Source organism: Falco peregrinus, unplaced genomic scaffold, assembly GCF_023634155.1.
Source record: "Falco peregrinus isolate bFalPer1 unplaced genomic scaffold, bFalPer1.pri scaffold_22, whole genome shotgun sequence".
NCBI lineage: Eukaryota > Metazoa > Chordata > Aves > Falconiformes > Falconidae > Falco > Falco peregrinus.
The window spans coordinates 4731742-4802209 of record NW_026599592.1 but is presented as its reverse complement, the minus strand read 5'-3'; the positions used below and the strand labels follow the sequence as shown (position 1 = coordinate 4802209).

General features: G+C 47.4%; 1 long non-coding RNA gene across 1 annotated transcript; it reads left to right on the top strand.

Moving 5' to 3' along the window:
* The first annotated feature begins 49677 nt into the window (after window positions 1-49677).
* On the top strand, window positions 49678-53961 carry LOC129783301 (uncharacterized). Its single transcript, XR_008745230.1, has 3 exons — window positions 49678-49829; window positions 51098-51288; window positions 53877-53961. It is a non-coding gene; the product is annotated as an uncharacterized LOC129783301 (long non-coding RNA).
* Window positions 53962-70468: the final 16507 nt, after the last annotated feature.

Below are 70468 nucleotides of genomic sequence, written 5' to 3'. Positions count from 1 at the left end.
GGTTCAGTCTTATATTAAATTCTCAGGGTTAAGTCTTAGGGATAAGTCTTAAGGTTAAGCCTTAGTATTATGTCTTAAGATTCAGTCTTAAATTTAAATCTTAATAATAAGTCTTAAGGTTAAGGTTTGGGGATAAGTCTTAGGGTTAAGTCTCAGGGATAAGTCTTAGGGTTAAGTCTCAGGGATAAGTCTTAGGGTTAAGTCTTAAGGTTAAATCTTAGGGTTAAGTCTTAAGGTTAAGTCTCAGGGTTAAGTCTTAGGTTAAGTATTAGTATTAAGTCTTAGGGTTAAGTCTTGTGGTTAAGTCCTAAATTTAAGTCTTAGGGTTATGTCTTAGGGATAAGTCTTAGGGTTAAGTCTTATGGTTAAGTCGTAAATTTAAGTCTTAGGGTTATGTCTTAGGGATAAGTCTTAAGGTGAAGTCTTAGGATCAAGTCTTAAGGTGAAGTCATTATGTTAATCCTTAGGGTTAAGTTTTAGGATTGTTTCTTAGGGTTAAGTCTTAATGTTAAGTGTCAGGTTAAGTCTTACAGTTAAGTCTTATGGTTACCTCTTAATGTTATGTCTTAGGGTTAAGTTATAAGGTTAAGTCTAAGGGTTAACTCCTAAGGTTAAGTGTTAAGTTTGAATATTAAAGTTAGGTCTTAAGGTTAAGACTTAGGGTTAAGTCTTATAGTTAAGTCTTTAGGGTTAAGTCTTAGGGTTAAGTTTTTGGCTTACGTCTTAGGGTAAAGTATTAAGGTTAAGTCTTAAACTTAAGTCTTAACGTCAAGTCTTACGGTTGAGCCTTAAGGTTAAGTTTTAGGGTTAAGTCTTAGGCTTAATTTTTATGGTTAAGTCTTAAGGTTAAGTTTTAGGGTTAAGTCTTCTAGTCAAGTCTTAGGGTTAAGTCTCAGGTTTATGTCTTACGGTTAAGTCTTAAGGTTATGTTTTAAGGTTTAGTCTTGTAGTTAAGACTTAACGGTAAATCTGAAGGTTAAGTCTCATGGTTAAGTCTTAGGGATAAGTCTCAGGGTTAAGGCTCAAGGTAAGGTCTCAAGGTTAAGTCCCAGGGTTAAGTCGTAAGGTTCTGTCTTAAGGCTGAGACTTAGGGTTAAGTCTTAAGGTTAAGTCTTATGGATTGAGTCTTAGGTTTACGTCTTAGAGTTAAGTCTTGGGGATATGGCTTAGGGTTAAGTCTCAGGGTTAAGTTTCAAGGCTAAGTTTCAATGTTAAGTCTCAGGGTTATGACTTAGGGTTAAGCATTAAGGTTAAGTCTTAGGTTTCAGTCTCAGGGTTATGTCTTAGGATTAAGTCTTAGGGTTAAGTATTAAATTTAAGTCTTAGGGTTAATTCTTAGGGTTATGTCCTAAAGATCACGTCTTAAGGTTAAATCTTAGGGTTAGGTCTTAAGGTTGAGACTTAAGATTAAGTCTTAGAGTTATGTCTTAGGGTTAAGTCTTAAGGTTAAGACTTAGAGTTAAGTATTTAAGGTTACGTCTTAGGTTTATTGTCTTAGGGTTAAGTCTTAGGGTGTTGTCTTAAGGTTAAGTATTAATATTAAGTCTTAGGGTTAAAGTCATAAGATTTAATCTCAGGGTTAACTCTTATGGTTATGTCATAAGTTTAAGTCTTAATTTTAAGTCTTGGGGATAAATCCTTGGGTTAAGTCTCACGGTTAATCTCAGGGTTAAGACTTAGGGTTAAGTCTTAAGGTTAAGTCTTAGGGTTTAGTCTTAGGGTTCAGTCGTAGGGTTAAGTCTCAGGGTTATGCCTTAGGGTTAAGTCTTATGTTTAAGTTAAGTCTTAGGTTTAAATCATAGGGTTAAGTCTTAGGGTTAAGTTTTAAGTTTAAGTCTTAGGGTTAAGTCTCAGGTTTAGTTTTTAAGGTTAAGTCACAAGGTTAAGTCTTAAGGTTAAGTCTTAATTATAAGTGTTAGGGTTAAGTCTTAAGGTTAAGTCTAAGGGTTAAGTCTCTAAGATTAAGTATTAGGTTTAAGTCTCAGGGTTAAGTCTTAGGGATAAGTCTTAAGGTTAAGTCTTAAATTCAAGTCCTAGGGTTAAGTTTTAAGGTTAAGTCTTAAGGTTAAGTCTCAGGGTTATGTCTTAGGGTTAAGTCTTAGGTTTAAGTCTCAGGGTTAAGTCTTAGGGTTAACTGTTAAGGTTAAGACCTAAATTTAAGTCTTAGGGTTAAGCCTTAAGGATAAGACGTAAATTTGAGTCTTAGCGTTAAATCTTAAGGTTATGTCTTACGGTTAAGTGTTAAGGTTAAGTCTTAGATTTAAGTGTTATGGTTATGTCTTAAGGTTAAGTCTTAGTGTTAAGTCTTAGGATTAAGTCTTAAGGTTAACTCATAAATCTAAATCTTAGGGTTAAATCTTTGTGTTAAGTCTTAAGGTTAAATCTTAAGTCCTAGGGTTTGAGTCTTAGGTTTAAGTCTTAAATTTAAGTCTTTGGGATACGTCTTAGGGTTAAGTGTCAGGGTTAAGATTTATGTTTAATTCTTAAGTTTACGTCTTAGGGTTAAGTCTAAAAGTTTAGTCTTAAATTTAAGTCTTAGTGTTGTCTTCGGTTAAGTTATAGTGTTAAGTCTTAGGGTTACATCCTAAGGTTCAGTCTTATATTAAATTCTCAGGGTTAAGTCTTAGGGATAAGTCTTAAGGTTAAGCCTTAGTATTATGTCTTAAGATTCAGTCTTAAATTTAAATCTTAATAATAAGTCTTAAGGTTAAGGTTTGGGGATAAGTCTTAGGGTTAAGTCTCAGGGATAAGTCTTAGGGTTAAGTCTCAGGGATAAGTCTTAGGGTTAAGTCTTAAGGTTAAATCTTAGGGTTAAGTCTTAAGGTTAAGTCTCAGGGTTAAGTCTTAGGTTAAGTATTAGTATTAAGTCTTAGGGTTAAGTCTTGTGGTTAAGTCCTAAATTTAAGTCTTAGGGTTATGTCTTAGGGATAAGTCTTAGGGTTAAGTCTTATGGTTAAGTCGTAAATTTAAGTCTTAGGGTTATGTCTTAGGGATAAGTCTTAAGGTGAAGTCTTAGGATCAAGTCTTAAGGTGAAGTCATTATCTTAATCCTTAGGGTTAAGTTTTAGGATTGTTTCTTAGGGTTAAGTCTTAATGTTAAGTGTCAGGTTAAGTCTTACAGTTAAGTCTTATGGTTACCTCTTAATGTTATGTCTTAGGGTTAAGTTATAAGGTTAAGTCTAAGGGTTAACTCCTAAGGTTAAGTGTTAAGTTTGAATATTAAAGTTAGGTCTTAAGGTTAAGACTTAGGGTTAAGTCTTATAGTTAAGTCTTTAGGGTTAAGTCTTAGGGTTAAGTTTTTGGCTTACGTCTTAGGGTAAAGTATTAAGGTTAAGTCTTAAACTTAAGTCTTAACGTCAAGTCTTAAGGTTGAGCCTTAAGGTTAAGTTTTAGGGTTAAGTCTTAGGCTTAATTTTTATGGTTAAGTCTTAAGGTTAAGTTTTAGGGTTAAGTCTTCTAGTCAAGTCTTAGGGTTAAGTCTCAGGTTTATGTCTTACGGTTAAGTCTTAAGGTTATGTTTTAAGGTTTAGTCTTGTAGTTAAGACTTAACGGTAAATCTGAAGGTTAAGTCTCATGGTTAAGTCTTAGGGATAAGTCTCAGGGTTAAGGCTCAAGGTAAGGTCTCAAGGTTAAGTCCCAGGGTTAAGTCGTAAGGTTCTGTCTTAAGGCTGAGACTTAGGGTTAAGTCTTAAGGTTAAGTCTTATGGATTGAGTCTTAGGTTTACGTCTTAGAGTTAAGTCTTGGGGATATGGCTTAGGGTTAAGTCTCAGGGTTAAGTTTCAAGGCTAAGTTTCAATGTTAAGTCTCAGGGTTATGACTTAGGGTTAAGCATTAAGGTTAAGTCTTAGGTTTCAGTCTCAGGGTTATGTCTTAGGATTAAGTCTTAGGGTTAAGTATTAAATTTAAGTCTTAGGGTTAATTCTTAGGGTTATGTCCTAAAGATCACGTCTTAAGGTTAAATCTTAGGGTTAGGTCTTAAGGTTGAGACTTAAGATTAAGTCTTAGAGTTATGTCTTAGGGTTAAGTCTTAAGGTTAAGACTTAGAGTTAAGTATTTAAGGTTACGTCTTAGGTTTATTGTCTTAGGGTTAAGTCTTAGGGTGTTGTCTTAAGGTTAAGTATTAATATTAAGTCTTAGGGTTAAAGTCATAAGATTTAATCTCAGGGTTAACTCTTATGGTTATGTCATAAGTTTAAGTCTTAATTTTAAGTCTTGGGGATAAATCCTTGGGTTAAGTCTCACGGTTAATCTCAGGGTTAAGACTTAGGGTTAAGTCTTAAGGTTAAGTCTTAGGGTTTAGTCTTAGGGTTCAGTCGTAGGGTTAAGTCTCAGGGTTATGCCTTAGGGTTAAGTCTTATGTTTAAGTTAAGTCTTAGGTTTAAATCATAGGGTTAAGTCTTAGGGTTAAGTTTTAAGTTTAAGTCTTAGGGTTAAGTCTCAGGTTTAGTTTTTAAGGTTAAGTCACAAGGTTAAGTCTTAAGGTTAAGTCTTAATTATAAGTGTTAGGGTTAAGTCTTAAGGTTAAGTCTAAGGGTTAAGTCTCTAAGATTAAGTATTAGGTTTAAGTCTCAGGGTTAAGTCTTAGGGATAAGTCTTAAGGTTAAGTCTTAAATTCAAGTCCTAGGGTTAAGTTTTAAGGTTAAGTCTTAAGGTTAAGTCTCAGGGTTATGTCTTAGGGTTAAGTCTTAGGTTTAAGTCTCAGGGTTAAGTCTTAGGGTTAACTGTTAAGGTTAAGACCTAAATTTAAGTCTTAGGGTTAAGCCTTAAGGATAAGACGTAAATTTGAGTCTTAGCGTTAAATCTTAAGGTTATGTCTTACGGTTAAGTGTTAAGGTTAAGTCTTAGATTTAAGTGTTATGGTTATGTCTTAAGGTTAAGTCTTAGTGTTAAGTCTTAGGATTAAGTCTTAAGGTTAACTCATAAATCTAAATCTTAGGGTTAAATCTTTGTGTTAAGTCTTAAGGTTAAATCTTAAGTCCTAGGGTTTGAGTCTTAGGTTTAAGTCTTAAATTTAAGTCTTTGGGATACGTCTTAGGGTTAAGTGTCAGGGTTAAGATTTATGTTTAATTCTTAAGTTTACGTCTTAGGGTTAAGTCTAAAAGTTTAGTCTTAAATTTAAGTCTTAGTGTTGTCTTCGGTTAAGTTATAGTGTTAAGTCTTAGGGTTACATCCTAAGGTTCAGTCTTATATTAAATTCTCAGGGTTAAGTCTTAGGGATAAGTCTTAAGGTTAAGCCTTAGTATTATGTCTTAAGATTCAGTCTTAAATTTAAATCTTAATAATAAGTCTTAAGGTTAAGGTTTGGGGATAAGTCTTAGGGTTAAGTCTCAGGGATAAGTCTTAGGGTTAAGTCTCAGGGATAAGTAGTCTCAGGGTTAAGTCTTAGGTTAAGTATTAGTATTAAGTCTTAGGGTTAAGTCTTGTGGTTAAGTCCTAAATTTAAGTCTTAGGGTTATGTCTTAGGGATAAGTCTTAGGGTTAAGTCTTATGGTTAAGTCGTAAATTTAAGTCTTAGGGTTATGTCTTAGGGATAAGTCTTAAGGTGAAGTCTTAGGATCAAGTCTTAAGGTGAAGTCATTATGTTAATCCTTAGGGTTAAGTTTTAGGATTGTTTCTTAGGGTTAAGTCTTAATGTTAAGTGTCAGGTTAAGTCTTACAGTTAAGTCTTATGGTTACCTCTTAATGTTATGTCTTAGGGTTAAGTTATAAGGTTAAGTCTAAGGGTTAACTCCTAAGGTTAAGTGTTAAGTTTGAATATTAAAGTTAGGTCTTAAGGTTAAGACTTAGGGTTAAGTCTTATAGTTAAGTCTTTAGGGTTAAGTCTTAGGGTTAAGTTTTTGGCTTACGTCTTAGGGTAAAGTATTAAGGTTAAGTCTTAAACTTAAGTCTTAACGTCAAGTCTTAAGGTTGAGCCTTAAGGTTAAGTTTTAGGGTTAAGTCTTAGGCTTAATTTTTATGGTTAAGTCTTAAGGTTAAGTTTTAGGGTTAAGTCTTCTAGTCAAGTCTTAGGGTTAAGTCTCAGGTTTATGTCTTACGGTTAAGTCTTAAGGTTATGTTTTAAGGTTTAGTCTTGTAGTTAAGACTTAACGGTAAATCTGAAGGTTAAGTCTCATGGTTAAGTCTTAGGGATAAGTCTCAGGGTTAAGGCTCAAGGTAAGGTCTCAAGGTTAAGTCCCAGGGTTAAGTCGTAAGGTTCTGTCTTAAGGCTGAGACTTAGGGTTAAGTCTTAAGGTTAAGTCTTATGGATTGAGTCTTAGGTTTACGTCTTAGAGTTAAGTCTTGGGGATATGGCTTAGGGTTAAGTCTCAGGGTTAAGTTTCAAGGCTAAGTTTCAATGTTAAGTCTCAGGGTTATGACTTAGGGTTAAGCATTAAGGTTAAGTCTTAGGTTTCAGTCTCAGGGTTATGTCTTAGGATTAAGTCTTAGGGTTAAGTATTAAATTTAAGTCTTAGGGTTAATTCTTAGGGTTATGTCCTAAAGATCACGTCTTAAGGTTAAATCTTAGGGTTAGGTCTTAAGGTTAAGACTTAAGATTAAGTCTTAGAGTTATGTCTTAGGGTTAAGTCTTAAGGTTAAGACTTAGAGTTAAGTATTTAAGGTTACGTCTTAGGTTTATTGTCTTAGGGTTAAGTCTTAGGGTGTTGTCTTAAGGTTAAGTATTAATATTAAGTCTTAGGGTTAAAGTCATAAGATTTAATCTCAGGGTTAACTCTTATGGTTATGTCATAAGTTTAAGTCTTAATTTTAAGTCTTGGGGATAAATCCTTGGGTTAAGTCTCACGGTTAATCTCAGGGTTAAGACTTAGGGTTAAGTCTTAAGGTTAAGTCTTAGGGTTTAGTCTTAGGGTTCAGTCGTAGGGTTAAGTCTCAGGGTTATGCCTTAGGGTTAAGTCTTATGTTTAAGTTAAGTCTTAGGTTTAAATCATAGGGTTAAGTCTTAGGGTTAAGTTTTAAGTTTAAGTCTTAGGGTTAAGTCTCAGGTTTAGTTTTTAAGGTTAAGTCACAAGGTTAAGTCTTAAGGTTAAGTCTTAATTATAAGTGTTAGGGTTAAGTCTTAAGGTTAAGTCTAAGGGTTAAGTCTCTAAGATTAAGTATTAGGTTTAAGTCTCAGGGTTAAGTCTTAGGGATAAGTCTTAAGGTTAAGTCTTAAATTCAAGTCCTAGGGTTAAGTTTTAAGGTTAAGTCTTAAGGTTAAGTCTCAGGGTTATGTCTTAGGGTTAAGTCTTAGGTTTAAGTCTCAGGGTTAAGTCTTAGGGTTAACTGTTAAGGTTAAGACCTAAATTTAAGTCTTAGGGTTAAGCCTTAAGGATAAGACGTAAATTTGAGTCTTAGCGTTAAATCTTAAGGTTATGTCTTACGGTTAAGTGTTAAGGTTAAGTCTTAGATTTAAGTGTTATGGTTATGTCTTAAGGTTAAGTCTTAGTGTTAAGTCTTAGGATTAAGTCTTAAGGTTAACTCATAAATCTAAATCTTAGGGTTAAATCTTTGTGTTAAGTCTTAAGGTTAAATCTTAAGTCCTAGGGTTTGAGTCTTAGGTTTAAGTCTTAAATTTAAGTCTTTGGGATACGTCTTAGGGTTAAGTGTCAGGGTTAAGATTTATGTTTAATTCTTAAGTTTACGTCTTAGGGTTAAGTCTAAAAGTTTAGTCTTAAATTTAAGTCTTAGTGTTGTCTTCGGTTAAGTTATAGTGTTAAGTCTTAGGGTTACATCCTAAGGTTCAGTCTTATATTAAATTCTCAGGGTTAAGTCTTAGGGATAAGTCTTAAGGTTAAGCCTTAGTATTATGTCTTAAGATTCAGTCTTAAATTTAAATCTTAATAATAAGTCTTAAGGTTAAGGTTTGGGGATAAGTCTTAGGGTTAAGTCTCAGGGATAAGTCTTAGGGTTAAGTCTCAGGGATAAGTAGTCTCAGGGTTAAGTCTTAGGTTAAGTATTAGTATTAAGTCTTAGGGTTAAGTCTTGTGGTTAAGTCCTAAATTTAAGTCTTAGGGTTATGTCTTAGGGATAAGTCTTAGGGTTAAGTCTTATGGTTAAGTCGTAAATTTAAGTCTTAGGGTTATGTCTTAGGGATAAGTCTTAAGGTGAAGTCTTAGGATCAAGTCTTAAGGTGAAGTCATTATGTTAATCCTTAGGGTTAAGTTTTAGGATTGTTTCTTAGGGTTAAGTCTTAATGTTAAGTGTCAGGTTAAGTCTTACAGTTAAGTCTTATGGTGACCTCTTAATGTTATGTCTTAGGGTTAAGTTATAAGGTTAAGTCTAAGGGTTAACTCCTAAGGTTAAGTGTTAAGTTTGAATATTAAAGTTAGGTCTTAAGGTTAAGACTTAGGGTTAAGTCTTATAGTTAAGTCTTTAGGGTTAAGTCTTAGGGTTAAGTTTTTGGCTTACGTCTTAGGGTAAAGTATTAAGGTTAAGTCTTAAACTTAAGTCTTAACGTCAAGTCTTAAGGTTGAGCCTTAAGGTTAAGTTTTAGGGTTAAGTCTTAGGCTTAATTTTTATGGTTAAGTCTTAAGGTTAAGTTTTAGGGTTAAGTCTTCTAGTTAAGTCTTAGGGTTAAGTCTCAGGTTTATGTCTTACGGTTAAGTCTTAAGGTTATGTTTTAAGGTTTAGTCTTGTAGTTAAGACTTAACGGTAAATCTGAAGGTTAAGTCTCATGGTTAAGTCTTAGGGATAAGTCTCAGGGTTAAGGCTCAAGGTAAGGTCTCAAGGTTAAGTCCCAGGGTTAAGTCGTAAGGTTCTGTCTTAAGGCTGAGACTTAGGGTTAAGTCTTAAGGTTAAGTCTTATGGATTGAGTCTTAGGTTTACGTCTTAGAGTTAAGTCTTGGGGATATGGCTTAGGGTTAAGTCTCAGGGTTAAGTTTCAAGGCTAAGTTTCAATGTTAAGTCTCAGGGTTATGACTTAGGGTTAAGCATTAAGGTTAAGTCTTAGGTTTCAGTCTCAGGGTTATGTCTTAGGATTAAGTCTTAGGGTTAAGTATTAAATTTAAGTCTTAGGGTTAATTCTTAGGGTTATGTCCTAAAGATCACGTCTTAAGGTTAAATCTTAGGGTTAGGTCTTAAGGTTGAGACTTAAGATTAAGTCTTAGAGTTATGTCTTAGGGTTAAGTCTTAAGGTTAAGACTTAGAGTTAAGTATTTAAGGTTACGTCTTAGGTTTATTGTCTTAGGGTTAAGTCTTAGGGTGTTGTCTTAAGGTTAAGTATTAATATTAAGTCTTAGGGTTAAAGTCATAAGATTTAATCTCAGGGTTAACTCTTATGGTTATGTCATAAGTTTAAGTCTTAATTTTAAGTCTTGGGGATAAATCTTTGGGTTAAGTCTCACGGTTAATCTCAGGGTTAAGACTTAGGGTTAAGTCTTAAGGTTAAGTCTTAGGGTTTAGTCTTAGGGTTCAGTCGTAGGGTTAAGTCTCAGGGTTATGCCTTAGGGTTAAGTCTTATGTTTAAGTTAAGTCTTAGGTTTAAATCATAGGGTTAAGTCTTAGGGTTAAGTTTTAAGTTTAAGTCTTAGGGTTAAGTCTCAGGTTTAGTTTTTAAGGTTAAGTCACAAGGTTAAGTCTTAAGGTTAAGTCTTAATTATAAGTGTTAGGGTTAAGTCTTAAGGTTAAGTCTAAGGGTTAAGTCTCTAAGATTAAGTATTAGGTTTAAGTCTCAGGGTTAAGTCTTAGGGATAAGTCTTAAGGTTAAGTCTTAAATTCAAGTCCTAGGGTTAAGTTTTAAGGTTAAGTCTTAAGGTTAAGTCTCAGGGTTATGTCTTAGGGTTAAGTCTTAGGTTTAAGTCTCAGGGTTAAGTCTTAGGGTTAACTGTTAAGGTTAAGACCTAAATTTAAGTCTTAGGGTTAAGCCTTAAGGATAAGACGTAAATTTGAGTCTTAGCGTTAAATCTTAAGGTTATGTCTTACGGTTAAGTGTTAAGGTTAAGTCTTAGATTTAAGTGTTATGGTTATGTCTTAAGGTTAAGTCTTAGTGTTAAGTCTTAGGATTAAGTCTTAAGGTTAACTCATAAATCTAAATCTTAGGGTTAAATCTTTGTGTTAAGTCTTAAGGTTAAATCTTAAGTCCTAGGGTTTGAGTCTTAGGTTTAAGTCTTAAATTTAAGTCTTTGGGATACGTCTTAGGGTTAAGTGTCAGGGTTAAGATTTATGTTTAATTCTAAATTTTACGTCTTAGGGTTAAGTCTAAAAGTTTAGTCTTAAATTTAAGTCTTAGTGTTGTCTTCGGTTAAGTTATAGTGTTAAGTCTTAGGGTTACATCCTAAGGTTCAGTCTTATATTAAATTCTCAGGGTTAAGTCTTAGGGATAAGTCTTAAGGTTAAGCCTTAGTATTATGTCTTAAGATTCAGTCTTAAATTTAAATCTTAATAATAAGTCTTAAGGTTAAGGTTTGGGGATAAGTCTTAGGGTTAAGTCTCAGGGATAAGTCTTAGGGTTAAGTCTCAGGGATAAGTCTTAGGGTTAAGTCTTAAGGTTAAATCTTAGGGTTAAGTCTTAAGGTTAAGTCTCAGGGTTAAGTCTTAGGTTAAGTATTAGTATTAAGTCTTAGGGTTAAGTCTTGTGGTTAAGTCCTAAATTTAAGTCTTAGGGTTATGTCTTAGGGATAAGTCTTAGGGTTAAGTCTTATGGTTAAGTCGTAAATTTAAGTCTTAGGGTTATGTCTTAGGGATAAGTCTTAAGGTGAAGTCTTAGGATCAAGTCTTAAGGTGAAGTCATTATCTTAATCCTTAGGGTTAAGTTTTAGGATTGTTTCTTAGGGTTAAGTCTTAATGTTAAGTGTCAGGTTAAGTCTTACAGTTAAGTCTTATGGTGACCTCTTAATGTTATGTCTTAGGGTTAAGTTATAAGGTTAAGTCTAAGGGTTAACTCCTAAGGTTAAGTGTTAAGTTTGAATATTAAAGTTAGGTCTTAAGGTTAAGACTTAGGGTTAAGTCTTATAGTTAAGTCTTTAGGGTTAAGTCTTAGGGTTAAGTTTTTGGCTTACGTCTTAGGGTAAAGTATTAAGGTTAAGTCTTAAACTTAAGTCTTAACGTCAAGTCTTAAGGTTGAGCCTTAAGGTTAAGTTTTAGGGTTAAGTCTTAGGCTTAATTTTTATGGTTAAGTCTTAAGGTTAAGTTTTAGGGTTAAGTCTTCTAGTCAAGTCTTAGGGTTAAGTCTCAGGTTTATGTCTTACGGTTAAGTCTTAAGGTTATGTTTTAAGGTTTAGTCTTGTAGTTAAGACTTAACGGTAAATCTGAAGGTTAAGTCTCATGGTTAAGTCTTAGGGATAAGTCTCAGGGTTAAGGCTCAAGGTAAGGTCTCAAGGTTAAGTCCCAGGGTTAAGTCGTAAGGTTCTGTCTTAAGGCTGAGACTTAGGGTTAAGTCTTAAGGTTAAGTCTTATGGATTGAGTCTTAGGTTTACGTCTTAGAGTTAAGTCTTGGGGATATGGCTTAGGGTTAAGTCTCAGGGTTAAGTTTCAAGGCTAAGTTTCAATGTTAAGTCTCAGGGTTATGACTTAGGGTTAAGCATTAAGGTTAAGTCTTAGGTTTCAGTCTCAGGGTTATGTCTTAGGATTAAGTCTTAGGGTTAAGTATTAAATTTAAGTCTTAGGGTTAATTCTTAGGGTTATGTCCTAAAGATCACGTCTTAAGGTTAAATCTTAGGGTTAGGTCTTAAGGTTGAGACTTAAGATTAAGTCTTAGAGTTATGTCTTAGGGTTAAGTCTTAAGGTTAAGACTTAGAGTTAAGTATTTAAGGTTACGTCTTAGGTTTATTGTCTTAGGGTTAAGTCTTAGGGTGTTGTCTTAAGGTTAAGTATTAATATTAAGTCTTAGGGTTAAAGTCATAAGATTTAATCTCAGGGTTAACTCTTATGGTTATGTCATAAGTTTAAGTCTTAATTTTAAGTCTTGGGGATAAATCCTTGGGTTAAGTCTCACGGTTAATCTCAGGGTTAAGACTTAGGGTTAAGTCTTAAGGTTAAGTCTTAGGGTTTAGTCTTAGGGTTCAGTCGTAGGGTTAAGTCTCAGGGTTATGCCTTAGGGTTAAGTCTTATGTTTAAGTTAAGTCTTAGGTTTAAATCATAGGGTTAAGTCTTAGGGTTAAGTTTTAAGTTTAAGTCTTAGGGTTAAGTCTCAGGTTTAGTTTTTAAGGTTAAGTCACAAGGTTAAGTCTTAAGGTTAAGTCTTAATTATAAGTGTTAGGGTTAAGTCTTAAGGTTAAGTCTAAGGGTTAAGTCTCTAAGATTAAGTATTAGGTTTAAGTCTCAGGGTTAAGTCTTAGGGATAAGTCTTAAGGTTAAGTCTTAAATTCAAGTCCTAGGGTTAAGTTTTAAGGTTAAGTCTTAAGGTTAAGTCTCAGGGTTATGTCTTAGGGTTAAGTCTTAGGTTTAAGTCTCAGGGTTAAGTCTTAGGGTTAACTGTTAAGGTTAAGACCTAAATTTAAGTCTTAGGGTTAAGCCTTAAGGATAAGACGTAAATTTGAGTCTTAGCGTTAAATCTTAAGGTTATGTCTTACGGTTAAGTGTTAAGGTTAAGTCTTAGATTTAAGTGTTATGGTTATGTCTTAAGGTTAAGTCTTAGTGTTAAGTCTTAGTATTAAGTCTTAAGGTTAACTCATAAATCTAAATCTTAGGGTTAAATCTTTGTGTTAAGTCTTAAGGTTAAATCTTAAGTCCTAGGGTTTGAGTCTTAGGTTTAAGTCTTAAATTTAAGTCTTTGGGATACGTCTTAGGGTTAAGTGTCAGGGTTAAGATTTATGTTTAATTCTTAAGTTTACGTCTTAGGGTTAAGTCTAAAAGTTTAGTCTTAAATTTAAGTCTTAGTGTTGTCTTCGGTTAAGTTATAGTGTTAAGTCTTAGGGTTACATCCTAAGGTTCAGTCTTATATTAAATTCTCAGGGTTAAGTCTTAGGGATAAGTCTTAAGGTTAAGCCTTAGTATTATGTCTTAAGATTCAGTCTTAAATTTAAATCTTAATAATAAGTCTTAGGGTTAAGTCTCAGGGATAAGTCTTAGGGTTAAGTCTCAGGGATAAGTCTTAGGGTTAAGTCTTAAGGTTAAATCTTAGGGTTAAGTCTTAAGGTTAAGTCTCAGGGTTAAGTCTTAGGTTAAGTATTAGTATTAAGTCTTAGGGTTAAGTCTTGTGGTTAAGTCCTAAATTTAAGTCTTAGGGTTATGTCTTAGGGATAAGTCTTAGGGTTAAGTCTTATGGTTAAGTCGTAAATTTAAGTCTTAGGGTTATGTCTTAGGGATAAGTCTTAAGGTGAAGTCTTAGGATCAAGTCTTAAGGTGAAGTCATTATGTTAATCCTTAGGGTTAAGTTTTAGGATTGTTTCTTAGGGTTAAGTCTTAATGTTAAGTGTCAGGTTAAGTCTTACAGTTAAGTCTTAAGGTGACCTCTTAATGTTATGTCTTAGGGTTAAGTTATAAGGTTAAGTCTAAGGGTTAACTCCTAAGGTTAAGTGTTAAGTTTGAATATTAAAGTTAGGTCTTAAGGTTAAGACTTAGGGTTAAGTCTTATAGTTAAGTCTTTAGGGTTAAGTCTTAGGGTTAAGTTTTTGGCTTACGTCTTAGGGTAAAGTATTAAGGTTAAGTCTTAAACTTAAGTCTTAACGTCAAGTCTTAAGGTTGAGCCTTAAGGTTAAGTTTTAGGGTTAAGTCTTAGGCTTAATTTTTATGGTTAAGTCTTAAGGTTAAGTTTTAGGGTTAAGTCTTCTAGTTAAGTCTTAGGGTTAAGTCTCAGGTTTATGTCTTACGGTTAAGTCTTAAGGTTATGTTTTAAGGTTTAGTCTTGTAGTTAAGACTTAACGGTAAATCTGAAGGTTAAGTCTCATGGTTAAGTCTTAGGGATAAGTCTCAGGGTTAAGGCTCAAGGTAAGGTCTCAAGGTTAAGTCCCAGGGTTAAGTCGTAAGGTTCTGTCTTAAGGCTGAGACTTAGGGTTAAGTCTTAAGGTTAAGTCTTATGGATTGAGTCTTAGGTTTACGTCTTAGAGTTAAGTCTTGGGGATATGGCTTAGGGTTAAGTCTCAGGGTTAAGTTTCAAGGCTAAGTTTCAATGTTAAGTCTCAGGGTTATGACTTAGGGTTAAGCATTAAGGTTAAGTCTTAGGTTTCAGTCTCAGGGTTAAGTCTCAGGGAAAAGTCTTAGGGTTAAGTTTTAGCGTTAAGTTTTAGGGTTAAGTGTTAAGGTTATGTCTTAGGGTTAAGTCTTAGGGTTAAATCTTAAAATAAAGTCTTAGGGTTAAGTCTCAGGGTTAAGTCTTAGCGTTAAGTCTTACGGTTAAGTCTCAATGTTAAGTCTTAGCATTCCGTCTTCTGGTTAGGTCATTATTTTAGGTCTTAGTGTTAAGCCTTAGGGTTAAGTCTTAATGTTGAGTCGTAGGGTTAAGTCTTAGGGTCAATTTTAGGGTTAAGTCTTAAGGTTAAGTGTAGGGTTAAGTTTTAGGGCTAAGTCTTTACGGTTAGGTCTTATAATTCAGTCTTAAGTTTAAGTCTTATGGTTAAGTCTTTTGGTTAAGTCTTAGGGTTCAGTCTTACGGTTAGGTCATTAGGCTAGGTATTAGGGTTAGGTCTTAGGGATAGATTCTAAGGGTTAAGTCTTAAGGTTGAGTCTTAGGGTTAAGACTTAAAGTTCAGTCTCTAGGGTTAGGTCTTTAGGTTAGTTCTTAGGGTTAGGTATTAGGATTAAGTCTTAGGGTTAAGTCTTAGCTTAAGTCTTAAATTTAGGTGTTAGGGTTATGTCTTAAGATTTAGTCTTAGGGTTAAGTCTTTGGGATAAGTCCATAGAGTTCAGTCTTAGAATTAATTCTTAGGCTTAAGTCTTAGAGTTAGGCCTTATGGTTAGGTCTTAGGATTATGTCTTCTGGCTGTTTTAAGATTAAATCTTAAGGTTAAGTCCTAGCGTTAAGTCTTAAGGATAAATCTTAGAGTTAAGTCTTATGGTTAGTTCTTAGGTTTAGAGTCTTAGGGATAGGTCTAATGGTTAAGTTTTAGGTTAATTCTTAAGGTTAAGTCTTATGGTTAAGTCTTAGGACTGAGTCAGGATAAAGTCTTAGGGTTAAGTCTTTGATTTAAGGCTTAGGGTTAAGTCTGAGGGCTACGTCTTAGGGTTAGTTCTTAGGGTTAAGTCTTAGCGTTAAGTCTATAGGTTAAGTCTTAGGGTTATGTCTTAAGGTTGAGTCTTTAGGGTTCAGTCTTATGGTTCATTCTTAAGGTTATGTATTAAGGTTATGTCTTCGGGTTAAGTCTTTAGGTTCGGTCTTAGGGTTAAGTCTTAGGTTTAAGTGTTAAGGTTAAGTCTTAGGGTTAAGTCTTAAGAGTTCAGTCTCTAGGGTTAGGTCTTTAGGTTAGGTCTTAGGTTTAAGTCTTAGTTAACCCTTAAGACCATATGGGTCTTAAGTCCCTCCCCCCCCCTCGGTCCGTCCCTAAAGTCCCTCCCCCAACCACAACACCCCCCCCCCCCCCCGTCCTTCCCTAAAGGCCTTCATCAACCCCCCCCGTCCGTCCCTAAAACCCTTCCCCCAGACTCCCCACTCTGTTGTCTAAATAACACACACAGCCTCAACACCTCCCCCCACCGTGTATCAATACACACCCCTCTCCATACCCCCACCTCCCCCACTCCCCCACCCCACCTCCACCACCCCCCACCCGCCATACACCCACTCCCACAAACACACATTCTTGCCCCACCCCCCACCCCCCGCCCTCACACACCCCGGTCCATCCCTAAACACCTTCATCGATAATTACCTGTCCGTCCCTAAACCCCTTCCCCCCGCCCCCTCCCCTGCTCCGGTCCCTCTGTCCCTGGCATGGCCCAACTGCCCAGCACCACCAGACCACATTGGCCCAAACACCATAAGGCAATGGTTCCCACCTAACAATAGCAAGTCGGGGAACTTTTTTTTTTCCTAAATAGAGAGCGTTTTACTTCGTATGCTGCCAACTATGCCGAATTATGTTTTGCTGACTGACTGGATACACAGCAAAGATGAATTCCACATCAAATATGATCAAATCTACCAATTATATCAAATAATGGAATATATCAAATGCAGTTTCTTAAATTACAATAAAAGAAAATAGCATGCAATATGATATAAGGCACCAGTAGCAGTCATTGTGAGCGATATGATAAAAGAGCAATAGGAGCGAAGCATCCATTTGTTATCCCAAAGTGTTAACGTGACTAAGGAAAGGAGACATCACCAATTAACACCCCAACAACACCCAGGCCCACCCTTCGGCTGGGAGCCCCCCTTGCAGCCAGTGCCAGGAGTCTCTCGGGAACTGGGAAATTCCCCTGGAGAAGGTACCAGGAAGGAATTCTCTTGCTGCTTCCCACCGTGCATGGTAGCCATGTGAGGCACAGCACAAGAGTTCTGCTCCCTGCTTTCTGTGGTGAGAAAATTGACACAGCACTCTTGAACTCATACAGAACCAAAAAGCATGGCTTGGGAAAGTGCAGCGCTGCTCCCCTGGAGAGGGTTCCAGGAAGGAATTCTATTGCTGCTTCTCACCCTGCCCTGGCAGCCATGTCAGGCACAGCACAAAAGTTCTGCTCCCTGCTTTCTGTGGTGAGCAAAATTAACCCTTCAGAGTTGCAGTCGTTAAGAGCCCAAAAAAGTCACTTTGGGAAAGTACAGCACTCCTCCCATAAAGAAGGTACCAGGAAAAAAATCTGTTGCTGTTCTCACCCTGCCCTGGCAGCCATGTGAGGCACAACACAAAATTTCTGCTCCCTGATTTCTGTGGTGAGAAAATGGACCTCTCACATTTGCGATCACGCAGAGCCAAAAAAACCCTCACTGTGGGTAAGTGCAGCACGGCTCCCCTGGAGAAGGTTCCAGGAAGGAATTCTCTTGCTGTTTCTCACTCTGTCCTTGCAGCCATGTGAGGCACAGCACAAATGTTCTGCTCCCTAATATCTGTGTTCTGAAAACTAACCCCTCACATTTGCAATTGTATAGAGCCAAAAACACCCTCACCTTGACAAGTGCAGCACTGCTCCCCTGGAGAAGGTGCCAGGAAGGAATTCTGTTGCTGTTCCTCACCATGCCCTGGCAGCCATGTGAGGCACAGCAGAAAAATACTGCTCCCTGCTTTCTAAAGTTAGCAAAATTGACTGTTCACAGTTGCACTCATGTAGAGACAAGACTTTCTTACTCAAAAGCAAAACCCAAAAAGCCACGTAGCCTTGGGAAACCCCTTGTCCTTCCATGTGGCTGGTGACTTCCCATGGCTCTTCCACAAGGCAGGACAAATAACCATGAATTTGGAAGCCCACGTAAATTCAAGTACACTTAGTCCTCTGATAGTCACTACTTGTGGGCCAGCAGTCCTCTCACCCCTCCACAGGACTGCCTGTTAGTCCTCTAGCAGTCATTCCCCATGGAGGGACCACAAGTCCTCCATACCTACCTACCAGCTCACCAGAAATGAATCAGACCACATCAGAAGTGACACTGCCTGACCTGCAGGAGATATATTAGGCCTGTAACGATGGTTTCAAGACAGAAAAAACCACCATCATCCACCAGCACAGCAGAAAAACAACCAGAAGAAACATTGTACACAAAGCAAAGGTACCCATCCAAACCCCACCAAGGCAAAAGAGCTGAAAAAAGGCACTCTCCACAAAAAAACCCACCACACAGTTCACAAGATAAGATAAAAATGCCATGACCCTAGGAACGCAGGGCCAACAAACACAGATTCTGTCCATAACAATAACACACTTTGACACTAACTCGCTGGACCTCTGGCATACCATAACCTTGTTGCCCCCATACTCCAGCACATTGTAGCCCTAAGGCAACACAAAATGGAACACAAAGTCCCTGGAGATCTCTGCCAAGGCCTTCAGGTGGTCCCTGACCTCAGGCATCACAACCTTGAAGTGGGAGACAGATGGAGGCACCAGGACATCACTGGCATCCATCTTCACACCCTGAAACATGTCTGGGATAAACGCTCTTGGGGACAGAGGCTGATGCACCTGGAGGCTTTGAACCAGCCAGCCACCATCACAGGGCTTCAGCTCATCATTTCTGTGTCAGAGCCACCAGGAAGGTGGCCGCATCCTCCCAGAGAGACCCCTCAGGGCACCTGTACGCAGCTCCAGGGGGCTGGATGCATAGCCTCGGATCCATGGGGGGAGGGGTGCTTTAATCCTGGGAGCAGGATTTCTGACAGTGCCCTTGAGGAGGAAAGCCTCCTCAGGCCTGGAAGCCTGAGAGACATCCCTGCGCTGCTCCACATGTCACCAAAAGCAGGGGCTGAGGAAGGCTGCTTTGGGGCCCGTCGAGGGAACCAGCTCCCCTGGGCTGCTCTGCGGCCACCGGCTGCCGTTGCTGTCAAGCAGGTCTCAGTGCTGCTCTGCAGTCGGCCGTCACCTCCCTGCGCGACACTCTCCAGCGCAGCACACGTCTGCACTGGCTCTCCCTTGGGACAAAGATCACAAGCGAGGGACGGGCTTGGCTTTGCCCCCAGTCCCAGGCTGCCACCAGAGAGACCTGCCACCCCCGCCCCAGCTGTGCGATGTGGGCACCACGTGCAGCTGCAGACGTGGGTCAGGGCAGCTGTGGGCAGGGGGCAAGCCCCGTGGCGGTGCCCCCCGGCGCTGGCAGCAGGCAGAGCTGGGGAGAGCGAGGGGCAGCCCAGGGCAGCCGGCAGCTGGCGGCGGGGCCCGGCAGGGTGCAGCACCCTCAGCAATGCCCGGCTCCTTGCGCCTCGGCCCCAGGGCTGCAGTGCAGGGCTGGCCCCAGCTGGGGCTGGGCTGGGAACAACCAGGCAGGGCCCCTGGCAGCCCCGGCACGCACCTGCTCCCTGCATGGGGCAGCCTGGTCCTTTGCAATCGACCCCGTGGCACCCAGAGAAGAGCCCTGCGGGCCCTGCCCTGGGCCTGAGCCATCGCTGCAGGGATGAGGCCTTCCTCGGCGTCCGTCCCTCAAATCACTCCCTCCGGCCCCCACGGTCCCTCCCTAAAACACTTCCCCTCGCCCCCAGTCCCTGCGAGTGGGGAATCTGCCTCCCCAGCTGCGGGCCCAGGCAGCGCAAGCCCCCCCAGGGCTCACCCTGCCATCCATGTGGTTCCTGGAATAATAATTCTAATGAGCACCACTCAGAGAGGCCAAAAACTGAAGTGCAGGGTTGATGCCAGCATTACAGCCGGCTGCAAGCGAAAGGCACTCAATGGACATGGGCGCTGCTGGGAGGGAAAGCGCCACGTCAGGACGGTCGGGAATATCGGCTGGCTGGGAGGGAGCTCCATCGAGCGCTCAGAGTCGAGGCTTGAGATCCTTGCAGCCACGGAGGTTTTTGCACGGAGAGCTGCGCTAAGCAAGGCTGGTTTATCACTTTGGCTGCAACACGAGGGTGCTGCACCCACGCATGTGTGCTTCCCCTGAGCCGACAGAGAACTTTCTCTCCTGGGCTTTGTTCCCTCTGGGACAGCGGCTGTGAGCGAGGCAGGGCTTTCAGATATGCATAGCAGGGGTCGAGGGGCTCAGAACGGATAAACCCCCCGGCCTGTGCCCGGACCTGTCCCTCTCTTACAGCCTCCATGGCAGTTCCCCTGCAGCTGAATAGAACCATCAACGCTCTGTCTTCAGTGCCGTTTCTTGTACATAGAAAAAGGGGACAGCACAAAGCGTGAAGCAAAGCCGAGAAGGTGGCACCTTTTTTTAAAAAAAGAATACATTTAGTCCATCAAAAAAAATGTGGTGGAACTCACTCTTCCAATTGTTATTAGGCAGGAGGAAAATGGATTTGGAAAGCAAGAAAAATCGCTCACCTCAAGCTATAAGGTGGCTACGAAACACAGACTCTCCCGTGCATGTCCTGCTCATTAGTTCCACGCTTCGGACATGCCTGCGGCTTCCCTGAAGCACCCTCTCTGGGTTACTCTTCCAAAGGGGTTCCTGGGACATCTGCATAGGGAAGCTTCCTGAAGGAATCACCGTTTGTTATCCTGTCAGGTTTCAGCCAGGGCAGATAGCCTGTGCATGCAGGGACTACAAACTGCAGGCATTGCAACTTGTGGATCCTAAGAAAAAGGAGGTACACAATACGAATTTACAGTACAAGGCTGTCACTGAAACAAGCCATGTGAAGTGGAATATAGTACTTGTAGCACCAGTGAAATAGTGTACATTAAAAAAGTAATCATCTATATACAAAAAAGTAATGAAAACTTATTTTCAGGACATCAGCGCTTTGCTACTGTTTGCCTGGAGTTTACATGGGAATTAAGAGATCCATTTCTCTAGAGCAGCTCTGATGAGAGTCATGTATCAAATTCTGGAGAAGTGAATGATCTGATCTGGTAACCTAAAGCCCATTTCCGTTACATACCCTAATCAAAAGTGATTGCTAGTCTGTTAGAGTAGACCTTACGCCCTGCTGTTCCTTGCCTTTTTAATAATGTTAGTGCGTTCCATCCTAGGGATTTTAAAAGAATGGCTTTTAAAGCAGCTTTTCCCAGCAAGCCAGACGTTGCATGAGTCACACTGGAATAAGGGGAGGGGAGTCTGCGGTGTATCGCTGTGGCACATCACTTTAAATTAGTGCAGTGCACTCTAGGGCAAATAAAAAGAATAGTAAATCAGGAGAGTTCAGGTGTCGTGGCGATTTATTCTACAACGGGCAACCTGGCCACCTGCATGGGGCCAAACCTCCTCAGCCCACCCGAGGGGCACACGCTCCCCCTGGACATCCTGGGGCAGGTGATGGGGAAGCTACGCTCTGTTTACCAGCCAGCTACAGCCTTCCATCCCCACCGGAGCGTTGCTGCCCAGAGGTACCTGGCTGCCGCCTCTCCTGAGCAAACGTTCGTGGGGGAGCTGCTGGGCAGAGCAGCCCCACAGCTGCAGCTTTCTGCACAGAAGCGAGGGTCCGGAGTGCGAAAGACTGTGCTCGAGCCACTTTTCAGCCACCTAGGTGGAAACCAGCAGTGGTTGCTTGTGTGCAGGTGACACAGCTGGTGGAGTTCCTCATAGAGCACCACGAGGAACTCTTTGGAGAGGATGTGGCTGGTCTGGCCAACACATCAGCTGAGGAGTTGCCAGCCTCGGGGCAGAAGCAGAAACCGCAGAGCTATGTGAGGTCCATAAACAGCGTGCTGACAAAGGCCTCCACCTGATGAAGGTGGCCCTGCTGCTGCAGGGATGAGCAAGGTCATCCACCTTGCCCAAGTGCAGAGTAAGGCTGATGTGGGTTGGCTGTGGCACTTTGTGTGGGGATCCAGCCAGAACTGGCTCAGCTGACTGAGCAAACCCATCCAAGGGACCTGCCTTTCAGAGCTAAGGTAGCCATTGGGCAGGTTGGTCCTTGCCACCTGTTCACATTTCCACTGCAGGTGCCTCCAGTCACTCCAGACTGCAAACACCTGAAGAGCTCCTCTGAGGAGAGAAGGGAAGATGAGCTAGCTTTGATTAAGTGCGGAGCTGGTTCAAGTTCATTGGGGCTTTACCTGTCTAACAATACTCTTGAATGGAAAGGTTACCAGGCTCTTCACGAGAAAACAGAAAGCAAAAACGCGGCTCTGAAGAGGGGAGGGGCGGGCAGCCAGGCAGGAAAAGGATAAAGTTGGAGAAAGAGCTCTCAGGGGTGGGCAACTGAGGAAATCCAAGTAGGCAAGAAGAACGAGGAGCCCAGGTGTGTAGCGCAGCCTGTTGTCCATCTTTCAAATGTTCAAATGTTTCAAATCACCAGGATGCTGGGCAATGAATGGAGTAAACTGCCTCCTGTGGAGCAGCGGGTACTGTTAAACCTAGGCTTTATGCTACTCTTTTCCAATAGCCATGATGTTTTGTTTGCCTCTCAGATGGGAAAAGTGTGTGCTTGTAGAATGGTAGTGCATTTTTGTCCGTGGGGCACAAAAACAAGGGCTTATTGGAACCCTGCAGTTACGGGTCTGAACATTAAAGCTTGATCTAAAAAAAAAAAAAAAAAAGAGTTAACAGAACAGTGATTTGAATTTAAAAACAACCCGGGGTGGTGGTGGTGGGGAGACATGGACACGACAGACACCAGAATACAGTAATATTATCCAGAAATCCTGTGTCTTTGCATCTCATGTACATTCTCATTGTTTCTTCGCTCCTTTCCTGTTTGCATAGGTTAAATGGATCAGCACTTCATCGGGCAAGTTGTTTTTCTTCCCTTCCTCCTGAAGGGGAGGCAACTCCCTGGTACTCTTGGACTTCTTTGTTTCAGCAATACCTTGATGGAGCAGATAGAGATAAGGAGCATTAGATGCAGGAGCTGGAGCAGTATCAGAAAACTGAAGCCTATAAAGTCTTTAGCAGGAGAGCACAAGACAGACAAAAAGGCAAATCACACAGACAAGGTATCGAATGGGACAAAAAGATGTGCCTGGAACAACACAAGATTCCCAGCTGGTTGGGCAGACTGACGCTCGTTTACAGCCTTTGATGTAAAGGCTTGTTAAAACGTGGATGCCTATCTCAGGGAGCTCATCTGTGGGTGTGAAATAGAACATTTTTCTTCCGGCAAATCCTAGTTTCATAAATATGACATACAGCAACCTACACCAGAAATAATAATTGTCATTATTTTGTCACAGCAGTGACCAAACCATTGTTAATTGTTCTCCATTGTTCTGGTATTGCTTGTTAAAGAAAATGTGTGTTGAATTCAGAAATTTAAAGTGCTAAAGCAGCTAAAATGGCAGAACCAGGCCCTGTCCCTAGTGTAGCCCTATTCCAAGCCTGGTTTAAAACCCAGTCCAGTTGATCAGTGGGAGAACAGAGAAACAACAGATGATCAACTGTGCACAAAGGTGCTCGCAGAAACACAGGTGTTTTGAGAAAAAAAATCAGTATATGTGAATAGGAGTTGCTTGTTCAAAGACTAAGTGTGCTTGAAGGAGTGTGTGAGTTAAAGCAGGCAGAAAGAAGATCACGATCCGAGGAGGAGCTTGGAACCGAGGCAGAGACTGGAAGCAAATAGATGAATCAACAGGGACAGGGTCAGGTGATGGATTTGCAGAACGGACAAGACCAAAGGAAACTTCTAAAAACCTCGGGCATTGACAAAATAATGATTTGATAAGCGTATATAAGCTGTGCTGTATCCCTTTGCTCTCTGCCACTTGCTGGGGTGGTGGCCCAGCTCTGAGTGGCGATTAAAGCAAACCTAGTGGTACCCACGTCTGTGTAAATTTCTCCTTTAACTCTATATGTGAAGCATATGATGAAGTGCTGGTAATCCACCGGTGTTGTGACTGTTGACTGATGTCCCATGTTAGAATAAATACATGTACAATGGCTAACAGGCCTCAAAGGCATGAAGAACATGAGAACGGTGGTGCTGGGTCAATGGGTCTGTGCTTTTCTTTAGTGCTCTCCTTGCTACCACCTAGCACTCAGCTGGCATATTCATGGGCACAGCCAGGACCAGCCCAGCCTCTTGTTTTCCAGGGAGCCGATCACCACACATATGGGAAACAGACAGTAGACAAGACGTAGTTTTCATATTCTTTCCATTGTTTTGCTAGAGAACCTAAAGTTTGATATACCTTATTTTGTTTATATTTACATTGGCACTTCAGTGGGTCCAGACTAAATGGCAACTCTCTACCTGACTGCTGCAAAAATTGGTTTGAGCCTTCGGTTAGTAACCAGCCGTTGGTTAACTTTGTCTTTGAAATACAGCAACCTATGGTGGAATAGGAAACTGAGACAGTCAGGGACATCGGTTGTATTTACTCGAAGGAGGTGGAAAATTTTCTAGGGAAATTTTTTAATAATGTTAGCATAAAAATCCTGTATGTGGCACATGAGCGACTGCTCTAGGCAAATGGCTTTTTAGAATTAGAAGCCACCCCTGCCTTAAGTGACACATTTGGAAAAAGTCTCTACGTGAATAATAAGCTCACACAGAAAAGCTGCAGCTACCTGGTAGCACAGTATTTTTCCTGGTTTGGAGGATTTATTTATTCATCTAAAACTTTCCAATGGTCGTCACTGCTAGTTTACTCCCTGTATGACAAATAAGTAGTAAATGAAGGTGTTTTCATACAATGGAACAATCTGCGTGTTTGCATATTTTTAACAGCTGTTGCAAAGATGTACTTGAAACCCTGAAGAGCTTTTGCTTTTTATACTACTGAAAACCACGCTACACAGCTTTTTGCAAATATCCAGTTTGGAGAATCGCACAGTAATTGTTGGTTTGCTTCCGTGAAAGAAAAAAAAAACACTACGTCTTCCTTTAGAGGCAATATTTTGCTGCAGAATTTAGTTCTATCTTTTCTATTTCATCTATCTCTTCTCCAGCTCAGAAAGGTCTACTTCTTTAGAAATTCTTCTCGTTTGATATGTTAGAATATCTCTGTGTAGTAGTCAAAAAGGAACTGGACCTGCGCTTTGTCTCACTAAATTCTCATTTCCATAATACATGCAGTTTTCCTTTACTTATTAAAGAAAATTACCAAATCCCATACAGCTGCCTGGGATCATGGATCAATCTGAATATGCGTGGCCCAGCATTACTTTTTGCAACTGATCTAAAATTCTGTGCCAAATCCTATCATAACCCAGGAATGGAAATAATAGAGATGACGTACTTTGCATATCTTCTCTGCAGGTTGTTATGACCCACTGCAAGTAAATAAGAAAAAATACAGGTAGTGGACATTTCTAAATAAACCTCTGACATCTGAAGAAGTCATTTTAATATCAGATTTATTCTCACCATACTTTCTGCATGGAAGACCAGAAGAATCTATGCTTTTAATACAATTTGTGCAGGAAAGCATTGGCAAAAATACTAGAGTACTTGTAATGTTTGTTCCTACATCAAATATGCCGAGGTGAGGCTTAAAAGCCCACCAGTGAATTCACATTTGCCGCAGTGCTGTTAGTAAAAGCTGTAATTATCCGTATTTTTTTGAGAATGCTTAAAATGAAAACACAACCTAACTCTCAGTTATAGAACAGTGTAGCACAGCAAAGACGTTATCATCTAATTTTTTCATTATAAGATGTGGGTGCATAACCAGGAAGAACACTAACAATTATTTCTTAGTAAACCTTTACAGCATAAAACCATTTAGTGGGGCAGTGCAAATCAGAACATACTCCGACTTTAACACGAAAGAACACTTCTGCTGTATAGGTAGACAAAAAAATTGACTTAGTGGGATATTTTCGTTCTCACAGTGCTGTTTCCTCTCCTTTCATTGTCAGTAACCTAGCTACCCAGTGATCTTTGTGGGACACTAGGGTTAGCATAGATGTTAGGTTACCTTTAGATGCTTTACATGTTAGAGATGCATTCCTCGTGATTCTGCTCCATGCACAAGAAAAAGCCCGGTTTGCCTTTGCCTGGAGTGGGACTCAGTATGTCTTCAAACAGTTTTCTGCAAGGATACAAACACTGCCCCACTATCGCTCACAATGCTCTGGCCACAGCCTTAGCACAGATCACCATTCCACCTGGCCCCACAGTGTATCCATACATTGATGATGCGCATCCTCAGCGGGGCAGAAGGGCCAGAAAGCATTACAGGTGCAATGAAAAACATTTGGGCAACACTAATCAAGTTGGGACTGGAAGTCCCAGAGTCAAAGTGCCAAGGGCCAGCACAAGAAGTTAAATTCCAAGGAGTCTGGTGGGTTGCAGGAGCTGCCTCTCTTCCACCAGACTCACTGGAAAAGAAAGAATCTGGGCACAACCCATCCAGTACGCTGGAACTACAAGTTCAAGGGACTGTGAAGTACTGGCGTAACCACATTCCTGCCTTTTCTGTCAGCGCTCGTCCCTAGTAGAATTTGTTATAAAAGGGAAAATCATGGCAGTGGACATCTCATGAGCTCTGTGGTACCGTCCAGTTCCCCTTCCTGCAGGAGCATAACAGAGCCTGGCCGCGGGGCCTCCACTCCGCTCCAGCCTCCGTTACTCCTGTCAGCACGTGCTGAGGTTGCAGGCTGCGCTGCTTAGGGAGCCGTGGCAGCACACATTTAGGATGGTGAATGCCAGCCATCCTGAAAGCGATAGCTGTCTTTTACCCTAAAAAGCTTCCTGTGATACTACGCTTCTCTGAGGTCCCAGTTTTCTCGAATTGCCCCCACCCCAAAGCAATTTCCCCACAGGGTCCCTAAGCAAGGCAGTAGAGGAGTGGCTCATCAAACTCCCTCCCAGCCCTGCCCTGGCCGAAAGAAGGCAGAAAGAAGCCTTCAAATGAGGGAAGTTCTGGCTGCAAGAGAATACAAGCTGACCAGGTCTTGGGATCCACTGACATCAACAGAAATTAAGGTGAAAACTCCCTTCTCACATGAAACTCAACTCCCCAAACAAAAACCAGTTGTGATGGGAAACTATGGTGGGGGTGGGAAATCAGCGCTGAGGGCAGGAAAGCATCAGCAGGATGGGAAACCATTGAGATGGGAAGTTGTTCTGTCATTAAAAGTCAAACTGTCACAACGCTGGCTGACCCAGGTGCTGGCATAATGATCGCCATGGAGATGGAACCCCAGAACACTGTTTGCCCCAACAAACGCCACGCTGTCCAACTGCCACGGCATAGAGCAGCATGCTCCTTGTGGTGCTCCTGCCCTCCGGGTAACCCCCAACCAGCTCTGCCAGCCAGCACCTCACCCCATCACCCCCCTTCGCTTCTGCCAACAGAGAGGTTCCCCCTCCAGCTGCCGACGGCATCAGAGGTGCCCGGCACAAGCTTCACCACCCTGACCATGCCGCCACCGGTAACTGCTGGTGTGCTGCCCTCTGTCCCGGGGCTGCTGATCACCATTCGGCCTTCCCAGCTCCACACCATCACCCACCAACCCGCCCAGGCAACCTGGCAGGGGGTGCAGGGGCCCCTGGGGGACTCGGGGCAGGTTGTGCAGCTGCCACACCTGCTGCAGCTCCCCAGCGGTGTGCAGCTGCCCCCTCTGCCTGCTCCTTGTCCCCCTGCCTATGGCCGGGGACAGCAAGTGGTGATGGGGACACTTGTGCCCTACCAGCCAGTGGGGCTGGGCCCATGGGACGTGGGCCAGGGGCAGCCCCTCTACCCTACGGGCTAAACTGTGCTGAAGGTCCCTGGACATGCTGGGCCCCTGCCACCCCAACACCCTGCGGCTCAGCATTGCGTGCATGTCCCCCCTGTGCTCTGCACCCATCCTGGCAGTGCCCAGAAGCTGTTGGAGGCCTTTAACAATGACGTGGTGGCCAGTGAGGATGGCGTCCCTGCTGCCACCCCCTGCCAGCCCGCCCTGGATATGCTCTCTGGCAGAAGCAGGACCAAGCACCAAGGTGAGGTCTGCAGGGTGGCAGAGCCCATAGGGGGTGACCTGCACCAAGGAAGGCTTGCATCACCCTGGGGGTGGCTTGGCTTCGTTTGCTTTTTCAGAAGTGGTGACCACCCTGGCAAGCCCAGAGAACCTCCTGGACCTGCCCGAGCTGGGGCCAGATGCCTTCAACAAGGCCTTTCCTGAGCTGGCAGAGGACAATCTGCAGTTTCAGGATGAGCATTCGTCCACCATGGACAGCAGTGACCCACTCGCCTGGCTCGACAGCATCCTGGAGCTCTCTGAAGTTCTCAGCGGCTCCTGCTCGACCACCCTCCTCAACAAGGTCCCGGAGCTCTCACAGTACGTGGCAAAGGGTGGCTGCTCTAAGGAGCAATCGCTGGCAGCAGGGCTGAGGGACAGCAAGGACACCAACCATGGTGTCCCTGATGTCCCTGTCTTGACCACCACCCTCAACAGGATCCCTGACCTCTTAGAGTGCATGATGGAGGGCAACTGTCCCAAGGACCAAGTGGTGGTTACAATGCCGGAGGACACCAACCCCTCCTGGCAGAGGGTGGCAACATCCCCCTTGCTGGACACCACGGGCAGGCAGGGTGGGCTGGCAGCGGTCTTCCCCACCCGGCTGCCAGAGAGTCCCATGGAGCCCTCTCAGGAGGACTCTTCAGAGAGAGAGCCCCTTGAAGGGATGCTCAGAGGGTCCCCACCAGGGTCTCCCAGAGAGTCCTCAGCAGATCCTGCTGAAGAGTCCCCTGGCCAGCCCCCCGACTGCACCCCAGCATCATCCACCCTGCATGGACCAACTGGTGGAGCAGGTGCTGCGGAGGCAGCCCCGGGTCATTTTGACCCACTTGCCACCACCACCGGGCATCTCCTCCTGCCGGGTGGTGCCCAGATTGTTACCGAAATCTTGGAATGAAGAACTTATCAACACCAATGTGATGTAGATAAGCAGACACTTCTTTATTAACGGCCGGGTGCGTGAGCGAGTCCTCTCACGATCAATGCACACCAGGTCCCAAAATCAGACACCATATATAGAACTTATTCATACATATTCATTAAATATTCATGCATAACCATGATATTTCCCGTAAATCATTAACATACTCTCCTCCTATATCCGATTCTGCGCAGTAAAGCTTAGAAAGGTCTAGAAATGGGTCTGGGGTACAATTTGGGTAGGTGGTATGAGTCGGTGGTCGCGATCTCCCCCTGCCGGAATTACCTTTTACTGAAGTTCATGATTTCTTGGCAGGCATCTACAAGCTGTTCCAGTCGACTCTCCCCAGTTCCCATTCATCTCATATTCTGACATTTCAGTGCACCTCTACATACAGAAGACTGGTCAAATACAAAGAAACCTTTCAAACCCTAAAGTTATTACCTAAGTTTTAACAATGGTTCCAGCCCCTTCTTCTAGCCTTGGTACAAGACGTACAGAAGATCTCATAGCAGCTTTTACTGTGGAACTATAAGTTTCATTAAAATATTTCTTATCCTTCTATTTTTCAATTTTATAAAATTATTTTATAAAATCAATTAATCAATCAAATAAAGTCAATCAATCTTAACTTATTAACAAATCGATAACAAGATCAGGCAAGGCTGCTGGCAAATAGGCCAAGTGCCCCACCTTGGCTGACACCCTCAGAATGCCAGAGACGTCCCCACGGGGCAACATGCTACCCAAGAAGAGGAAGAAGATGGTGGTGTGCCCGGTGGCAAAAAGCTCCAAAACCCTCTGGGAGGGGAAGCCGGACAGGGATGCCATGGCGGTGGGCTGTAGTGGGGAGCAGGGGGGCAGCAGCAAGCAGAGGGCATCCAATAGCAACTATGTGCCCACCAAGCTAGCCAGAACCCTGAGGAACAGCAGGAGACAAAGTGCTCCACACTGCCCCAGTCACCGTTGATATACTGATAGAGAAGGTGTGGAGCACAGATCCCTCTGACGTGTGACCTGCACCTGCCCACTGCAGCCCCGGCCCTCTACCAGATCTGTCTTTCTTAATTCATTAAAGGCTTGATGTTCCTTGCACAGTGCCTCTGCCTGCGGTCATTCACGCAGCAGGAGTAGGGTTAATACAGCCCCTGCCACATGCAGAGATCGGACCCTCCACCTTCCCCTCTGTTGAGGTGACACCTCCACCAAGCTGACCCACTCTCGAAAGTATTTACAAATGAAGGGACTTCTCATCAAGGGAGGCAGCCTTGGCAGAATGAGAAACCAAGAGCAGGTAGTGAAAAGAGCACCGTTATCTAAGTTGCGCAGGAAGAAGACTTCCAATGAGGAAAGTTCTGGCTGCAAGAGAACACAAGCTGATCAGGTCTTGGGATCCACTGACATCAACAGAAAATGAGTTTAAAATAGGACAAAGATAATTGCGGCAGTGGGAGATGGTGACCTCTAACTGAAATAGTTCTGCCCCAAAGAGGCCAAAATCCCACTTGGGGAGCATGCGTGTTTCGTAAAACACTTCAGCAGTGCTACTGAGGATGCGTACGTGTTTGCATTAGAAGCGAGAAACCAGCCACCAAATCTGTGTATGACACATGACTATGCAACGTGTGGCGCTCTGAGAAAGGCCCCGAACCCCTTCTCAGTGTTCCAATTGGACCTAAAAACTTTGCATGTACTTTTTAATCGCTGCCCCCAAAGTGATTTCCCCACAGGGTCAGTAAGCAAGGCGGTGGCGGAGTGGCTCTCTCAGACCCCCTGCCAGCCCCGCCCTGGGCGCTGGTGCCTCTGGCCCTGCCCCAGCAGACGTTGCTGTGCTGATGGAGGGGCTCACTCCCTCTCCACTGCATTTGCAAAGGGAATGGCTGGCTCACCCTTTGCTGCCCACGCAGCCAGCCCTCACCTTTAGCCGCTGTCATTCCCAGGGGTGCCGGCTCTCTCCCAGCACCCTCACACCTTCTCCCTGCGACACTGCGAGAGAAGCGTTCGCCAGGCACACAGGTGCCGTCACTGCCCTGCGCAGCTGGGCACCCCCAGACTGGCCCTGCCTGACTGCCTCCCTCACCAAGCACCTCCACCTCCACAGTCTCAAGCTCCATCCCTTTAGACGGAAAGGGGGTCGCTTTATTGAGAAGTAACCGTTCCTCATGAGGAACACAGTCTCTCCAGGAGGCAAAATACTTTAATAGCACTTAGAAACAAAGCTGGGGCATCTGGGGGGCCACCTCATCACTACTCCAAACGATGTGTCCTTTGTGGAGAAAAACTGAAGAGCTAGACAGTTTCCAGAGGACAGTAAACCTGACCTGCTGAGAGCTTAGGACAGTGCACGTCATGTTCTTCTTCACACTTGGTGCACATTTGACAAGCTGCGAGATGATGGTTAATTACTTCCTTCAGAGAGGACTGCAAGACACTGTTGCCAAGTCAGCTTAGGTTTTTTTGTTTTTTTCTGGTTGGCCAAGCAAAGAAACGGAGGCAGTTTCGAAGTGTGCAGAAGCACAGCTGCAGACATAATTCCTGCTGTCACGCAGGCAGGAGGAGTGAACTTCATCCCTTTGGGTCCTTTTGAGAACACCAAGCACCCAGATGGTGCTGAAGGATGTTTTTTTACATAGGGGACCCTCGGAGAGAATCAGACATGTCCAGTTTTATTCCCTGGGAAAATGCCCTGACACTGTCCTGCCCCTCAGGTGGCATATGACAATTAAACGTATTAGTAAGCATGGGCTGATTCCTGGCCCACCATGATTCGAACAGCAGCCCACAAACCCCTCAACTAGTTTTGTTCTGCCTGTACTTACAACAGTTACATTGCTCCATGTTGTGGGGGAAAGCAGATCACACAGCTTGCCCCTTTGATGCGCAGGGCTGTGTTTCAAAGGACTATGACAAGCCCAGAAGAGCACAGCACACTACGGCTTACGAATCAAGTAAATATTGCAACACAAACCATAATGCATGTGTCTGTCTGAGAAAACGGGCTTTATGTAGGCACGTGGGAAGTGGGTCTCTTGCTCAAACCCCAGCAAATCCTGTTTAGAAAAGTTCATATACTGAAACAATAAGGCAACATACTTCTGGATTTGTCTCTAAATCCCCACGGAGATGTAATTCCCTCACTGCCATCTGAAATCGTACAGCTTGAGGCACTTTTCATGTAAAGCCAAGAAAGCTCAGCTCAGAAGGCAAAGATCCTTCTTAAGGGAACGGACCACCTGTAACTACAAGACACCTTCCCGCCCACTGAAACATAGCAACAGAGTTAAAAGCAGTTTTTAAATTCCAAGTGGAGACATTCAAAGTTTGAAAACTACAGGACATTCTCTTCCTAGCACAAAATAATCAACTGTTTCCCACTTCTCTGCAAACCTTAACCCCAGTGCTTTGTATTTTTCACACTGCAGCACAGAAAGCCAGTACCCACAGTTGCACAAGGACTTCCACTGCCAGTGTGCAAAGCACTGAGGAGTCTGGGCTCAGTCTTGGCAGTACAGGAGTGATCCACCTCAAATGCACTGCACAGCCTGCATCTGGGGTATCACAGGTCAATAGCTAATCACTGCTTTTCCTCCCAGTAACAATAAAAAGAGAAAAAAATAATATCTCCTTACTTCCACAGCTCTTCTTTACAGGCTAGAGGTTTATGGAAGCGATGACCCATTTCACCCAACACACCAAGACACCTTTTGAACAATTTTCAGAGCTGTCCAAAACCCCCCAGATCTTATACAACAATCAGTCCAAAGAAAGTACAGAGGTCTCAGCGCTACTGGACACATGCAGGAACACTTGTGTTTACTGGACTTTTTTAAAGGGAAAAGGCATTACACCAGCGTACCAGACCCTTGCCCAAAAGACTTTTCAAACCACCTGTTTGTTGACGCAGTCACTGCACTTCAACCCTTCCACCCATGACAACATCCTCTCAGGGGGCAGACTTGCCTGCTCTTGATCACAGAACCAGTCAGCAGAGGTCAGATTGAACCAAGCTAAAAACCGGGCCCAGCCTCTACGTTCACGCTTGGGATACATGGCTCCTATCACAGGGCACACACGGCGGTCCCACTTGAGTTACGTATCTGAAGTTGCATTTCCCACGGGTCAAATATTCCTCTTCAGATCTGCCTTGAAACTGAGGGCTCATGGTCAGTGAGAAGAAGAGAGTTCCTTGCCTCCTGTGCAGTCAGGTCATGTTCCCCTGCTAAAAGCAGCCTGCTCAGGCCTCCCATTTGTGTACAATCTGTTAAAAGAGTAAAATCAAGTCTGAAGGTTATTCATTTGCTTCCTTAAACATTCTACCATTTGCAGCATTCGGCCCCCAGAAGATGACTTCTGACATAGCAACTTCAACCAAGCAACTGGCAGTTCAACAGAATCACCAACAGCCAGGTCTGTACCCTCGGGGAGACACTTTCAAAGCCCTTTGGAGGATTGCACTGGATCTGTGTGCTTTAGACCCCACTGCGTGGATTTACTATTTTACTGGCAAAGTTTTTATGTACCACATGTGAACATCTTCAAAACACCTACTGTAATGATCTCATGCATAAACAGACACAATGATTCTCTAATATCACACAGGAAGAACTCAATGGATGCTCCTACCAAGGCAGTGGCTCCCTTCTGTAGCCACTGAACAAGCAAAAGGATGGATCAGAATGACATTATCAAGCTCTGAAGCAAACTGTCTGTCTTCCTTTAGCTGTAATTTAGAGCTTCATTGAGTGCTGAAGAGTGTCAGCCTGACAGCTCTGAAGCGTGAAGCGCTTGATCCTCTGTGCCAGAACCGCACCGGCACTGGCCACACAAGCTGCCTGCGTACTCGCAGGGTCAGGGTCAGGGTCCGGGTCAGGGTCCGGGTCAGGATCAGGGTCTTTACTGCCCTGCCACCGTAACATAGAAGTGAGGAAAGTAAAATGGAGATAGAAGTGTTCTTTCTACACATAGTTGATGCTGGCAGCTTCTTGCCTCCAGCATTCCTGCACCTCAGGAGCTTGGGAAATGACAACAAACGTGAAACTTCCTGAAAATAATTTGCCTGACACACCACAGCGTAGCACTTTCGTATGCCCACACGACACTTCTGGCTCCCAGCTGCTCTCCTGCGCTTCCCTGTAGCTACCTGGGAGGCACCTTTTCCATCTCCTCAGATCTGGCCAGCTGAAGAACACCCAACTCATGGCTCTAACATTCTTCCCCTTCCTCTCAACATCTTCCTGGTGGTCTCAGCTTTCTGCCCTCCAGATTAGGGGTGTATCATGACAGGACAAGGACAGCACTGTTGGTTTTTGGGTTTTTTTTCTGTAAGGAAGCCAAATACTTAAAACTCTTTATTAAAATATAAAAATTAAGAGGAAGGGAAAAGCCAAAATGACAGCCAAGTGGAAGTTTCATTTGGTGCTCAAACTACCTGAATACTTATGCTGCAGCCGAGAGCTGGCCCTTAGATGGCTGATCAGGATAAAGCCCCAAATCCTGCCACTAAGGTTTCAAATTACAAAATAACATCATCTAAGGGAAGGCAATATGGATAAACACAAACATTGCCGTATGTTTACAGGGCCTTCACAGCACAATGGTTCTCTTATGGCACCGAGAACTTAGCAGTAGGAAGAATTACAAAGGTCAAGTGCTATTTATAAGCAATGTACCCTTAAATCAACACTAGTGACAAAAGAGCCAAGCACTTGACTTGCAGAACAGCAGATGATTCGTGACTTTCTCCACAGCTTCTACTACTGATGAAGTTTACAACCACCTCACCATTTGGGAACGACATCCGTTGCTAGTGTTGCTCTGGGTGGAAACTCAGCCAGAAGGAATTTGTCATTACAGGAATTCTCATGCCACTGAACTGGCAGCAAGGTACACAAGCCTCTTAATCCCTTTTTATACTTTTACACTTGTGCCATAAAACCATTCTCCACTCTCCATCTCAACACCTCTCCAAGCAGTAAAGGCCCATCTGCCACACACTTGTCACAAACTACATAGGATAATGACACAGGTTTCAAATACATCAGAAAGTATCAAATCAGACACTTTAAAACATAAAAAAAAATTAAAAAAGGTGGCAGTGGGACATTATTTTCTACCTTGACTGTTAGGTTCACAAGCTGCTAGTAGTTAACATTAATGGCTCACTGTTTCACGGTCATGATGGCAACAGTTCTGCAATGTGTGGATACCAGCGAGAGAATTCCTGCCTTGCACCAGTTCAGGTGCTCCACCTATACCTCTTCACAGATTTGATTTTTTTAATTATTTTTTTTTTTTAATGCTTATCAGGGTAGGATCTGCCTACCAAGACCAGATTTTAAGTGAAATTACATTACACTCCTCTTGATTTAAATACAGCAAGATAGCTCCACTGCTACATTCAGCCACAAGAACGTAAACACCTCCAGCTTCATAGACACCCATACATTATTTTTGTAAGGAACAAATGACTGAACATGGAACAACACTATGAAAAAGCAAAAGAATGCACACAATCAGCATTTCCCTATTTGGACCAAAAAAAGAAAATCTCTTAACAGCAGATAAGTCTAAATTAAAAATCAGCCACATCCAGATCCCAAATGGGGGAGGGGTTATTGTATGCCACAGACCTGGACTTGACTGTTGAAGGAAATCACACACTAAGGAAAATTTGAGGTGGTTCTGCAGAGGTTTTAGAGCCTTGGCAACTTCACTTGGGACATGAAAGGTATGTGCGCTATAGTATCACCCACAGTAAAGGAAACTAGTCTCGTAGTTTGAGTTCAACACCACATCCGCAAACAAAATGAGGCTGCTACATTTGAGGAACACTGATGGAAACCTCACCTGCCATCCCGAAGTTATGCTATGGCATTTCTTCCCTTTTTGCCATTTTCCTCAGCCTTGGTACATCTTTTGCACAATCTGAAGCGAGGGCTTCTTCCTGTTTCTAACAGTGAATGTCTGGGTATCACACGTTGGTTTCTTGTGCGGCGCCAATAAGACCCAACACTTGCCTTCATAAATGCACCCGTACACTAGGGAAGAAAAGGAAAATTACCAGTCTCGACATTGTACTGCCCACAGGGCAACAGAGTGCCCCGCTCATAAGCAGATTTAAGACAGTAAATAACCCTCAAATATCTTGATAAACAAGCACAGTTTAATCATGTCCTTTTAAACTGACCACTGACACAATCTAACAAGAAGACACATTAAGGGAAGCAGAGCTGTAGTTAAAAAAGTGGGGCTTCTCTTTTCTCTCCTGAGGGTTTACCACCCAGAGCAGGCTCAAGTTCTGAACCTGCAGACTGCTCCCCCACGCTTCTATGCTCACTCTGGGAAAGAAAGACGGTTGTTTGAATTCTTTTGCAGGTACAGTCTTTCTTTACTTTTGAGTTGGAATGAAATGAAAAGCTGCCATCAGTCCCACTTACGGCACAGGGACACACCCATGTTCCATGCACATGCCTGCACAGAAACGCACACAGAGGGAAACCATCCCTTGGGTATCAAATACAGAAACAGCACTGAAAACCTTGACTTCTGAGAGTCCCTGCAGCGTTCTCCCATGTCAATACACAGCATGCTTGTGGCAGGATCACCACTGCGTGTGCGTCACTTGCTTTCATTTCCATCTTCATCTCTAACCTGGCACTTGCCACCTCCAGACTGCAGCATGCATAAAAGCAATTCTGTTTACTAGAAGCACAGCACCATGTGAACCTTCTGCATGAAGTCCGGTATTTAAAGAAATTGCTATAAAGAATAAAAATCCGCCGGCACCACAGACCCACATTCACGCTGTGTTTTCTGAACAGGGATGATATATGAAACCTGCAAACTAAGGACTGCAACACCTTGCTCCTTGCCCCTCTTCTTTTGCCCTCAGGCTGGCGCAGGAGCTCCTTTCACCAGAGCAGGCACACCACAGACACAGCCTCACCGAGGGGAAGGGTGGGGAGGGGAAAAGGGCAGAGGGGGAAAGGAAAGACCCACAGAAGCAGCTTTGCCGCCCACTGCCAAAGCCACAGCCTGCTCATCCTGGTCCCCCACCCTGTCTGTGCTGGTCTGTGCCTCTGTCCTCCTTCCCGCCTCTCCGCTCCTCTCCCTGTCCCTCTCTCCTGCTGCTGACCCTGCATTCCCTCGGGCACCCCCCTGCCTCTCTGTCTCTGTCCCGCTCCAACCCTCTGCCTGCTCCTCGCCAGTCCCTGTCCTTTCTCCATCCCTGCCCAGCCCCTCCCGCACCCCCTGCCCCTCTGGATGCCTCCTGTCCCTCTCCAGCCACCCCTCTGCCTTGACCCACCTCTCCCTGTCGCTCGGTGCCTCTCTCCCCCTCGTCCCTGCCCCACGGGGGCTCCAGGGCCTGGGCCTGTGCTCAAGCAGCCCAGGGCAGTGGCTGTGGGGCCTGCAGGGCCAGGGCTGGGGGTTGGTGTCCCCGCAGGGCCCGACGGCAGGGCAGGGCAGGGGCACCCCGGGGCCTGCTGGGAGAAGGTGTGCCCCAGGGCCTGCTGGGAGCTGTAGGCCCAGGGCCATCCCACAGCCATGTTGTTCCCAGGGCATGCTGGGAGCTGTAGGCCCGGGGCAGCCCCATGGCCAGGTTGTTCCCAGGGCATGCTGGGAGCTGCTCTTGCCCACCCTCAGCCTCCTGGCAGCCATGTTGGTCTGGGCAGGCACAGCCTGTGCTGGGGCTGTGTCCCAGCTGAGGGGGGCCTGTGGCCGGCCGTGGGGCAAGGGAGGCCCCTGCCTGCTGGCTGCCTGGGGGTGCAGTGGGGAGGCTCCAACCCCCCGGTGTTCCGGGCCCCCGGGGCAGCTGGAGTCAGGCCTGGCCGGGGCAGTCCTGGGGGTGAGCCGAGAGCTAAGGAGGGAGAGAGGCACCGGCATGTGCCCTGGGCACAGGCACCGGGCACCCCGACTCACAGAGCCCCCCGCAGCCGCCCCGGCGTTTGTAGTTCCTGCAGGAATAGGGCTAGCGTGTTTTGCTACTGACTCTGGCAGGGCCCTGGCTACACCTGCCCTGCTGAGGGACTGGGAATATGCAGCTGCCTGGGAGAGTCACCAGCCGGAGTATGAGTGCTCAAGCCTTGTTTCCCTTCCTGGAAAACACTCCATTTTTTAATACAGCCTCTCAGCGGCGAGATCCAGGCAGTCGGGATTGCTTCCTGTAGGGAGCAGCCTGGTGACTGGAGGCTGCTGCCTTCAGCAGCAGAGCGGGACGCTTCTCCTCGCCGATGGGATGAAGTTATAAAGAATCACTAGGAGAGGCTGCAACTAAAGCAATGATTAACTCAACCTATTGAATAAGCTCAGTAAGGGGTGGCAAGCCTTCTGAGGCAGCTGGACTATACCAATAGACGAGGGAAGTGGGGTAACGGTGTGTTGCCATCAAAACCATATAGCACAGAGAAGAAATGAAGTTCTATAACAACAAGTAGAGTGCAGGTGCCCCAGGAAAGTTCAGCTGAAGTTCACCAAGTTGTTGACCACTAACGATCTCTAAAGACCCCAAGAAAGGCCCCCAGGATCAAAGTGACATACCCAAGTGCCTTATGCATATGTAAATAATTTTGAGGAAGTAGGTAGTACAAAGTACATCTTCCCATCTGAACATGCTCAGAAAGGACCCTGAGGGGCTGGATATCGAAGAGTGGAGCGTGTTGATGGGTCATAGGTTTTTTTTTTTTCCTTCCCACACAAAATTCCATTTTGTTTTGTGGGTAAGCAAAACTGCATATTGCAATGTGTTTCCTTGACTGGTAGTTTTTTCATAACAGGTGGGATCTCCAGGTTTAAACCCTGGTGCCTGAAAACCCCAACAAGGACACATGCTTGGAATAAGGGTTCACAAGTCTGGGGTATGCCATGCTCCATTGTTCTATTCCACGATTCACAACAAATGGTTCACAAACAATTCCTGATAAGAGTGTTTTGATGGGGTGGGGGATTTATTCCCATGTTTCAACTCTATTATCTAGATTGGACAAAAATGTTTAAGGCACCAAGCCCATACCCCGTTTGTTAGCCATTTGAATATGCCAACCTGGGGATAACATGCCTTTCTATTTGTGGTGTATGGATTCACCGTGGGGTCTCAATACATACCAGTTCCCCCCTTGGCAAGGGGCACAGATCCCCTGCCCAGCAGGCAGCTCATTGAGAAGCCCAGCAGGACCTTCTTTGCCAAGCTGCTTTCCAGCAAGGTGGCCCCCGCCTGTGCCGGGGCCTGGGCTTGTTCATCCCCAGGGGCCAGAGTCGGTACTTGTTGGACCTGATGAGGTTCATGCTGGCCCCTTTCTGGGGCTCATCAACACTCGCTTGTCCCTGAAGCAGCAGGTGACGCCTTGGGTGGCAGGAAACTGTTCTCGGCCAGAGCAGCTCTGTCGCAGCAGAGCATGTGCTTGCCTTGCCACAGGAGCTCTCCTCTCCCCAGAAGGGAACACCAAAAGCTCCACCTGAAAAGCTTGTGACAGAGTGTGCTGCTTTGGGAAATCTCCTGCTCCAGGATGAAAAAGAAAGTGGCCCTCCAATTGCGTACACACCTTGCCGATCTTCTTGCCGGAGAAATCAAAGCGTTTCAGGCACAGCGTGAGAACCCTGGGCGCGCGATCGATTGTAAACCTCTTGAGGGCGGTAACCTTCTTGCCACAGCTTGAAAGCAAGCAGAGAGAAAAGCGCTGAAATGCACCCTAGCTTGCCCCACGGCGGCCAGACAACCTTTTCCACCTCACACGTCCTCACGCCATTTCATGGCTTTTCAGAACCGTTAGGCTGGAAGAAAGAAAAGCTGTGCCTCCTGATTGTGCAATGAACCTCCTGAGGCTCGATGACACGCAGCATCTCCACACAGCTGCAAGTCTTAATCTGGTGTTAGTCATCCTCTTACCTGTTACATCGAAAGCTGTTTTCACTAGCCAGCTGCTCGGGTTTGACAAAGTCCTCCAGAGCTGCGGTGACAGATGAGGCTGCCTGGAGGGGTGAGAAAGGAGAGCTCTGAGCTGGTGGAAATGCCCTCGCCCAAGCACTCAGGAGGAGTTGCCCACAAGACCCAGGGAGCTGCCGCTGAGGAGATCCACTGTGACCCTGCAAACCTTGGCCAGAGGGAGGCAGAAAGAGGGTATGATGCCGAACGTTTCCCTCCCTTCCCAGAGATTCCCGGCTGGCACTATTAAGAGCTACCTCACCGTGCCACCGCTCAGTTCAGATACCAATGGTGTGCGCGGTCATCAGGAATGAAAACAACACGAGCCATCAGCCTAGGAGCCAGATGGGTGTTGAGGGAGGGCAAAGAGAAGGTGGCTGAGAGTCCCTCAGGGGTGCAGAGAGGATAATGCGTGCTTGTCCAGCTTTAAAGCCAGCACCTACAGGGAGTCCACTGCCACGGCCGTTGCAGGAAGACACCACCCATACCACTTCCCACCGCCCCCACAGCTCTCCTGTGTTCACAGTGCACTTTTCAAAGCCAGCTGCGCAGATTCTGGGAAGCCACAAGGAGCTTGGGACGACTTGAAGCCCAGTGAGAAACCCTCTTACTTCGATATCCAAAGGCACATCCAGGAAGGCCTTGTAGGAATCGGAAACTGCTTTGCAGCTGCAGCACGTGACTGGAAGGCAAACGGAAATGATCAGCGACAGGCGAAGTCAATTGACCGTGCCCGTTTATGCTCTTCATCCCTACTCGAGCCAGCCCCACGCTCATCTGTCTCTCACAGACACACAGCAGGGCACAGGCAAGTGTAAGGAGAGCAACAGTTGTGGAAACATACCTCTGGACCTCAGGAAGCCCCCAAATATTTGATGGACGATGGTAGTATATTGAGAAGAGATGTCCCAGCTGGAAGGAAATGGTAAGGCAGAGAGTTATCTCCTCCAAGAGTTTTCCTGTGCCTGAAAGCCCTGGGCATAGCCTTTCCTTGATGGGGTACGTCAAGGAGGCCAAAACGCTGGGCAACATTGAAAGGTCGTTTGCTTGTGCTTACACGCTGCTTCCAGCCAGACAAGCTCTCTGCATGGCAGTGACAGTACAGCGTGAGAAGTTGTGGGCGTCTTCCTGCATGCCAAGCGTGAAATGCCCTCCTATTCCTAATCAAGAGGAAGGTAGTACTTCAGTCCTCTACCAACAGAGGATAGCACGTCAAAGCAGCTGAGATGACTTACGTGAGAGGGCATTGATGACAGCCCTGGGCTGGATGGCACAGGCTGAGGTGGACAAGGCATCGTTAACGTGCGCTTCCATGATGCACATCATGCAGAAGCCTTCCTGCTGACCTGAAGAGGGAGGGAGGGAAGGAGGGAGGGAAGGAAGCAAGCTGGTCAGGTTAGTCAAAGAGCCATTGTGATGGGAAACCTCATGGAGACCTTGGAGTTCTGCTAGGACAGTCTCTTAGTCGTCCCCAGGTGCCAATGGCCCAGCAAGCCCACGACATCTCAGTACACAGAAAACATTCTTGAGAGGGATGCCTCGCTGACAGAAGTTTTCTGTGCAACCAGCAAATATGTAGGTTAGATGTAGGAATAGGGAACAACAGGCAGCACTAGAAAGAGGCATCTTTGTGACAGCAAACACGCCTCGATAGGCCAAGCGGCTTGTAGGCTTGAGTGTTCCAAGAGCACCACCTTGGCGGTGGCTGAGAAAGAAGGGCTGCTTTTCTCCTGCATCCAGCGGCAGGTTCTGGGGGTCCTTGGGAAGTGCCCAACAGACTGACAAGGAGATCTTCCAAAAAGTACTCACAGGAGTCGCTGTGCTCACAAGAGGGCAGGTAGTTGGCCAGAGGTGGGGTGTACGTCAGGCACTGCAGCAAGGAGTTGAGGCAGCACGTATTGCCCAGGTTGTAGAGGCCTGCTCCAGCTCTCTGCCTTTGCTGCCAGCCCATGCAAATCTTCTAGCTAGCTTGGGAAGAGAAGAGGAGGAGACAGGTACTGCCTGGAAGGAAGAAATGGAGAAGTTTAGCAGCTCCCCTCCCACCTTCTGCAGTCATCCATCGAGGATGAGGTGAATTCCCAGGACTCAGAGAACAGAAGAGGTCTCTAAAAATTATAAGAGAAGAAGGGACTGAGAACGGTCTGTCTTGAAAAGAATTGCTTACTTAATGGGGGGGAAAGAGGATCCTTTGTGGTGGAGCCATTCCCTCAGCAACGACTGCAGGGAAATGATGGTTTTGTTGCACAAAAACCCTGGGTAGGCCTGGCTGCTCTCAGGAAAAGCCCCAGAATTCCCTTGAGGTTGTCCCTACAGCAACGTTGCGGGATGGAGCACCAGCCGTGCCCATTGCATTTGGGGATTCACCAAGGCCAAGCCTGCTGGTGAAACAGTTACTCACAGGACTTGTTCCCCATTGCAGCCATCGCTCCTCTCAGCAGCGCAGCGGGAAGCTTTGGCTGACAAAGGATGTCTGGACGCAGTCCAGAAAAAGAAGATCAGCTCCAATCCCGTCACCTGGTTGCAATGAAAGAAGCGGAGCTCAAGAAAATCATTCAAGCACCAAAACACCTCGGGCTGCCCCATCCCTACTTTCCTAGACTAGGTGATGGGAAAGACATAGGAATTAGCCAAGAGGAACGCTCCCCATAGCGCCTTTCTGGCCAGCCTAGAAGGGTAGAAGAGCTCAGCCTAGAGGTTGGGAGGCAGAGAGCAGCCTCCACTTTTATTCCCGATCTACCTCCTGTAGGATCTGTGCCAAAAGTCAAAGCCAACTTACCTTTGAAAGAGGGTGGAAGGTGAGGAGGGGTCAGCAGGAAAGGAGAAATGTTTAGAAAGAGGTAGCCACACAAGTAGCTCAAGAAGGAATTATCCCAACGGGCAGCTCGGCCCAACTGGCCCGCTGCTCAGGATGTCCAGCCCTGGCCAGGTGAGGTCACAAGTTTTGGGTGGGTGCCGCATCACTGCCCCTTTGTGACACGAGGCTACACGAGGACACACAGTGGCCACGCAGCCACCACCTCCCCTGCAGCCAGCAGACGGCTGCCGCTGGGCTTCCCCACGTGCTGCTGGTGAAGGGCTGTTTGGCCGCCGGCACAGCTCCCTCCTCTTCCCTGCGCCGCACAGCCAGAGGAGGAAACTCCTGCCCAGGGCTGGAAGCTGCCCGTGCACAGCTGCGGCTGGCACCGTCCATTGTGCAGGGTTTCTTTGCCACTCTTCTCAGCTACAGGACTGTGCACGTCAGACTCGTGGAGCAAAGCACCTGGGCTCTGACAGGTCCGCTGCCAAGGAATTTCATCCACCCGCCAAGACAAACCCTGACCTTGAGGCATCCAGTTTGGCCACCAACTCGCTTGGGTGGCTTTTGTTGACCCCTGCCCCTGGGGACGGCTGGTGTTTCCCCTCTCTTGCCTGGGGAGGCTGCTGGGAGAAGGCGTGCCCCGGGGCATGCTGGGAGCTGTAGGCCTGGGACAGCCCCATGGCCATGTTTTTCCCAGGGCATGCTGGGAGCTGTAGGCCTGGGACAGTCCCATGGCCATGTTGTTCCCAGGGCATGCTGGGAGCTGTAGGCCCTGTGCTGCAGGGCAGCCATGTTGTTCCCGTGGCATGCTGAGAGCTGCCATTGCCCACCCTCAGCCTCCCAGCAGCCATGTTGGGCTGGGCAGGCGCAGCCTGGGCTGGGCTGGGGCCCTGCTGGGGCTCTGCCCTTCAGCGGCAGAGCTGGGCGCTTCTTCTCGCTGATGGGATGAAGTTACAAAGAATCGCTAGGAGAGGCTGCAGCTACGGCAGTGATTAACTCCACCTATTGAATTAGCTCGCCAAGGGGTGGCAAGCCTTCTGAGGCAGCTGGGCTATAACAGTAGCCAAGGGAAGTGGGGTAACGGAGCGTTGCCTTCCAAAGCATAGAGCACAGAGAAGAAATGAAGTTCTATAAGAACAAGTAGAGTGCAGGTGCCCCAGGAAAGTTCAGCTGAAGTTCACCAAGTTGTTGACCACCAGTGCTCTCCAAAGACCCCATTAAAGACCCCCCAGGAGCAAAGAGACATAGGCAAGTGCCTTATGCATATGTAAATAATTTTTAGGAAGTAGTTAGTGCAAAGTACATCTTCCCATCTGAACATGCCCAGAACAGACCCTGGGGGGCTGGATATTGACCGGTGGAGCGTGTTGATGGGTGGTAGCTTGTTTGTTTTCCCTTCCTACACAAAATTCCATTTTGTTTTGTGAGTAAGCAAAAATACATATTTCAATGCGTTTTCTGGATCGGTAGTTTTTGCATAACACATACGATCTCCAGGTTTAAACACTGGTGCCAGAAAACCCCAACAAGAACACGTGCCTGGAATAAGGCTTCGCGCTTCTGGGGTATACCGTGGTTCTATTTCACAACTCACATCAAATTGTTCATGAATAATTCCTGAGGGGAGTATTCGGGTGGGGTAGGGGATTTATTCCCATGTTTCAACTCTATTATCTGGTTTGGATGAGAAACGTTCAAGGGACCAAGCCCATACCCTATTTGTTAGCCATTTGAATATGCCAACCTGGGGATAACATGCCTTCCTATTTGTGGTGCACGGATTCACAGTGGGGTCTCAATATATACTGGATCCCCCCTTTGCAATGGGCGCAGATCCCCTGACCAGTAGGCAGCTGGTTGAGGGGCCCACGAAGACTTCTCTGCTAAGCTGCTTTCCAGCAAGGTGGCCCCGGCACAGGCGGGGGCCTGGGCTTGTTCATCCCCAGGGGCTGGACTTGGCACTTGTTGGACCTGATGGGGTCCCTGCTGCGCCCTTTCTCCAGCCAGACTCGGTCCCCAGCTGCCAGCACACCCACTGTGGTACCAGACACCCCTACCCCCCATTTTGTGGGTTCCAGCGGTGCCCAATGCCAGACCATCCCCACTGGGTTAAGGCACTGAGGGTTATGCAGTCCCAGCTGCAGGATGGATGGATGAGCTCCATAGACAGAACCATGGATAGAGAAAAGATTGAACATTTCAGATGAAGGGGCATGCCAGGGGTGTCCCAGGCCTGCACCCCACCAGCTGCTCACTGGCAGGGCAACCCATTGCTCTTGTGGGAGCAGTGCTGCCACCACAGGGGCTTGCAGAAACAGAAACAGTGGTGCTGGCAGTCGCATCTCCACCAAGCATTTGGGCAGCCCCACAGGCGGGAGCAGCCCTCCTGCAGGCACAATCCTGCCCAGCACAGTCCTGAGGACATCTGGCCACGTGCCATTCCCATGGGCACACAGTGCTGGGCTGCTTGAGCACAGGCCCAGGCCCTGGAGCCCCCGTGGGGCAGGGACGAGGGGGAGAGAGGCACCGAGCGACAGGGAGAGGTGGGTCAAGGCAGAGGGGTGGCTGGAGCCCAGAGCTCCACCATCCCAGCCGTCTGACACACCTTCACCACCACCGTGAAGAGTGGTGAGAGCGAGCCCTGCCTTACAGGCCCACCGCCCCCTGCCAGGCAAGCTTCTACAGAGCTTGGCTGGCCACTGAATGCAGCTCTGGCAGGTGCCGTGAAAGAGAAGGAGCCAGCCAAGCCACCGGGCTGACGGTGGCCACCCAACAACCCTTTCATCCTCTCTCCTGTGCTGCAGGGGGACAGCGGTGGGCCTCTTGTGTGCCAAGACAAGAGCGCCGACTACTTCTGGCTTGTTGGCGTGACCAGCTGGGGGACGGGCTGTGTGAGAGCAAGGAAGCCCGGAGTCTACACCTCCACCCAGCACTTCTACGACTGGATCCTGGCGCAGATGGGCCTGCGCCCAGCAGTAACCACTACTGCAAGGCCACAGCCAGTCTTCACCTACACCCCCGTTCAGAGGCCGAGGCCAAGGCCAAGGCCAACAGAATCGAGCCGGTTTCCACCCTGCCCGTTTCCAGTCCAGAAGCTGCTGGACTTCTTTACTCGGCTGCAGGAGCTCCTGCAGTACCTAAGAGCGAAATAGCTTGGAGCAGCACGATGAGGAGCATCCAGGGCAGGCTGCAGCGCACAACGACCGTTTCCTGCTGGGGCAATTCCTGCTGATGAAAGGCAGCCTCAGTGACAAAGGCCTGCTCTGTCCTGTCCACGCTCCTCGCAACGGCAGAACTCAGCAGGCTGCCTTCTTGCAATAAAGTGTTTCCGTTGGCATGGCTAACCATGCGCCAGTGCACTGCAGTCTCCTGTGCGAGGCAAGGACTTCCAGAGCCGGCACCTGCCGAAGGAGGCAGGCTGCCAAGTCGGGCACAAAGGGTCATCGCAAAGGGCTGAAGCTCTGCCTGCTCCGAGAGAAGCATGAGGGAACAGTGGAAGGAAGGAAGGCAGGTCATAGGAGGGCTCAGGGCCTTGGGGGTGGCAGTTGGAAGCAGAGAATGCCTTAGGCTGGCTCCTGCTGGCGTCCCCGTGGGCTTCTGTACGAGGCGCAAGCCAGCTTGAAAGTGGCCTCTCAGGGCCAGCTGGGCTTCAGGGGAAATCCACGAGCTGGGGCCTTTGCTCACGCCACGGAGTTCTTGGGCTTCCCCAGGCTGCTCTGCTTTCACAGCTGCACCATGTTTCCAAGCCCAGGCCTACGGCTGCAGTGGCTGCAGGGAGCGCCATGAGCTTTGAGTGGGAGCAAAGAGGCTGCTGCTGCTGCTGGTCGGCAGTTGCCCCCCTCCCTGCCTGCCTTCTGGCTGTAGTAGCGGCCACGCTAGAGGAGCAACCGGAGGCCTGGGGCATACCAGACACCTGTGGAGGGGTGCCGCAGGGACTCGAGCGGAATGGTCGAGACTAGGGGACCGGGCCCCCCGTCCGGTGTCTTTTTGAGGGCTTGAGGCTCTGCAGAGGGGTCTGGGGTGCAACGAAGGCCTCAGAAGGGGGCCTGAGTGGACTAGAGAGAGCCTAAGGCAGCCTCCGGGTAGCCAGGGAAAAGGGTGCCCAGTGCCAGGTGGCCTCCACAGCCATCAGGGACCTGGGCACAGGCACTGTCATGTGGGGAGGCAGGGAGCGTGGCATGGGCTTGTTGTGCTCATCATCTCCTTGCCCCTTTGCAGTGCCTTGATGTTGCAGCTAGCCCAGGCACTGCCCCCCACCAGCACAGGGACCCTTGCACAGCACTCCAGCTTAAGATCACTGGCACCGGCTGCCCAGAGAGGCTCTGGAAACATTCCAGCACCACCTGCACATGATTTTGTGCAACTTGCTCTAGCACAGCCTGCTTTTGCAGGGCGTTGGACTACATAATCTCCAGAGGTTCCCTCCAACAACGACCATTGTGTGATTCTGGGACTCGTGGCACTTTGGCCGAGGAAGAAGAGGTCAGGATCCTCAGGCCACCCGACACCTGACTGCCTTCCCAGTGTCTGACCAGAAACCTGCCAGTCCTCACTAACAGAAGTTGGACCTCCACACGTGGGCTTGCACATGTGCATGAGCACTGCAGGGCAACAGCCTTCTCTCTCTTCCCCGTCCTCTGCTGCAGGGCGAGCGCAGGTGTGCTGCCAAGGGAGCACCAGTCTGCACAGGCCTTGCTGCTGTCGCTGTCATGCAGCGGCTCTTCTACCCTGGGCTCCCTCTACTGTGTCCCACACCACTGGCCTGGTGTGATGGCAGAACCAGGGGCACTACCTGGCTCTGCACCTTCCTGGTCCATCACGGCAATCTGGGTGCCAGTTGGGAAGCTGGGAATTGCCCTTGGCCAGGGCCTCTCCCTGGAGTTGCCAGAGGAGGAATTCCTTGTGGATGGCAGGGATGCCAAAGCATGAGGAATTCCCCATTGGATGGCAGGGAAAGTGCGTAGAGCCCCATCGATTTGAAGCCACCCCCAGCAGCCCCTCAGCCATGGCCTCGGTCACACAGAACTTCACCGAGGAGCTCATCCATATCGTCCAGGACACAACCAGGCAGTACCAAAAGTTTCTGCAAGTAATGATGGCCAAGTGGCAAGAGGCAGTCTGTAGTGGGACACACACCACGCTCACCACCACCCCACAGTTCTCTCCCTCCCCTGCCGCCAGGAAAGAGGAGCAGCAGGAAAGAGGATCAGCTCTATCCAGGGCTTCTGGAGCCCAGAGGGTTTTTCCAGGGCCTTCGAGTAGAGCTGCTGGGGGCAGATGCGCACATGGAGAAGATAGCAGATGGGGACAAAGACCAAGGGGAGGACATGGGGCCAAGCAGAAGCAGCCCTGTGCAGGTGGGCAGAAGGAGCCCAATGGGGATGAGGAAGAGGAGCCCCATGACACCAGACAGTATCAGCTCCATGGGCCTGGGCAGCACCATCCACGTGGGGCCAGGCAGCAGCACCCCAGCAGACCCCAGGCCCCAGAAACATGTCCCCATGGGCAGGGCATGTGGGCAGGCAGACTCAGGACCGTGCTGGGCAGGATTGTGCCTGCAGGAGGGCTGCTCCCAGCTGTGGGGCTGCCCAAATGCTTGGTGGAGATGCGACTGCCGGCACCACTGTGTCTGTTTCTGCAAGCCCTCGTGGTGGCAGCGCTGCTCCCAGAAGAGCAGTGGGTTCCCCTGCCAGTGAGCAGCTTGCGGGGTGCAGGGCTGGGAACCCTCTGGGGTGCACCCCCATCTGAAATGTTCAATCTTTCCTCTATCCTGGTGCTGGGGCTCATCCATCCATCCCGCATCTGGGGCTGTGTCACCCTCAGTGCCTGAACTCAGTGGGGATGTGGGCACTGCTGGCACCCACAAAAATGGGATATGGGGGTGTCAGCTACCACAGTGGGTGTGCTAGAATTGGGGGACCAGGCTGGGCTAGAGAAAGGGGCCAGCATGAACCTCATCAGGTCCAACAAGTACCGACTCTGGCCCCTGGGGATGAACAAGCCCAGGCCCCGGCACAGGCGGGGGCCACCTTGCTGGAAAGCAGCTTGGCAAAGAAGGTCCTGCTGGGCTTCTCAATGAGCTGCCTGCTGGGCAGGGGATCTGTGCCCCTTGCCAAGGGGGGAACTGGTATGTATTGAGACCCCACGGTGAATCCATACACCACAAATAGAAAGGCATGTTATCCCCAGGTTGGCATATTCAAATGGCTAACAAACGGGGTATGGGCTTGGTGCCTTAAACATTTTTGTCCAATCTAGATAATAGAGTTGAAACATGGGAATAAATCCCCCACCCCATCAAAACACTCTTATCAGGAATTGTTTGTGAACCATTTGTTGTGAATCGTGGAATAGAACAATGGAGCATGGCATACCCCAGACTTGTGAACCCTTATTCCAAGCATGTGTCCTTGTTGGGGTTTTCAGGCACCAGGGTTTAAACCTGGAGATCCCACCTGTTATGAAAAAACTACCAGTCAAGGAAACACATTGCAATATGCAGTTTTGCTTACCCACAAAACAAAATGGAATTTTGTGTGGGAAGGAAAAAAAAAAAACCTATGACCCATCAACACGCTCCACTCTTCGATATCCAGCCCCTCAGGGTCCTTTCTGAGCATGTTCAGATGGGAAGATGTACTTTGTACTACCTACTTCCTCAAAATTATTTACATATGCATAAGGCACTTGGGTATGTCACTTTGATCCTGGGGGCCTTTCTTGGGGTCTTTAGAGATCGTTAGTGGTCAACAACTTGGTGAACTTCAGCTGAACTTTCCTGGGGCACCTGCACTCTACTTGTTGTTATAGAACTTCATTTCTTCTCTGTGCTATATGGTTTTGATGGCAACACACCGTTACCCCACTTCCCTCGTCTATTGGTATAGTCCAGCTGCCTCAGAAGGCTTGCCACCCCTTACTGAGCTTATTCAATAGGTTGAGTTAATCATTGCTTTAGTTGCAGCCTCTCCTAGTGATTCTTTATAACTTCATCCCATCGGCGAGGAGAAGCGTCCCGCTCTGCTGCTGAAGGCAGCAGCCTCCAGTCACCAGGCTGCTCCCTACAGGAAGCAATCCCGACTGCCTGGATCTCGCCGCTGAGAGGCTGTATTAAAAAATGGAGTGTTTTCCAGGAAGGGAAACAAGGCTTGAGCACTCATACTCCGGCTGGTGACTCTCCCAGGCAGCTGCATATTCCCAGTCCCTCAGCAGGGCAGGTGTAGCCAGGGCCCTGCCAGAGTCAGTAGCAAAACACGCTAGCCCTATTCCTGCAGGAACTACAAACGCCGGGGCGGCTGCGGGGGGCTCTGTGAGTCGGGGTGCCCGGTGCCTGTGCCCAGGGCATGTGCCGGCGCCTCTCTCCCTCCTTAGCTCTCGGCTCACCCCCAGGACTGCCCCGGCCAGGCCTGACTCCAGCTGCCCCGGGGGCCCGGAACACCGGGGGGTTGGAGCCTCCCCACTGCACCCCCAGGCAGCCAGCAGGCAGGGGCCTCCCTTGCCCCACGGCCGGCCACAGGCCCCCCTCAGCTGGGACACAGCCCCAGCACAGGCTGTGCCTGCCCAGACCAACATGGCTGCCAGGAGGCTGAGGGTGGGCAAGAGCAGCTCCCAGCATGCCCTGGGAACAACCTGGCCATGGGGCTGCCCCGGGCCTACAGCTCCCAGCATGCCCTGGGAACAACATGGCTGTGGGATGGCCCTGGGCCTACAGCTCCCAGCAGGCCCTGGGGCACACCTTCTCCCAGCAGGCCCCGGGGTGCCCCTGCCCTGCCCTGCCGTCGGGCCCTGCGGGGACACCAACCCCCAGCCCTGGCCCTGCAGGCCCCACAGCCACTGCCCTGGGCTGCTTGAGCACAGGCCCAGGCCCTGGAGCCCCCGTGGGGCAGGGACGAGGGGGAGAGAGGCACCGAGCGACAGGGAGAGGTGGGTCAAGGCAGAGGGGTGGCTGGAGAGGGACAGGAGGCATCCAGAGGGGCAGGGGGTGCGGGAGGGGCTGGGCAGGGATGGAGAAAGGACAGGGACTGGCGAGGAGCAGGCAGAGGGTTGGAGCGGGACAGAGACAGAGAGGCAGGGGGGTGCCCGAGGGAATGCAGGGTCAGCAGCAGGAGAGAGGGACAGGGAGAGGAGCGGAGAGGCGGGAAGGAGGACAGAGGCACAGACCAGCACAGACAGGGTGGGGGACCAGGATGAGCAGGCTGTGGCTTTGGCAGTGGGCGGCAAAGCTGCTTCTGTGGGTCTTTCCTTTCCCCCTCTGCCCTTTTCCCCTCCCCACCCTTCCCCTCGGTGAGGCTGTGTCTGTGGTGTGCCTGCTCTGGTGAAAGGAGCTCCTGCGCCAGCCTGAGGGCAAAAGAAGAGGGGCAAGGAGCAAGGTGTTGCAGTCCTTAGTTTGCAGGTTTCATATATCATCCCTGTTCAGAAAACACAGCGTGAATGTGGGTCTGTGGTGCCGGCGGATTTTTATTCTTTATAGCAATTTCTTTAAATACCGGACTTCATGCAGAAGGTTCACATGGTGCTGTGCTTCTAGTAAACAGAATTGCTTTTATGCATGCTGCAGTCTGGAGGTGGCAAGTGCCAGGTTAGAGATGAAGATGGAAATGAAAGCAAGTGACGCACACGCAGTGGTGATCCTGCCACAAGCATGCTGTGTATTGACATGGGAGAACGCTGCAGGGACTCTCAGAAGTCAAGGTTTTCAGTGCTGTTTCTGTATTTGATACCCAAGGGATGGTTTCCCTCTGTGTGCGTTTCTGTGCAGGCATGTGCATGGAACATGGGTGTGTCCCTGTGCCGTAAGTGGGACTGATGGCAGCTTTTCATTTCATTCCAACTCAAAAGTAAAGAAAGACTGTACCTGCAAAAGAATTCAAACAACCGTCTTTCTTTCCCAGAGTGAGCATAGAAGCGTGGGGGAGCAGTCTGCAGGTTCAGAACTTGAGCCTGCTCTGGGTGGTAAACCCTCAGGAGAGAAAAGAGAAGCCCCACTTTTTTAACTACAGCTCTGCTTCCCTTAATGTGTCTTCTTGTTAGATTGTGTCGGTGGTCAGTTTAAAAGGACATGATTAAACTGTGCTTGTTTATCAAGATATTTGAGGGTTATTTACTGTCTTAAATCTGCTTATGAGCGGGGCACTCTGTTGCCCTGTGGGCAGTACAATGTCGAGACTGGTAATTTTCCTTTTCTTCCCTAGTGTACGGGTGCATTTATGAAGGCAAGTGTTGGGTCTTATTGGCGCCGCACAAGAAACCAACGTGTGATACCCAGACATTCACTGTTAGAAACAGGAAGAAGCCCTCGCTTCAGATTGTGCAAAAGATGTACCAAGGCTGAGGAAAATGGCAAAAAGGGAAGAAATGCCATAGCATAACTTCGGGATGGCAGGTGAGGTTTCCATCAGTGTTCCTCAAATGTAGCAGCCTCATTTTGTTTGCGGATGTGGTGTTGAACTCAAACTACGAGACTAGTTTCCTTTACTGTGGGTGATACTATAGCGCACATACCTTTCATGTCCCAAGTGAAGTTGCCAAGGCTCTAAAACCTCTGCAGAACCACCTCAAATTTTCCTTAGTGTGTGATTTCCTTCAACAGTCAAGTCCAGGTCTGTGGCATACAATAACCCCTCCCCCATTTGGGATCTGGATGTGGCTGATTTTTAATTTAGACTTATCTGCTGTTAAGAGATTTTCTTTTTTTGGTCCAAATAGGGAAATGCTGATTGTGTGCATTCTTTTGCTTTTTCATAGTGTTGTTCCATGTTCAGTCATTTGTTCCTTACAAAAATAATGTATGGGTGTCTATGAAGCTGGAGGTGTTTACGTTCTTGTGGCTGAATGTAGCAGTGGAGCTATCTTGCTGTATTTAAATCAAGAGGAGTGTAATGTAATTTCACTTAAAATCTGGTCTTGGTAGGCAGATCCTACCCTGATAAGCATTAAAAAAAAAAAATAATTAAAAAAATCAAATCTGTGAAGAGGTATAGGTGGAGCACCTGAACTGGTGCAAGGCAGGAATTCTCTCGCTGGTATCCACACATTGCAGAACTGTTGCCATCATGACCGTGAAACAGTGAGCCATTAATGTTAACTACTAGCAGCTTGTGAACCTAACAGTCAAGGTAGAAAATAATGTCCCACTGCCACCTTTTTTAATTTTTTTTTATGTTTTAAAGTGTCTGATTTGATACTTTCTGATGTATTTGAAACCTGTGTCATTATCCTATGTAGTTTGTGACAAGTGTGTGGCAGATGGGCCTTTACTGCTTGGAGAGGTGTTGAGATGGAGAGTGGAGAATGGTTTTATGGCACAAGTGTAAAAGTATAAAAAGGGATTAAGAGGCTTGTGTACCTTGCTGCCAGTTCAGTGGCATGAGAATTCCTGTAATGACAAATTCCTTCTGGCTGAGTTTCCACCCAGAGCAACACTAGCAACGGATGTCGTTCCCAAATGGTGAGGTGGTTGTAAACTTCATCAGTAGTAGAAGCTGTGGAGAAAGTCACGAATCATCTGCTGTTCTGCAAGTCAAGTGCTTGGCTCTTTTGTCACTAGTGTTGATTTAAGGGTACATTGCTTATAAATAGCACTTGACCTTTGTAATTCTTCCTACTGCTAAGTTCTCGGTGCCATAAGAGAACCATTGTGCTGTGAAGGCCCTGTAAACATACGGCAATGTTTGTGTTTATCCATATTGCCTTCCCTTAGATGATGTTATTTTGTAATTTGAAACCTTAGTGGCAGGATTTGGGGCTTTATCCTGATCAGCCATCTAAGGGCCAGCTCTCGGCTGCAGCATAAGTATTCAGGTAGTTTGAGCACCAAATGAAACTTCCACTTGGCTGTCATTTTGGCTTTTCCCTTCCTCTTAATTTTTATATTTTAATAAAGAGTTTTAAGTATTTGGCTTCCTTACAGAAAAAAAACCCAAAAACCAACAGTGCTGTCCTTGTCCTGTCATGATACACCCCTAATCTGGAGGGCAGAAAGCTGAGACCACCAGGAAGATGTTGAGAGGAAGGGGAAGAATGTTAGAGCCATGAGTTGGGTGTTCTTCAGCTGGCCAGATCTGAGGAGATGGAAAAGGTGCCTCCCAGGTAGCTACAGGGAAGCGCAGGAGAGCAGCTGGGAGCCAGAAGTGTCGTGTGGGCATACGAAAGTGCTACGCTGTGGTGTGTCAGGCAAATTATTTTCAGGAAGTTTCACGTTTGTTGTCATTTCCCAAGCTCCTGAGGTGCAGGAATGCTGGAGGCAAGAAGCTGCCAGCATCAACTATGTGTAGAAAGAACACTTCTATCTCCATTTTACTTTCCTCACTTCTATGTTACGGTGGCAGGGCAGTAAAGACCCTGATCCTGACCCGGACCCTGACCCGGACCCTGACCCTGACCCTGCGAGTACGCAGGCAGCTTGTGTGGCCAGTGCCGGTGCGGTTCTGGCACAGAGGATCAAGCGCTTCACGCTTCAGAGCTGTCAGGCTGACACTCTTCAGCACTCAATGAAGCTCTAAATTACAGCTAAAGGAAGACAGACAGTTTGCTTCAGAGCTTGATAATGTCATTCTGATCCATCCTTTTGCTTGTTCAGTGGCTACAGAAGGGAGCCACTGCCTTGGTAGGAGCATCCATTGAGTTCTTCCTGTGTGATATTAGAGAATCATTGTGTCTGTTTATGCATGAGATCATTACAGTAGGTGTTTTGAAGATGTTCACATGTGGTACATAAAAACTTTGCCAGTAAAATAGTAAATCCACGCAGTGGGGTCTAAAGCACACAGATCCAGTGCAATCCTCCAAAGGGCTTTGAAAGTGTCTCCCCGAGGGTACAGACCTGGCTGTTGGTGATTCTGTTGAACTGCCAGTTGCTTGGTTGAAGTTGCTATGTCAGAAGTCATCTTCTGGGGGCCGAATGCTGCAAATGGTAGAATGTTTAAGGAAGCAAATGAATAACCTTCAGACTTGATTTTACTCTTTTAACAGATTGTACACAAATGGGAGGCCTGAGCAGGCTGCTTTTAGCAGGGGAACATGACCTGACTGCACAGGAGGCAAGGAACTCTCTTCTTCTCACTGACCATGAGTCCTCAGTTTCAAGGCAGATCTGAAGAGGAATATTTGACCCGTGGGAAATGCAACTTCAGATACGTAACTCAAGTGGGACCGCCGTGTGTGCCCTGTGATAGGAGCCATGTATCCCAAGCGTGAACGTAGAGATTGGGCCCGGTTTTTAGCTTGGTTCAATCTGACCTCTGCTGACTGGTTCTGTGATCAAGAGCAGGCAAGTCTGCCCCCTGAGAGGATGTTGTCATGGGTGGAAGGGTTGAAGTGCAGTGACTGCGTCAACAAACAGGTGGTTTGAAAAGTCTTTTGGGCAAGGGTCTGGTACGCTGGTGTAATGCCTTTTCCCTTTAAAAAAGTCCAGTAAACACAAGTGTTCCTGCATGTGTCCAGTAGCGCTGAGACCTCTGTACTTTCTTTGGACTGATTGTTGTATAAGATCTGGGGGGTTTTGGACAGCTCTGAAAATTGTTCAAAAGGTGTCTTGGTGTGTTGGGTGAAATGGGTCATCGCTTCCATAAACCTCTAGCCTGTAAAGAAGAGCTGTGGAAGTAAGGAGATTTTATTTTTTTCTCTTTTTATTGTTACTGGGAGGAAAAGCAGTGATTAGCTATTGACCTGTGATACCCCAGGTGCAGGCTGTGCAGTGCATTTGAGGTGGATCACTCCTGTACTGCCAAGACTGAGCCCAGACTCCTCAATGCTTTGCACACTGGCAGTGGAAGTCCTTGTGCAACTGTGGGTACTGGCTTTCTGTGCTGTAGCGTGAAAAATACAAAGCACTGGGGTTAAGGTTTGCAGAGAAGTGGGAAACAGTTGATTATTTTGTGCTAGGAAGAGAATGTCCTGTAGTTTTCAAACTTTGAATGTCTCCACTTGGAATTTAAAAACTGCTTTTAACTCTGTTGCTATGTTTCAGTGGGCGGGAAGGTGTCTTGTAGTTACAGGTGGTCCGTTCCCTTAAGAAGGATCTTTGCCTTCTGAGCTGAGCTTTCTTGGCTTTACATGAAAAGTGCCTCAAGCTGTACGATTTCAGATGGCAGTGAGGGAATTACATCTCCGTGGGGATTTAGAGACAAATCCAGAAGTATGTTGCCTTATTGTTTCAGTATATGAACTTTTCTAAACAGGATTTGCTGGGGTTTGAGCAAGAGACCCACTTCCCACGTGCCTACATAAAGCCCGTTTTCTCAGACAGACACATGCATTATGGTTTGTGTTGCAATATTTACTTGATTCGTAAGCCGTAGTGTGCTGTGCTCTTCTGGGCTTGTCATAGTCCTTTGAAACACAGCCCTGCGCATCAAAGGGGCAAGCTGTGTGATCTGCTTTCCCCCACAACATGGAGCAATGTAACTGTTGTAAGTACAGGCAGAACAAAACTAGTTGAGGGGTTTGTGGGCTGCTGTTCGAATCATGGTGGGCCAGGAATCAGCCCATGCTTACTAATACGTTTAATTGTCATATGCCACCTGAGGGGCAGGACAGTGTCAGGGCATTTTCCCAGGGAATAAAACTGGACATGTCTGATTCTCTCCGAGGGTCCCCTATGTAAAAAAACATCCTTCAGCACCATCTGGGTGCTTGGTGTTCTCAAAAGGACCCAAAGGGATGAAGTTCACTCCTCCTGCCTGCGTGACAGCAGGAATTATGTCTGCAGCTGTGCTTCTGCACACTTCGAAACTGCCTCCGTTTCTTTGCTTGGCCAACCAGAAAAAAACAAAAAAACCTAAGCTGACTTGGCAACAGTGTCTTGCAGTCCTCTCTGAAGGAAGTAATTAACCATCATCTCGCAGCTTGTCAAATGTGCACCAAGTGTGAAGAAGAACATGACGTGCACTGTCCTAAGCTCTCAGCAGGTCAGGTTTACTGTCCTCTGGAAACTGTCTAGCTCTTCAGTTTTTCTCCACAAAGGACACATCGTTTGGAGTAGTGATGAGGTGGCCCCCCAGATGCCCCAGCTTTGTTTCTAAGTGCTATTAAAGTATTTTGCCTCCTGGAGAGACTGTGTTCCTCATGAGGAACGGTTACTTCTCAATAAAGCGACCCCCTTTCCGTCTAAAGGGATGGAGCTTGAGACTGTGGAGGTGGAGGTGCTTGGTGAGGGAGGCAGTCAGGCAGGGCCAGTCTGGGGGTGCCCAGCTGCGCAGGGCAGTGACGGCACCTGTGTGCCTGGCGAACGCTTCTCTCGCAGTGTCGCAGGGAGAAGGTGTGAGGGTGCTGGGAGAGAGCCGGCACCCCTGGGAATGACAGCGGCTAAAGGTGAGGGCTGGCTGCGTGGGCAGCAAAGGGTGAGCCAGCCATTCCCTTTGCAAATGCAGTGGAGAGGGAGTGAGCCCCTCCATCAGCACAGCAACGTCTGCTGGGGCAGGGCCAGAGGCACCAGCGCCCAGGGCGGGGCTGGCAGGGGGTCTGAGAGAGCCACTCCGCCACCGCCTTGCTTACTGACCCTGTGGGGAAATCACTTTGGGGGCAGCGATTAAAAAGTACATGCAAAGTTTTTAGGTCCAATTGGAACACTGAGAAGGGGTTCGGGGCCTTTCTCAGAGCGCCACACGTTGCATAGTCATGTGTCATACACAGATTTGGTGGCTGGTTTCTCGCTTCTAATGCAAACACGTACGCATCCTCAGTAGCACTGCTGAAGTGTTTTACGAAACACGCATGCTCCCCAAGTGGGATTTTGGCCTCTTTGGGGCAGAACTATTTCAGTTAGAGGTCACCATCTCCCACTGCCGCAATTATCTTTGTCCTATTTTAAACTCATTTTCTGTTGATGTCAGTGGATCCCAAGACCTGATCAGCTTGTGTTCTCTTGCAGCCAGAACTTTCCTCATTGGAAGTCTTCTTCCTGCGCAACTTAGATAACGGTGCTCTTTTCACTACCTGCTCTTGGTTTCTCATTCTGCCAAGGCTGCCTCCCTTGATGAGAAGTCCCTTCATTTGTAAATACTTTCGAGAGTGGGTCAGCTTGGTGGAGGTGTCACCTCAACAGAGGGGAAGGTGGAGGGTCCGATCTCTGCATGTGGCAGGGGCTGCATTAACCCTACTCCTGCTGCGTGAATGACCGCAGGCAGAGGCACTGTGCAAGGAACATCAAGCCTTTAATGAATTAAGAAAGACAGATCTGGTAGAGGGCCGGGGCTGCAGTGGGCAGGTGCAGGTCACACGTCAGAGGGATCTGTGCTCCACACCTTCTCTATCAGTATATCAACGGTGACTGGGGCAGTGTGGAGCACTTTGTCTCCTGCTGTTCCTCAGGGTTCTGGCTAGCTTGGTGGGCACATAGTTGCTATTGGATGCCCTCTGCTTGCTGCTGCCCCCCTGCTCCCCACTACAGCCCACCGCCATGGCATCCCTGTCCGGCTTCCCCTCCCAGAGGGTTTTGGAGCTTTTTGCCACCGGGCACACCACCATCTTCTTCCTCTTCTTGGGTAGCATGTTGCCCCGTGGGGACGTCTCTGGCATTCTGAGGGTGTCAGCCAAGGTGGGGCACTTGGCCTATTTGCCAGCAGCCTTGCCTGATCTTGTTATCGATTTGTTAATAAGTTAAGATTGATTGACTTTATTTGATTGATTAATTGATTTTATAAAATAATTTTATAAAATTGAAAAATAGAAGGATAAGAAATATTTTAATGAAACTTATAGTTCCACAGTAAAAGCTGCTATGAGATCTTCTGTACGTCTTGTACCAAGGCTAGAAGAAGGGGCTGGAACCATTGTTAAAACTTAGGTAATAACTTTAGGGTTTGAAAGGTTTCTTTGTATTTGACCAGTCTTCTGTATGTAGAGGTGCACTGAAATGTCAGAATATGAGATGAATGGGAACTGGGGAGAGTCGACTGGAACAGCTTGTAGATGCCTGCCAAGAAATCATGAACTTCAGTAAAAGGTAATTCCGGCAGGGGGAGATCGCGACCACCGACTCATACCACCTACCCAAATTGTACCCCAGACCCATTTCTAGACCTTTCTAAGCTTTACTGCGCAGAATCGGATATAGGAGGAGAGTATGTTAATGATTTACGGGAAATATCATGGTTATGCATGAATATTTAATGAATATGTATGAATAAGTTCTATATATGGTGTCTGATTTTGGGACCTGGTGTGCATTGATCGTGAGAGGACTCGCTCACGCACCCGGCCGTTAATAAAGAAGTGTCTGCTTATCTACATCACATTGGTGTTGATAAGTTCTTCATTCCAAGATTTCGGTAACAATCTGGGCACCACCCGGCAGGAGGAGATGCCCGGTGGTGGTGGCAAGTGGGTCAAAATGACCCGGGGCTGCCTCCGCAGCACCTGCTCCACCAGTTGGTCCATGCAGGGTGGATGATGCTGGGGTGCAGTCGGGGGGCTGGCCAGGGGACTCTTCAGCAGGATCTGCTGAGGACTCTCTGGGAGACCCTGGTGGGGACCCTCTGAGCATCCCTTCAAGGGGCTCTCTCTCTGAAGAGTCCTCCTGAGAGGGCTCCATGGGACTCTCTGGCAGCCGGGTGGGGAAGACCGCTGCCAGCCCACCCTGCCTGCCCGTGGTGTCCAGCAAGGGGGATGTTGCCACCCTCTGCCAGGAGGGGTTGGTGTCCTCCGGCATTGTAACCACCACTTGGTCCTTGGGACAGTTGCCCTCCATCATGCACTCTAAGAGGTCAGGGATCCTGTTGAGGGTGGTGGTCAAGACAGGGACATCAGGGACACCATGGTTGGTGTCCTTGCTGTCCCTCAGCCCTGCTGCCAGCGATTGCTCCTTAGAGCAGCCACCCTTTGCCACGTACTGTGAGAGCTCCGGGACCTTGTTGAGGAGGGTGGTCGAGCAGGAGCCGCTGAGAACTTCAGAGAGCTCCAGGATGCTGTCGAGCCAGGCGAGTGGGTCACTGCTGTCCATGGTGGACGAATGCTCATCCTGAAACTGCAGATTGTCCTCTGCCAGCTCAGGAAAGGCCTTGTTGAAGGCATCTGGCCCCAGCTCGGGCAGGTCCAGGAGGTTCTCTGGGCTTGCCAGGGTGGTCACCACTTCTGAAAAAGCAAACGAAGCCAAGCCACCCCCAGGGTGATGCAAGCCTTCCTTGGTGCAGGTCACCCCCTATGGGCTCTGCCACCCTGCAGACCTCACCTTGGTGCTTGGTCCTGCTTCTGCCAGAGAGCATATCCAGGGCGGGCTGGCAGGGGGTGGCAGCAGGGACGCCATCCTCACTGGCCACCACGTCATTGTTAAAGGCCTCCAACAGCTTCTGGGCACTGCCAGGATGGGTGCAGAGCACAGGGGGGACATGCACGCAATGCTGAGCCGCAGGGTGTTGGGGTGGCAGGGGCCCAGCATGTCCAGGGACCTTCAGCACAGTTTAGCCCGTAGGGTAGAGGGGCTGCCCCTGGCCCACGTCCCATGGGCCCAGCCCCACTGGCTGGTAGGGCACAAGTGTCCCCATCACCACTTGCTGTCCCCGGCCATAGGCAGGGGGACAAGGAGCAGGCAGAGGGGGCAGCTGCACACCGCTGGGGAGCTGCAGCAGGTGTGGCAGCTGCACAACCTGCCCCGAGTCCCCCAGGGGCCCCTGCACCCCCTGCCAGGTTGCCTGGGCGGGTTGGTGGGTGATGGTGTGGAGCTGGGAAGGCCGAATGGTGATCAGCAGCCCCGGGACAGAGGGCAGCACACCAGCAGTTACCGGTGGCGGCATGGTCAGGGTGGTGAAGCTTGTGCCGGGCACCTCTGATGCCGTCGGCAGCTGGAGGGGGAACCTCTCTGTTGGCAGAAGCGAAGGGGGGTGATGGGGTGAGGTGCTGGCTGGCAGAGCTGGTTGGGGGTTACCCGGAGGGCAGGAGCACCACAAGGAGCATGCTGCTCTATGCCGTGGCAGTTGGACAGCGTGGCGTTTGTTGGGGCAAACAGTGTTCTGGGGTTCCATCTCCATGGCGATCATTATGCCAGCACCTGGGTCAGCCAGCGTTGTGACAGTTTGACTTTTAATGACAGAACAACTTCCCATCTCAATGGTTTCCCATCCTGCTGATGCTTTCCTGCCCTCAGCGCTGATTTCCCACCCCCACCATAGTTTCCCATCACAACTGGTTTTTGTTTGGGGAGTTGAGTTTCATGTGAGAAGGGAGTTTTCACCTTAATTTCTGTTGATGTCAGTGGATCCCAAGACCTGGTCAGCTTGTATTCTCTTGCAGCCAGAACTTCCCTCATTTGAAGGCTTCTTTCTGCCTTCTTTCGGCCAGGGCAGGGCTGGGAGGGAGTTTGATGAGCCACTCCTCTACTGCCTTGCTTAGGGACCCTGTGGGGAAATTGCTTTGGGGTGGGGGCAATTCGAGAAAACTGGGACCTCAGAGAAGCGTAGTATCACAGGAAGCTTTTTAGGGTAAAAGACAGCTATCGCTTTCAGGATGGCTGGCATTCACCATCCTAAATGTGTGCTGCCACGGCTCCCTAAGCAACGCAGCCTGCAACCTCAGCACGTGCTGACAGGAGTAACGGAGGCTGGAGCGGAGTGGAGGCCCCGCGGCCAGGCTCTGTTATGCTCCTGCAGGAAGGGGAACTGGACGGTACCACAGAGCTCATGAGATGTCCACTGCCATGATTTTCCCTTTTATAACAAATTCTACTAGGGACGAGCGATGACAGAAAAGGCAGGAATGTGGTTACGCCAGTACTTCACAGTCCCTTGAACTTGTAGTTCCAGCGTACTGGATGGGTTGTGCCCAGATTCTTTCTTTTCCAGTGAGTCTGGTGGAAGAGAGGCAGCTCCTGCAACCCACCAGACTCCTTGGAATTTAACTTCTTGTGCTGGCCCTTGGCACTTTGACTCTGGGACTTCCAGTCCCAACTTGGTTAGTGTTGCCCAAATGTTTTTCATTGCACCTGTAATGCTTTCTGGCCCTTCTGCCCCGCTGAGGATGCGCATCATCAATGTATGGATACACTGTGGGGCCAGGTGGAATGGTGATCTGTGCTAAGGCTGTGGCCAGAGCATTGTGAGCGATAGTGGGGCAGTGTTTGTATCCTTGCAGAAAACTGTTTGAAGACATACTGAGTCCCACTCCAGGCAAAGGCAAACCGGGCTTTTTCTTGTGCATGGAGCAGAATCACGAGGAATGCATCTCTAACATGTAAAGCATCTAAAGGTAACCTAACATCTATGCTAACCCTAGTGTCCCACAAAGATCACTGGGTAGCTAGGTTACTGACAATGAAAGGAGAGGAAACAGCACTGTGAGAACGAAAATATCCCACTAAGTCAATTTTTTTGTCTACCTATACAGCAGAAGTGTTCTTTCGTGTTAAAGTCGGAGTATGTTCTGATTTGCACTGCCCCACTAAATGGTTTTATGCTGTAAAGGTTTACTAAGAAATAATTGTTAGTGTTCTTCCTGGTTATGCACCCACATCTTATAATGAAAAAATTAGATGATAACGTCTTTGCTGTGCTACACTGTTCTATAACTGAGAGTTAGGTTGTGTTTTCATTTTAAGCATTCTCAAAAAAATACGGATAATTACAGCTTTTACTAACAGCACTGCGGCAAATGTGAATTCACTGGTGGGCTTTTAAGCCTCACCTCGGCATATTTGATGTAGGAACAAACATTACAAGTACTCTAGTATTTTTGCCAATGCTTTCCTGCACAAATTGTATTAAAAGCATAGATTCTTCTGGTCTTCCATGCAGAAAGTATGGTGAGAATAAATCTGATATTAAAATGACTTCTTCAGATGTCAGAGGTTTATTTAGAAATGTCCACTACCTGTATTTTTTCTTATTTACTTGCAGTGGGTCATAACAACCTGCAGAGAAGATATGCAAAGTACGTCATCTCTATTATTTCCATTCCTGGGTTATGATAGGATTTGGCACAGAATTTTAGATCAGTTGCAAAAAGTAATGCTGGGCCACGCATATTCAGATTGATCCATGATCCCAGGCAGCTGTATGGGATTTGGTAATTTTCTTTAATAAGTAAAGGAAAACTGCATGTATTATGGAAATGAGAATTTAGTGAGACAAAGCGCAGGTCCAGTTCCTTTTTGACTACTACACAGAGATATTCTAACATATCAAACGAGAAGAATTTCTAAAGAAGTAGACCTTTCTGAGCTGGAGAAGAGATAGATGAAATAGAAAAGATAGAACTAAATTCTGCAGCAAAATATTGCCTCTAAAGGAAGACGTAGTGTTTTTTTTTTCTTTCACGGAAGCAAACCAACAATTACTGTGCGATTCTCCAAACTGGATATTTGCAAAAAGCTGTGTAGCGTGGTTTTCAGTAGTATAAAAAGCAAAAGCTCTTCAGGGTTTCAAGTACATCTTTGCAACAGCTGTTAAAAATATGCAAACACGCAGATTGTTCCATTGTATGAAAACACCTTCATTTACTACTTATTTGTCATACAGGGAGTAAACTAGCAGTGACGACCATTGGAAAGTTTTAGATGAATAAATAAATCCTCCAAACCAGGAAAAATACTGTGCTACCAGGTAGCTGCAGCTTTTCTGTGTGAGCTTATTATTCACGTAGAGACTTTTTCCAAATGTGTCACTTAAGGCAGGGGTGGCTTCTAATTCTAAAAAGCCATTTGCCTAGAGCAGTCGCTCATGTGCCACATACAGGATTTTTATGCTAACATTATTAAAAAATTTCCCTAGAAAATTTTCCACCTCCTTCGAGTAAATACAACCGATGTCCCTGACTGTCTCAGTTTCCTATTCCACCATAGGTTGCTGTATTTCAAAGACAAAGTTAACCAACGGCTGGTTACTAACCGAAGGCTCAAACCAATTTTTGCAGCAGTCAGGTAGAGAGTTGCCATTTAGTCTGGACCCACTGAAGTGCCAATGTAAATATAAACAAAATAAGGTATATCAAACTTTAGGTTCTCTAGCAAAACAATGGAAAGAATATGAAAACTACGTCTTGTCTACTGTCTGTTTCCCATATGTGTGGTGATCGGCTCCCTGGAAAACAAGAGGCTGGGCTGGTCCTGGCTGTGCCCATGAATATGCCAGCTGAGTGCTAGGTGGTAGCAAGGAGAGCACTAAAGAAAAGCACAGACCCATTGACCCAGCACCACCGTTCTCATGTTCTTCATGCCTTTGAGGCCTGTTAGCCATTGTACATGTATTTATTCTAACATGGGACATCAGTCAACAGTCACAACACCGGTGGATTACCAGCACTTCATCATATGCTTCACATATAGAGTTAAAGGAGAAATTTACACAGACGTGGGTACCACTAGGTTTGCTTTAATCGCCACTCAGAGCTGGGCCACCACCCCAGCAAGTGGCAGAGAGCAAAGGGATACAGCACAGCTTATATACGCTTATCAAATCATTATTTTGTCAATGCCCGAGGTTTTTAGAAGTTTCCTTTGGTCTTGTCCGTTCTGCAAATCCATCACCTGACCCTGTCCCTGTTGATTCATCTATTTGCTTCCAGTCTCTGCCTCGGTTCCAAGCTCCTCCTCGGATCGTGATCTTCTTTCTGCCTGCTTTAACTCACACACTCCTTCAAGCACACTTAGTCTTTGAACAAGCAACTCCTATTCACATATACTGATTTTTTTTCTCAAAACACCTGTGTTTCTGCGAGCACCTTTGTGCACAGTTGATCATCTGTTGTTTCTCTGTTCTCCCACTGATCAACTGGACTGGGTTTTAAACCAGGCTTGGAATAGGGCTACACTAGGGACAGGGCCTGGTTCTGCCATTTTAGCTGCTTTAGCACTTTAAATTTCTGAATTCAACACACATTTTCTTTAACAAGCAATACCAGAACAATGGAGAACAATTAACAATGGTTTGGTCACTGCTGTGACAAAATAATGACAATTATTATTTCTGGTGTAGGTTGCTGTATGTCATATTTATGAAACTAGGATTTGCCGGAAGAAAAATGTTCTATTTCACACCCACAGATGAGCTCCCTGAGATAGGCATCCACGTTTTAACAAGCCTTTACATCAAAGGCTGTAAACGAGCGTCAGTCTGCCCAACCAGCTGGGAATCTTGTGTTGTTCCAGGCACATCTTTTTGTCCCATTCGATACCTTGTCTGTGTGATTTGCCTTTTTGTCTGTCTTGTGCTCTCCTGCTAAAGACTTTATAGGCTTCAGTTTTCTGATACTGCTCCAGCTCCTGCATCTAATGCTCCTTATCTCTATCTGCTCCATCAAGGTATTGCTGAAACAAAGAAGTCCAAGAGTACCAGGGAGTTGCCTCCCCTTCAGGAGGAAGGGAAGAAAAACAACTTGCCCGATGAAGTGCTGATCCATTTAACCTATGCAAACAGGAAAGGAGCGAAGAAACAATGAGAATGTACATGAGATGCAAAGACACAGGATTTCTGGATAATATTACTGTATTCTGGTGTCTGTCGTGTCCATGTCTCCCCACCACCACCACCCCGGGTTGTTTTTAAATTCAAATCACTGTTCTGTTAACTCTTTTTTTTTTTTTTTTTTAGATCAAGCTTTAATGTTCAGACCCGTAACTGCAGGGTTCCAATAAGCCCTTGTTTTTGTGCCCCACGGACAAAAATGCACTACCATTCTACAAGCACACACTTTTCCCATCTGAGAGGCAAACAAAACATCATGGCTATTGGAAAAGAGTAGCATAAAGCCTAGGTTTAACAGTACCCGCTGCTCCACAGGAGGCAGTTTACTCCATTCATTGCCCAGCATCCTGGTGATTTGAAACATTTGAACATTTGAAAGATGGACAACAGGCTGCGCTACACACCTGGGCTCCTCGTTCTTCTTGCCTACTTGGATTTCCTCAGTTGCCCACCCCTGAGAGCTCTTTCTCCAACTTTATCCTTTTCCTGCCTGGCTGCCCGCCCCTCCCCTCTTCAGAGCCGCGTTTTTGCTTTCTGTTTTCTCGTGAAGAGCCTGGTAACCTTTCCATTCAAGAGTATTGTTAGACAGGTAAAGCCCCAATGAACTTGAACCAGCTCCGCACTTAATCAAAGCTAGCTCATCTTCCCTTCTCTCCTCAGAGGAGCTCTTCAGGTGTTTGCAGTCTGGAGTGACTGGAGGCACCTGCAGTGGAAATGTGAACAGGTGGCAAGGACCAACCTGCCCAATGGCTACCTTAGCTCTGAAAGGCAGGTCCCTTGGATGGGTTTGCTCAGTCAGCTGAGCCAGTTCTGGCTGGATCCCCACACAAAGTGCCACAGCCAACCCACATCAGCCTTACTCTGCACTTGGGCAAGGTGGATGACCTTGCTCATCCCTGCGGCAGCAGGGCCACCTTCATCAGGTGGAGGCCTTTGTCAGCACGCTGTTTATGGACCTCACATAGCTCTGCGGTTTCTGCTTCTGCCCCGAGGCTGGCAACTCCTCAGCTGATGTGTTGGCCAGACCAGCCACATCCTCTCCAAAGAGTTCCTCGTGGTGCTCTATGAGGAACTCCACCAGCTGTGTCACCTGCACACAAGCAACCACTGCTGGTTTCCACCTAGGTGGCTGAAAAGTGGCTCGAGCACAGTCTTTCGCACTCCGGACCCTCGCTTCTGTGCAGAAAGCTGCAGCTGTGGGGCTGCTCTGCCCAGCAGCTCCCCCACGAACGTTTGCTCAGGAGAGGCGGCAGCCAGGTACCTCTGGGCAGCAACGCTCCGGTGGGGATGGAAGGCTGTAGCTGGCTGGTAAACAGAGCGTAGCTTCCCCATCACCTGCCCCAGGATGTCCAGGGGGAGCGTGTGCCCCTCGGGTGGGCTGAGGAGGTTTGGCCCCATGCAGGTGGCCAGGTTGCCCGTTGTAGAATAAATCGCCACGACACCTGAACTCTCCTGATTTACTATTCTTTTTATTTGCCCTAGAGTGCACTGCACTAATTTAAAGTGATGTGCCACAGCGATACACCGCAGACTCCCCTCCCCTTATTCCAGTGTGACTCATGCAACGTCTGGCTTGCTGGGAAAAGCTGCTTTAAAAGCCATTCTTTTAAAATCCCTAGGATGGAACGCACTAACATTATTAAAAAGGCAAGGAACAGCAGGGCGTAAGGTCTACTCTAACAGACTAGCAATCACTTTTGATTAGGGTATGTAACGGAAATGGGCTTTAGGTTACCAGATCAGATCATTCACTTCTCCAGAATTTGATACATGACTCTCATCAGAGCTGCTCTAGAGAAATGGATCTCTTAATTCCCATGTAAACTCCAGGCAAACAGTAGCAAAGCGCTGATGTCCTGAAAATAAGTTTTCATTACTTTTTTGTATATAGATGATTACTTTTTTAATGTACACTATTTCACTGGTGCTACAAGTACTATATTCCACTTCACATGGCTTGTTTCAGTGACAGCCTTGTACTGTAAATTCGTATTGTGTACCTCCTTTTTCTTAGGATCCACAAGTTGCAATGCCTGCAGTTTGTAGTCCCTGCATGCACAGGCTATCTGCCCTGGCTGAAACCTGACAGGATAACAAACGGTGATTCCTTCAGGAAGCTTCCCTATGCAGATGTCCCAGGAACCCCTTTGGAAGAGTAACCCAGAGAGGGTGCTTCAGGGAAGCCGCAGGCATGTCCGAAGCATGGAACTAATGAGCAGGACATGCACGGGAGAGTCTGTGTTTCGTAGCCACCTTATAGCTTGAGGTGAGCGATTTTTCTTGCTTTCCAAATCCATTTTCCTCCTGCCTAATAACAATTGGAAGAGTGAGTTCCACCACATTTTTTTTGATGGACTAAATGTATTCTTTTTTTAAAAAAAGGTGCCACCTTCTCGGCTTTGCTTCACGCTTTGTGCTGTCCCCTTTTTCTATGTACAAGAAACGGCACTGAAGACAGAGCGTTGATGGTTCTATTCAGCTGCAGGGGAACTGCCATGGAGGCTGTAAGAGAGGGACAGGTCCGGGCACAGGCCGGGGGGGTTTATCCGTTCTGAGCCCCTCGACCCCTGCTATGCATATCTGAAAGCCCTGCCTCGCTCACAGCCGCTGTCCCAGAGGGAACAAAGCCCAGGAGAGAAAGTTCTCTGTCGGCTCAGGGGAAGCACACATGCGTGGGTGCAGCACCCTCGTGTTGCAGCCAAAGTGATAAACCAGCCTTGCTTAGCGCAGCTCTCCGTGCAAAAACCTCCGTGGCTGCAAGGATCTCAAGCCTCGACTCTGAGCGCTCGATGGAGCTCCCTCCCAGCCAGCCGATATTCCCGACCGTCCTGACGTGGCGCTTTCCCTCCCAGCAGCGCCCATGTCCATTGAGTGCCTTTCGCTTGCAGCCGGCTGTAATGCTGGCATCAACCCTGCACTTCAGTTTTTGGCCTCTCTGAGTGGTGCTCATTAGAATTATTATTCCAGGAACCACATGGATGGCAGGGTGAGCCCTGGGGGGGCTTGCGCTGCCTGGGCCCGCAGCTGGGGAGGCAGATTCCCCACTCGCAGGGACTGGGGGCGAGGGGAAGTGTTTTAGGGAGGGACCGTGGGGGCCGGAGGGAGTGATTTGAGGGACGGACGCCGAGGAAGGCCTCATCCCTGCAGCGATGGCTCAGGCCCAGGGCAGGGCCCGCAGGGCTCTTCTCTGGGTGCCACGGGGTCGATTGCAAAGGACCAGGCTGCCCCATGCAGGGAGCAGGTGCGTGCCGGGGGTGCCAGGGGCCCTGCCTGGCTGTTCCCAGCCCAGCCCCGGCTGGGGCCAGCCCTGCACTGCAGCCCTGGGGCCGAGGCGCAAGGAGCCGGGCATTGCTGAGGGTGCTGCACCCTGCCGGGCCCCGCCGCCAGCTGCCGGCTGCCCTGGGCTGCCCCTCGCTCTCCCCAGCTCTGCCTGCTGCCAGCGCCGGGGGCACCGCCACGGGGCTTGCCCCCTGCCCACAGCTGCCCTGACCCACGTCTGCAGCTGCACGTGGTGCCCACATCGCACAGCTGGGGCGGGGGGTGGCAGGTCTCTCTGGTGGCAGCCTGGGACTGGGGGCAAAGCCAAGCCCGTCCCTCGCTTGTGATCTTTGTCCCAAGGGAGAGCCAGTGCAGACGTGTGCTGCGCTGGAGAGTGTCGCGCAGGGAGGTGACGGCCGACTGCAGAGCAGCACTGAGACCTGCTTGACAGCAACGGCAGCCGGTGGCCGCAGAGCAGCCCAGGGGAGCTGGTTCCCTCGACGGGCCCCAAAGCAGCCTTCCTCAGCCCCTGCTTTTGGTGACATGTGGAGCAGCGCAGGGATGTCTCTCAGGCTTCCAGGCCTGAGGAGGCTTTCCTCCTCAAGGGCACTGTCAGAAATCCTGCTCCCAGGATTAAAGCACCCTCCCCCCATGGATCCGAGGCTATGCATCCAGCCCCCTGGAGCTGCGTACAGGTGCCCTGAGGGGTCTCTCTGGGAGGATGCGGCCACCTTCCTGGTGGCTCTGACACAGAAATGATGAGCTGAAGCCCTGTGATGGTGGCTGGCTGGTTCAAAGCCTCCAGGTGCATCAGCCTCTGTCCCCAAGAGCGTTTATCCCAGACATGTTTCAGGGTGTGAAGATGGATGCCAGTGATGTCCTGGTGCCTCCATCTGTCTCCCACTTCAAGGTTGTGATGCCTGAGGTCAGGGACCACCTGAAGGCCTTGGCAGAGATCTCCAGGGACTTTGTGTTCCATTTTGTGTTGCCTTAGGGCTACAATGTGCTGGAGTATGGGGGCAACAAGGTTATGGTATGCCAGAGGTCCAGCGAGTTAGTGTCAAAGTGTGTTATTGTTATGGACAGAATCTGTGTTTGTTGGCCCTGCGTTCCTAGGGTCATGGCATTTTTATCTTATCTTGTGAACTGTGTGGTGGGTTTTTTTGTGGAGAGTGCCTTTTTTCAGCTCTTTTGCCTTGGTGGGGTTTGGATGGGTACCTTTGCTTTGTGTACAATGTTTCTTCTGGTTGTTTTTCTGCTGTGCTGGTGGATGATGGTGGTTTTTTCTGTCTTGAAACCATCGTTACAGGCCTAATATATCTCCTGCAGGTCAGGCAGTGTCACTTCTGATGTGGTCTGATTCATTTCTGGTGAGCTGGTAGGTAGGTATGGAGGACTTGTGGTCCCTCCATGGGGAATGACTGCTAGAGGACTAACAGGCAGTCCTGTGGAGGGGTGAGAGGACTGCTGGCCCACAAGTAGTGACTATCAGAGGACTAAGTGTACTTGAATTTACGTGGGCTTCCAAATTCATGGTTATTTGTCCTGCCTTGTGGAAGAGCCATGGGAAGTCACCAGCCACATGGAAGGACAAGGGGTTTCCCAAGGCTACGTGGCTTTTTGGGTTTTGCTTTTGAGTAAGAAAGTCTTGTCTCTACATGAGTGCAACTGTGAACAGTCAATTTTGCTAACTTTAGAAAGCAGGGAGCAGTATTTTTCTGCTGTGCCTCACATGGCTGCCAGGGCATGGTGAGGAACAGCAACAGAATTCCTTCCTGGCACCTTCTCCAGGGGAGCAGTGCTGCACTTGTCAAGGTGAGGGTGTTTTTGGCTCTATACAATTGCAAATGTGAGGGGTTAGTTTTCAGAACACAGATATTAGGGAGCAGAACATTTGTGCTGTGCCTCACATGGCTGCAAGGACAGAGTGAGAAACAGCAAGAGAATTCCTTCCTGGAACCTTCTCCAGGGGAGCCGTGCTGCACTTACCCACAGTGAGGGTTTTTTTGGCTCTGCGTGATCGCAAATGTGAGAGGTCCATTTTCTCACCACAGAAATCAGGGAGCAGAAATTTTGTGTTGTGCCTCACATGGCTGCCAGGGCAGGGTGAGAACAGCAACAGATTTTTTTCCTGGTACCTTCTTTATGGGAGGAGTGCTGTACTTTCCCAAAGTGACTTTTTTGGGCTCTTAACGACTGCAACTCTGAAGGGTTAATTTTGCTCACCACAGAAAGCAGGGAGCAGAACTTTTGTGCTGTGCCTGACATGGCTGCCAGGGCAGGGTGAGAAGCAGCAATAGAATTCCTTCCTGGAACCCTCTCCAGGGGAGCAGCGCTGCACTTTCCCAAGCCATGCTTTTTGGTTCTGTATGAGTTCAAGAGTGCTGTGTCAATTTTCTCACCACAGAAAGCAGGGAGCAGAACTCTTGTGCTGTGCCTCACATGGCTACCATGCACGGTGGGAAGCAGCAAGAGAATTCCTTCCTGGTACCTTCTCCAGGGGAATTTCCCAGTTCCCGAGAGACTCCTGGCACTGGCTGCAAGGGGGCTCCCAGCCGAAGGGTGGGCCTGGGTGTTGTTGGGGTGTTAATTGGTGATGTCTCCTTTCCTTAGTCACGTTAACACTTTGGGATAACAAATGGATGCTTCGCTCCTATTGCTCTTTTATCATATCGCTCACAATGACTGCTACTGGTGCCTTATATCATATTGCATGCTATTTTCTTTTATTGTAATTTAAGAAACTGCATTTGATATATTCCATTATTTGATATAATTGGTAGATTTGATCATATTTGATGTGGAATTCATCTTTGCTGTGTATCCAGTCAGTCAGCAAAACATAATTCGGCATAGTTGGCAGCATACGAAGTAAAACGCTCTCTATTTAGGAAAAAAAAAAGTTCCCCGACTTGC